This window comes from Peromyscus eremicus, chromosome 23 (assembly GCF_949786415.1).
Source record: "Peromyscus eremicus chromosome 23, PerEre_H2_v1, whole genome shotgun sequence".
In the NCBI taxonomy this organism is placed as follows: Eukaryota; Metazoa; Chordata; class Mammalia; order Rodentia; family Cricetidae; genus Peromyscus; species Peromyscus eremicus.
This window is the reverse complement of record NC_081438.1, coordinates 3,397,604-3,466,603: the sequence shown is the minus strand read 5'-3', so window position 1 is coordinate 3,466,603 and position 69,000 is coordinate 3,397,604. Positions and strand designations below refer to the sequence as shown.

The window sequence follows — 69,000 nt, the reverse complement described above, 5'->3', positions numbered from 1 at the left end:
CAGGTCACCTAGTTTTCAGCTGCTGGCCTTATCTCTGGGTCCCAGCTCCACTCTGGGAGCGGGGGGGGGGGGGGGGGGGCAGGGGGGGTCAGACTGAAGAACTCTTTGGAAGCTTTCAGAGGTAAGCAGCTTGGAAGTGGGGGGTGGGGAGGAACTGCCTAGGAGAAGCTGACCACACAGGGTCTGGAATATAGCGCATCTGAGGAGCCAAACAACTCTCCAGGCCTCAGCTCTCTACCCATAAGATTGGGAGTCCAAAAAGCCTTGTAGGATTGCATGCATGCTCAGCAAAAATAAGCCACGGGCAGCATCTGTCCTGAGGCCTACAGTTGTGTGCTTGGAAGCTTGCTTGCTTGCTTGATGGGGTGCGGGTGGGGGTCCCTGCAGGGGTCATACAGGGAAGCAAACCGTGAAAAGAGATCAGAATAAAAACTCGTCCAGATTGACTTTGTCAACCTGGATCAGACTTTGGGGAGTCTAATAACAGGTAGTGTATTCCCAATGTACTTAAGCCCAGTATAATTTGGAAAAACTTTCCTGGTGTGATACAATCCCTGTTGCACAAGGAATCATAGTTACATTGAAACTCAACTCAGGGTACATGTCATTTCTTGCAAAAAGGTGGGTTCTAGAGATACACTACCTGTACCAGCTTAAGGGCCTAAGGGTCTGGCCTGGTCTAGGTCATACAGATAGCGCAGAGGTCATTTGGGCTATTAGCCACCTCTGGTTCTGGTTGGGGGAGCCTCTGGCTATCCGGGTCATTCAGATTACTAGCCACCTTGGGTTTTCGTTGTAAGAGTTTAGTATGGCCTGGCCCAACAGATAATGCAGATCACCAGGCTGTTAATCATTTCCAATTCTCAGCTTTCTGGATGGAAAAACAGGTTTTTCATCTTTCCCATTGGAAAGGCAACCCTGTATGCGTAACATTCCTGGTTTCTCTGGAGATCTGTGGCTGCAAGGACCTTGGCGCTACGCTCCCAACACTTGTTCTTGCTGTCATAACGGCTTGTGCCTTTTGCTTAGACTGTATTTGCTGTGCGGTTCCTGGGGTCATGCCTAACCCAGGCCATTGATTTGGGAAGTTGCACACATCTGTTTACATATGTATTAAGCCTACAGGAGTCATGCTTCTTCTGTGCGACGGGAGAAGAAAATATAATGTCTCTGTCTATAGCTGACCCGGTTCCCCACCTTGAGTGGCAGAAAACAAAGGGAGACAGAATATCACGAATAAGCTTCAGGCCCGTCACGGGTTCGACGCGACCCTACCCCAAACCCACATGTTGACATCCTTTGTCCCAGCAGCTCAGCAGCTCTTTGTAGATGGTTTTTTATAAAAATCAAGTTAAAGGAGGTCCTTCAGGTGGTCCTAATCCAGTGTGACTAAAGCCCCATGGGAAGGGAAGAATTGGGACACAGGTCCAAAAGGAAGATGAGGCAGAGGAAACTAGAGAGGACGCCCGCTTACCTGCTGGTGGGAGGAGAGAAGGCACCTCACTGTCGGAAGAAGGAGCCAACCCTGCAGATGGGAGGCTCTCGGGCTTCTGGCCTCCTAGGCTGTGAGTGCAGCCTGTATTGCCCATGGCCCATGGCACGCTGTTGATCTCTGTCATCAGCCGCAGCCAAGGAATCCAGCCCGGTTGTAAAATTTCAGTCTGAGTGACATCTGGATGCCCCCCAAGGTGCTTCCTCTGGATGATCACACCCTTCTCTGGGGCCATACACTCCTTACTTCTGGGATGTCACCTGTCCCCTCTCTGTTTTCTAGGGGCGGAGTGGGTGGGTGGTGGTGGGTACAGTGTGACGCATGTACCCTCGGGAAGCATGTGAGTTGAGTGTTTACGCTCCTGGGTGTGTTACACATCACCTGTGGGCACACGAGAGTGGGGAGAGGGAGCCTGTTCTGACGTGGCAGAGACTGGCCTGGGGTGCCCCCCGTGTTGATGGTACAACAAGTGAGTTGTAGCATCTCAGCCCCACAGCCCATCTAGTTTTTGTTAGAATGCTGCACACAGGTCCGCCTGGGTTTTTCCCAGCCTTCCCTCAGGACCTGTCTCACTGGCTCCCACCACACATCAGGCCACATGGGTCCAGGGGTGGCAGGTGGGCTGAACTCCAGAGAACCTTCCTGCTTTCGGAGAAGCCAAGCCCAGACTTGAGGGCTCTCTCCTGCTCTCAACTCCCTCTCCTCCCCATCCTCCAGCCTGCCTCTCCTTCTCTCCATCCTCCATGCCTGCCCCTTCTTCCCTCTGTCCTCCATGCCTGCCCCTTCTTCCCTCCATCCTCCACGCCTGCCTCTGCTACTTTAGCCTCCCCCTTTTAATTCTCTTGTTGTGAGGGTCACTCTACATCCACAGCTTGATGGGATCTTGAGTCACTATGGAGACTCACCTCCTGGTACAAGTCTAAAGGGTATTTCCAGAAAGGTTTAACTGGAGAGGAAGACACACCCTGAATGTAGGCAATACCACTCCAGGGGCTGAAGTTCTGAGTTGAGTAAAAAATGAAAACCTGAGCGGAGCCCCAGCCTTCCCCTCTTGCTCTGCTTCCTGACTGTGGATGCAGTGTGATGGGCTCCTGACACCCTGATTTCTCTGCCATGATGGCTTGTATCCTCAAACCGTGAGCCAAGATAGACCCTTCCTTCCTTTACGGTGCTTCTGTGGCATAGCAACAAGAAGAGCATCATCCATCTCATACGTGCTGACTCAGCCTGGAGAAGCAGAGCCACGTTGGTTCTTGGATCAAGTCCCTGATCCGGAAGAATCCAGGGACGGGCTTTTCCAGCCTTACCCTTCATGTGTTGAAAATAATAAAAGATGCCTGGGATGCAGCTCAGTGGTAGAGCACTTGCCTAGCAGCCACGAGGTGCAGGGTTTTTTTGTTTTTTGTTTTTTTTTTTACTCTTTTGCTCTTTGAGGGGCCCACCACCCAGCTCCCAACAAAATCACATACAGAGGCTTATTATTACTTATAAATACCGGACCTAAACTTGGCTTGTTTCTTGGTAGCTTTTTTTTTTTTTTTTGGTTTGTTTTTTGTTTTTTCAAGACAGGGTTTCTCTGTGTAGCTTTGTGCCTGTCCTGGAACTCACTCTGTAGCCCAGGCTGGCCTTGAACTCACAGAGACCCGCCTGGCTCTGCCTCCCGAGTGCTGGGACTAAAGGCGTGTACCACCACCGCCCCGCGGTAGCTTTTCTTAACTTAAATTATTATCCCGTCTACCTTTTGCTTCTGGGCTTTTTCATTTTCTTACTTCTGTATATCTTACTTTCATTCTTACTCCACGGCTGGCCGTGTGGCTGTGTGGCTGTGTGGCTGGCCCCTGGTGCCCCCCTCTCCTTTTTCCTACCAGATTTTTTTCTCCTCTTTATCCTCTCTGCCTGCCAGCCCCACCTATCCTTTCTCCTGCCTCACTATTGGCCATTCAGCTCCTAATGAGACCATCAGGTGTTTTAGACAGGCACAGTAACACAGCTTCACAGAGTTAAACAAATGCAACATGAAAAAACACAATGCATCTTTGCATCATTAAACAAATGTTCCACAGCATAAACGAATGCAACACATCTTCAAACAATATTCTACAACAGCGAGGCTCTGGGTTTCATCCCTAGCACCATAAAATAGATGAATAAAAACAGGTGTTGGGAAATCCTCCCTCAAGACAGTGACCTATGCTACACTTCAAACGTGGCATGTTCTCCAGGAGCACCTGGCTCCCAGCTGTCTGTGCTATTTGGGACGGAGGATGCCTGGGATGGACTCCTGAGGGTTAGTGTCTCTGGTGTCTGTCACACATTCTCTGCGTCCTGGCCCACTGTGGTTAGAGCAGCCCCTGCCATACACTCCTCTGTGAGGATCTCGCCTCTCCTTCCCCTCAGACTGTGAGCCCCGAATCAGTCGCCTTTACCCTCAGTTGCCCCCGTCAGTTGCCGTGACCACAGAGATGCTGAAGTAACAAACATACCTGCTACAGGTCCCACCTCCTAACGCTGTCACATTTGGGGTTCAGACTGATCATGAACTATGTAGGGGACACAAACACTTCAACCACAGCCCCAGGGGTCCGGAAAGTCAGAATGAAAAGGCCCTAGTGGTCACTAGGACAGCTCTTCTGTCATCATTCACACATTTTCCACATTTCACAAAGGACAGAAGCAGCCAGGGAAAGGCGCCTGGTGTCATCCGGTTTCACTCAGGGCCAACTGCGCATGGCGGTGACAGAGGGCTTCTCCCCCAGAGGGCTCCGTGCCGCTGCTCTCCGGCTCCTGTGTGCTGTCACACTCGATTTTCTGCTATTCACAGGGAACTCCACAGATTTCTAGGAACCTGGGGATGAGCCGGTAGCTGGCAGAGATCCGTGGAAAGGGTGGAACTGTGTAGCTGGTTCTTAATGCATGTGTAATGGGATTAATGCTGCCTGGAACCTGGGCTCCTACTGCCACTCCTAAGAGTCTTGGCTGAGGGTTGCCGGGAATTAAGAACCCATTCCCTGGGCTGTTGGCGCCTTGAGAAAGACGCTCTGGCTGGTGTCTGCTGCAGGTGTTCTGGGCAGGGGTTGGGGGATGGGAGTGGGTGTGGGCCCTGGCCAATGTCTCTCCATGAAGCCTCTGGACCACACCAGGCCTCACCTGTCTACCCTCAGCCCACACCGGACTTCAGTGGTGAATGGAAGCCAAGCGCCCAGAGAGGGTCAGCCTCAAACACAGACAAGGATCATTGCAACCTCTGTGAGATCACTGGCCCTGCTCTGGCCTTGGCCTTCTGGCGTGGAAAAGGGTGCAGAGAAAGGGAAGACAGTGATCAGGGTGTGTAGCACTTATGCAGACCTACTGGGCGCAGAGCACTTCTTCTGTAGACTGGAGCCGCATCTCCTGATGCTGGGAGGCAGGACTTGACGGGCAGAGAGACAAGAGCCTTGCTGTGGCCTCGTGTTGTCTTGCCACCCTCCTTTCCATTCAGATACGCCAAGGTTTCCGGCAGACGGTCAAATCCTGCCTGACCAGACTGCTTCCCTCGCCGAGCCTCCATGCTCTGCAGAACAGGCCCTTGTCATGGCTGCCTGGTGGAGCGGACAACTGTAGGGCTGGGGGCGTGTCTGAGGGAGCAGAGTGCTTGCCTGCCCATGCATAGCCCTGGGTTCCATGCCTAGTACACGCAAACAGGGTGTGGCCATGCATGTCTGCACTCCTAGAACTTGGGAAATGGCTGCAGGAGGATCAGGAGGTCGGGGCCATCCTTGGTTACCTAGAGAGTGTTGAGGTAGGCCAGCCTGGGGTATGTGAGACCGTATCCCCCAAACAAAACAGAAGAGAACAAAATCCCACTACGCTAAGGCCCCTTGGTCAGCACATGACAGGGTGGTTCCCTTCTGGGTCCTCTTCATGTTCCTCCTGTCCTTGGAGCCCTGCCCTCCCTTTCCTTGATCCTGTTCCACTCCACCAGAGTCCGCTTCCAGCAGTTGCCTTTAATTAGATTTAACAGAACGGAATTACAGATGCCTTTTGGTTCAGGGGCTGTAGAGACCTCTGGGTAATTTGCTTGTTTTTAACAAACCGAAATAAAGAACTGGTAAGCACAAACAAGCTCGTTTTAATTGGATTAAGGGGAGGGTTGGCTTGTGGACTTTAAACCACAAAGAAGGTGGGGAGGGGCTCTTGGAGACTTCAGCCTTTCCGTGCACCCCGCCCCCACAGCCTCCCGCCCCCAGCACCAGCTTCCTGATGAGCACATTACATGCTGTGTCCCCTCAGAGTCTTGGAAAGATGTGAGCTGGCAATTTCCCCCAAACAACTCCTTCCCCAGTCGCTCTGTCCTGTACCGCCTGATAAATGGCTCAGTCCACTGGCTTGGGGCTCAGACTAAAGGTCTGTGTCCTGGCCCCACGTCCTTCCGGCCCTCAAAAGTCTCGCTCTGGCCTCTGGACTCCCTTTGTGGTGGAAGGAAGTGGCTGTGGCTTCCACCCTGAAGGGTTAGTGTGGGAAACACCTGCTGGCAGATCGCCCTCCACTTGATGGGTTCACATGGTGGCCAGGGCCTTCGCACAGTGGAGGAAGGGTGGATACCAAATGCTGCCTGGAGACCCAGTAAACTGAGGAGGCTGACCCCGGCAGGTGTGGCCTACACTCTCATACATGGGGATGGGGTGTGTCACCTAGCCCAGCCTCCAGCCTGAGGGACCAGGGATGGATTTTTGGAGTTGATGATGGTGTTAATCCCAAAGATGGGAGGAGAAAGATCATGGGCCCAAATCATCGTGGCCAAACTCATTAAAGCAAGCTTTTAAAAATCGTGTACACGGGCTGCCTACCCCTAAGACGGGGTTCGAGAGGTCAGCACTGGGTTTGAGGAAGACAAGGCTTTATAGCTCAGGGCTAGAGGGTTTCCAAATGGCTGGGAAATAGGCGGGGTTACAGGAGCAGGACATCACAGGTGGTCATGACAAGGATGTCATGGGGGGTCATATAACCTTTTGAAACAAGGGCAGGGTTGCAAGATTAGTATAAACAACTTTTTGAAACAGAGACATGATGGCCATTCCTAGAACAGGCAGTACAGAACCATTTGTAGTTGGGTTACAGCGGGGCCTAGCCCGACCCTCGGGAAACAGGGTTTTTTGTTTTTTGTTTTTTTCAAGTAATTTATTTATTTGTATTTGATGGACATTGGTATTTTGCCTGCATGTATGTCTGTGTGAGGGTGTCAGATCCCCTGGAACAGGAGTTATAGACAATTGTGAGTTGCCATGTAGGTGCTGGGAATTGAACCTGGGTCCTCTGGAAGAGCAGTCAGTGATCTTATCGCTGAGCCATCTCTCCAGCCCCCGGGAAACAGGTTTAATCATAAACAGGAATGAACCTAGTTTGTCTACAAGGTGGCTTTTAAACCTGAGGTGCAAGCAGAGCAGGCTGGTTCTTCAATGGGCCCTGGAGTCTGAATAGGGGTGGGCCACAGCAGCTCCTCCTGAAGGGTATCCAAAGAGGTTCTCCCTCTTCCCTTCCTCCCTCCTCTTTTTTTCTTCCTTCCTTTCTTCCCAGCACAGAGATCAATCTCAGGGCCCTGTGTAGTTAAGCTACACCAACACTCCACCACTGAGCCACGCCCCCAGCACTCCACCACTGAGCCACGCCCCCAGCACTCCACCACTGAGCCACGCCCCCCAGCACTCCACCACTGAGCCACACCCCCACAGCACTGCATCACTGAGCCACGCCCCCCCAGCACTCTACCACTGAGCCACACCCCCCCAGCACTCCATCACTGAGCCACGCCCCCAGCACTCCATCACTGAGCCACGCCCCCAGCACTCCACCACTGAGCCACACCCCCCAGCACTCCACCACTGAGCCACACCCCCACAGCACTCCATCACTGAGCCACGCCCCCAGCACTCCACCACTGAGCCACACCCCCACAGCACTCCACCACTGAGCCACGCCCCCCAGCACTCCACCACTGAGCCACACCCCCCAGCACTCCACCACTGAGCCACACCCCCCCAGCACTCCACCACTGAGCCACACCCCCCCAGCACTCCACCACTGAGCCACACCCCCCAGCACTCCACCACTGAGCCACGCCCCCCAGCACTCCACCACTGAGCCACACCCCCCAGCACTCCACCACTGAGCCACACCCCCCCAGCACTCCACCACTGAGCCACGCCCCCGGCTCTTGGTTTTTCAACATGGAGAGGATAATGGCGATTGTTTTAGCGCCCAGGAAGGCCTTGAATTCACTATGTAGCAAAGGCTCCTTCCTCCCCTTCCCAGGCAGGTGCTGGGATTACAGGGTGTGCCCCCGCAGCTGGCAGTGGTCCCTCTTATCCCCGAACCTCTCTACAGAGAGTGGCAAACCCTGGGTACATTGCGCTTCCCCCTCCCGTATGCATATACAGCTGTGACAACATTTGTAGATTAGCACAGTAAGAGGTCAACAGCAGAACAAACCCGACAGTCACGACAACCTCTTCATCTCTCTGTCTCTCAAGTCAAGACAAACACTCTTGTTTTCAGAGTGACTGGCTGTGGGCAAGTGAGCGTTCCGGTGAGGTGTGGCCGGGACACTGACCCCTGACTCCTGTCAGGGTCTGGAGCAGGGCCTGAGACCGAGTCCTCTCGTCACCTCCCAGATGACAGACCACACCTGAGGAGGCAGAAGCCAGAGAACCAGTGGGGCTGAGGTTTTGTTACACCATCTAGCTATTTATTTGATTACGGGGCGGGCATGTGCCACGGCGCACCTGTGTGAGAGGACAATTTGTGGAAGTCAGTTCTCTCCTCCTGCCACGTGGCTCCTGAGAACCAAACGCAGGTTGTCAGCCTTGGTGGCAGGCACCTTTACCTACTAAGCCGCGTTGCTGACCTGGGGCTGACTTGAGGCCAGGCATCTGCTCTGCGCTCTGTTCCCGAAGACCCCGGCAGGATCTGGAGCAAGTGGTTGTCACCAAGGCCAGGGTGATGGAAACAGCATGAAGGAGGGAGACTTTGCTCTGGCTCCGGGTTTCCGAGGGTCTGGCTGTTGTTGTTTAACTACCTGTGACAGGGAGATGGGAGGGAGCACGTGGTGGAGGAGGGTGCCCATCTCATGGTGAGCAGAAAACAGAGAGGGAGGGAAGAAGGGAGGAGGGAGAGAGGAGGGGGAGGAGCGGGGACAAGATGCCCCAAAGTCCTCTGGGACCTTCGGCAGGTCCAGAGGGTTTCCAGAGCCTTCAAGGAGTCATCCCCAGGAAGGGACTGAGCATCCAACATGGAGATCTCTGGGTCATTTCACACTGAACCACAGCACAGGGCACCTTCGGGATGGAGTTAGAGGTGGTGATTTTGGCCTCCTGTAAAATGTCTGCTTTGCATATCTATCATCCATCCATCCATCCGTCTGTCCGTCCGTCCGTCCGTCTGTCTGTCTGTCTATCAATCTGTATCTATATATCTATCATTATCTGTCTGTCTGTCTGGGTTCCATGTGTGTGCAGTGTTGCAGAGGCCAGAAGAGGGCATCCGATCCCCTGAAATTGGAGGTAGAGATAGTTATGAGACACCATGTGGGTGCTGGGAACCAAACCCAGGCCCTCGGCAAGAGCAGACAGTGCTCTTAACCATGTGCTACATCCCCCATGCTCTGGCTCATTTTTAATGGTGGACATAGGGGATCCATTGCTTCCCTACCTGTTGTAGGCTGGAAGCCAGAGAAATGTATTTTAGCTTTTGGCTAAAATTTTGTGATGGCCCACAGAGGCTTCCTGGTGAGAATCAGGGTCAGAGCACCAACTACTCCTGTACCTGCAGAGGATCCGAGTTCAGTGCCCAGCACTCATGTCTGGGGTTTCATAACTGCCTGTCACTCAGGCTCTAGGGACCTGACTCCCTCTTCTGTCTTCCAGGGACACCTGCATTTACATGCACACATACATATAGCACACACACACACACACACACACACACACACACACACACACACACGTCTAGAAGGGAGAGACTGACAGGGCTGATGGGAATGCAAAGGATGCGACCTCTTGGGAGAAGTTTGGCAGCAAATTTCATGGGTAACTAATGCTGGACTGTGACCCAGCAGTTCTCCTGGACACTTAACTAAGAGGGTGAGACCGACTGTCCATACAAAGAGTACAGGTGCATGCTTATGCAGTTTTTATTGATAAAAACAAACAAAACCCAAGAAACCCCAAACTGGAAAGAACTCAAACCACAAGTGGTGTGTGTCCCAACTGTGGTACGCCCCACGTGTGTGGGAACAAGTGTTTTTGGTGTCACATAGAAAATCCTGGGAACGAAGTGAAAGTAAATTAACAAGGCGATTTTTTTTTTTTTTTTTTTTTGTAAAGACAGGGTAAGCCATGACCCACCGGAGGTTCATTTCATTTATATTGTTTTGTGTTTTTGACAGGGTCCCACTATGTGGCTCTGTCTGGCCTGGAGCTCACAGAGATCTGCCTGCCTCTGCCTCCTGAGTGCTGAGATTAGATGTGGGTGCCGTCACACGCTGCCGCTGGGGTTTCTTCGAATGCAGAAGGTGACGGTGTCTTTTCCCCATTGGCTGGATCCCACCTCACACGGGCTAGCTTGTTTTTTTTTTTAAAGCTCTGTGCTTTGCCTGCATGTACGCATGCGCACCAGGTGCACACAATGATGAGGTTGGAAGAGGGCGTCAGAGCCCCTGAAACCGGAAGTACGGGTGGTTGGGAGCCACCACATGGGTGCTGGGATCTGAACCTGGGTTCTCTGCAAGAACAGCAAGCTCCCTTAACCCCTGAGTCATCACTCCAGCCCCGTTGTTGGCTAGTTTTAAAAGGATAGGCACAAAGGAAGTGAAGAAAAGGGGGAGTGGCCAGCTGCTGCGGCCACGGACTTCTGGGGATGCAGGGAGGAGGTACTTTGCTTGAAGAAAAGTTTTGCCCAGAAGGAGATAAAAAAAGATAGGCATCGAAGTTTCACGAAGTCGGGAGACACGTGAAATATTAGCCCTGGACTGCGAGCTACCTCCAATAGAAATAAAACATTTTTTACACATGGGAACACTATTTTTCAGTGGTATAAAGGAATGGAATACTAATGCACACAAAGAAGCCAGGCTCCTTGAACAGTTCTGTTGATGAGAAAGTCTAGAAAAGACAAAACCATGTAAGCGGATTTCTCTGCCACGCCCTCCTGCGGTGATGCCTCCATGGCCAGAAGTCCAAAACCCATGGGGCTGCCTAATCCTGGGCTGGAACTTCTAGAACCTGGAGCCAAAGAAACCGTCTAACTTTATAAATTAACCAGATCAGGTGTTTATTATAGCAACACGAAGCTGACAAGACAAGTGAGTGTAAAATACCTTTCAAAACAGCTGGCAGAAAATGTAACCCAGGGTAGAGGTGGCAGGTCCCACAGTGGCTGCAGCCACCAATACTTCAGAGGGTTAGGTCCCCTTACATGCCTCTCACTTTCTAGACATGGGGTCACATTCCTAAGGCTGAGTGAGCCACAGGGAGCTGACAACTGGGCCCTGAAGGTCACACCAGCAAAACCACGTTCCCCCAGGACCCACTTCACCCCCTTTCAAGCCCCAAGACCATCAGGCTTGTCCTCCTAGGACTTGAGAATCAGGTCAATGGCTGAGAGAAAGTTGTAACACCTGAGGGCCTGGCTTCTCTTTGGGAATTAGCTAATAATTACAGAATCCATGCATTTAATTAGGCAGGAAACAGGCCCTGATAACAATAATTAGCATTTAAATGTCGCTTTTTAACATCAACTTGCATTAAAGGCGTGTTTATTAATTAGACACTTTCCACAGTCCAGGAGGCAAGGGATGGGCTGGTTGTTGCTTCAGGGCAGCCTGGGAAGGCCAGGAAGTGGGCGAGGCTTCTCCAGCCTCGGGTCATTCAGCTCAAAGACTTGTAGCAAAGGGCAGAGGCTGGGGTGGGGTGGGGGAAGGGGGGGCAGACAGCGCTGATGCTTTAGGGGAAGTAGGTGTGACCAGCCCTTCCCTTCTCCGACCCTTTAGTTCTTCAGAGGTTGGTTTGTTTCTTTGACTCCACGCCTACACATGACCCCTTCTTCGTCTATGAATACTCCCAATCCTTAGGACTCACCTAGCTCAACACCCTGGATTTACAGAGAGGGGTGCCAAGCTTGGGAGACAGCAGGGCTGTGTGATATTTCTGAACCACAGCGCCCTGACTAGAGAGAGTGGGCGAAATGTTGAGGATGAAGGAAGAGCATCTTTGAGATGAATCTTGATTTAAGAACTCTGAGTAGGGGGCCTGGCGGTGGTGGCGCACGCCTTTAATCTCAGCACTCGGGAGGCAGAGCCAGGCAGATCTCCGTGAGTATCTGAGTAGGGAGCTGGAATCTGATGAGGGTCTAATGACCCCTCAACCCTTGCTTCCATGAGGGAACACCAATAGGCCGAATTGCTAGTGATGCCCAGCGAACAGTGTCCGCCACACTGACTGTGGGCAGGGACTTCAGTGGGATCTATGACAAAGAATATGATACTTGCAAAGACGTTTTGAAAGAGTCACTCAACAGCTGTAACCTTCAAAGCCAGCAACAGGAAATCTGAGCAAATGTGACGTCCAGGCTTGCATGCTGCCGTGTGCAAAATACCTGGCTTTATAGGCTGTGCAAAGGAACAGGAGAGGACAGCACATTCAGAGGGGAAGAAGTCACCTCTGAAGACTCCATCCAGTGATTTTTTTCCCATCCTGTCATTCATCCATCCAGTGATTTTTCCCATCCATTCATTCATCCACCCATTTTCCCATCCACTCATCCATCCATCCAGTGATTTTCCCATCCATTCATCCATCCACGACTCATTCACATTCGTCCATCCAATCCTATGCATGGCTTCATTTGCTGGTTGACCCACTTCTTGGCAGTTTACTGGTTCATCTGTGCATTCATCACCACCGCCCTGCCCATGCCTCACCAGGGAGCTTCACTGGCCCAGTGCACCCGACAAATGCTTCCAGCCCCACATTAGTTACTTTTCTGTTGCTGTGATAAAACACCGTGACCGAGGGAATTTACAGATGAGCTTATTTAGGTTTATGATTCCAGAGGGATAGGAGTCCATTGTCGCAGGGAAGTGTGGCAGCAGGTGGCAGACATGGTGGCCGGAGCGGGAAGCTGAGAGCTCACATCCTCAACCACAGAGCACAAAGCAGAGAAAGGAAATGAAGTGGCACAAGGTTTTTCAATCTCCAAGTCCACCGTCCAGCTGGGTTTCCATTGCTGTGATAAACACCATGACCAAAAGCAACTAGGGAAAGAAAGGGTTAATTCAGCATACACTTCCACACCACAGTCCATCATCAAAGGAAGTCAGGACAGGAACTCAAGCAGGGCAGGGACCTGGAGGCAGGAGCTGATGCAGAGGCCATGGAGGGTGCTGCTTACTGGCTTGCTCCCCATGGCTTGCTCAGCCTGCTTTCTTATAGAACCCAGGGCCAGCAGCCCAGGGATGGCCCCACCCACAATGGGCTGGGTCCTCTCTAATCAATCACTAATTAATAAAATGTCCTACAGCTGGATCTCATGGAGGCATCTTCTCAATTGAGGTTCCCTCCTTTCAGATGACTCCAGCTTGTGTCAAGTTGACAAAACAAGTCGGGACAGATAGGAAATAAAGCTACAAATTATAAATTTGTAAGGTGGAGTTTTACACGAACTCACTAGATGCCAGGCATACCTCCCCTTCCTCTGCTTGCTTAGACATCTCCTGGGTGCACCCCAGAGTGGGAAGCTCTGTAACAGCCAATACTGAAAACAGGTTCCCACTGTTTTAACACAGAGAGTCTAATTGCCTAACTGAGGCGCCAAGGGATTTTGGTTTGTTGAGACAGGGTCTCATGTAGCTCAGGCTAGCCTTGAAATCACAACAGCTCAGGATGACTTGGAACTCCTCATCATCCTGCCTCCCCCTCCTGAAGGCTGGGATTACAGATGTACACCACCACACCTGGTTTATGAGGTGCTGGGGATGGAACCGGGCACTCTACCAACTGAGTTACATCCTCAGCCCCTTAGTGGATTGGAAAACTACACATAATTTTTTTTTTTTTTCTGGAAAGACAATTCATGGCTTTGGCTCAACACCTCCCTTTCCAGTCTCTTCCACATATGCTAGTTGGGCGTTTGTGGTTTTACACTTCCTTTTTTTACACCCCACCCCAAATTAGTCCTGTGCCCTCATTTATCATCAGGAAAAGGTCTCGGACCACGCCTGCCTCTCTAGCTCATTCTTTTCTATGGATTGTGGGGAAGAGGGTGGGTAGTTCCAGCAGGAGAAAGAGTTGCAGAAAACCTATAAAGCCACAGAATCCAAGGTCCTTCCTTGCCTGGCAGTTGTCATGGGAACCTGTTAGCCATCCCTGCAGCTGAGAACTGGGAGGCATCTGGCCACCCCTGAACCCACTGCTCTCAGAGTGGCTTGTTTCATTTCACCAGTATGCTCCGTGAACTGTGGGGTGAGACGTGACCTTCCTTGTCTCCACCCACTAACATGCCAGCAACACCCTCAGCTGTGGAAAAACCCCCAAACACCTCCAGACATTGCTAAACGCCCCTGTGTGGGAAGTTGGGGTTTCATTGTGTGAATCTGGGAACCACAGCTTTGAGTGGCTTCTTGTTTCCCAATCTGAGTCCTCGAGGTCTAGGCAACCACGGAAAGACCGGCCGTGTGCCCCATGTCTCCTCCTCGCCTCCGTGGTAGACCACCCTCAGCATCCCTCCCCAGCATCCTGTCGGGTTCCCAGCTTCCTTCTTCATCCTGACCTCGTATCTGCCCCACATCTACCATGTAGCAGCACATGATCACTTAAGTAGGTTCTCAAACCAGATGCCTCAGTGTTCTGTTGCTGTGAGGAGACACCGTGACCAGGGCGACTCTGGTGAGAGAAAGCTTTTCGCCGGGAGCTTGCTTACAGTTTGGTTAGTCTGTTATCGTGACGGCAGGATGGCAGCAGGCAGAGAGCTACATCCGCAAGCAGAAAGAGACACTGGGCCTGGCTTGGGATTTTAAAACCTCAAAGCCCACCCCCTTACTCCAACAGGGCCACACCTCCTAATCCTCTGATCTTTTCAAATTCGCCACTCCCCCCACGACCAAGCATTCAAATATATGAGCCTATGGGGGCCATTCTCGTTCTAACCACCACACCAGATTTCCTGGGTTCAAAGTCCTCTTCCACCTTCTTTAAGCTGTGCCACCTTGGCCACATTACCTTCCCTCTCTGAGCCTTGGTATCCTGACATGAAATGGGGAGGATAAGCGTTCCTTCCTCACAGGGGTCTTGGGAGTGACTTTGGGGCGATAGGCTTGTGAAACCCTTAGCTTCTGTCAGCTCATAATTGGTGCTTAGCAACCAGAAGCTACTGTTACCATGGGAACCATTATCTCCCACTCCCTCCTTTCTCTGGTCAGTGTCCAGAAGATGGATCTTCCCATCTCGGGCCTCAAACGCTTGAGCTCTAGCGGGTGCGGGATGTGACACGGTGGGCACATGATTCTGCATCAGGCCAGTGCTTGTCACTGTCCGCGTCAGGAGACATCTGTAAATGAAGGAGGAAGACTGGGTTTTCAGACTCACGGAGTTCACGGCCTGGGGAGGCACGCGACATGTGCATGGACATGCACACACAAACATACAGACAGCCATGTGCACTCATGTGAGCACACATGAGCATACCCACCTCCATGCACACACAGACACACACAGACACACACACACAGACACACACACACACACACACATGCACAAACACACATATACACGCATACACACTGTCAATGCAAAAACACAGCTCTCACTTCCAAAGAAGAGAGGTTTTATTCTAGAGCCAAATAGGAGTGACCGTGGCCCCGGGAACACAGGTTTAGGTCTCCCCAGATGCCATGTCCCAACATAGAAGCTGTTTCATGAGGTTTTTCATAGCAATAGAAAAGGCCAGTCACAGATGGAGACGCTTTCCGAATACACTGGAGGAGGAGCCCTGGCTGGAGGCCTCGGGTGTGTTCTGATGACACACTTAGCTCCCAGGTGGACGCTGGGGGGGTCTGCTGAGTTAAAACATTCCAGAAGGCTTCACCTTCACCTATGACCTGTGAGTCATAGGACGTTAGGTCCAACAGAGGCAGCTAAGGAACGGCCCTGAAGATAGCCCAGAGTAAACTGTAATTGGGCTCTGGACCTGCAACATTCCCACCTCTCCACGTAGCTGCTGTTCTGATGAGTCAGCCTGCCTCTGCAGACACAGCTTTCCAGGAAGCCTCATGCACACAACACACACACACACACACACACACACACACACACACACACACACACACGCATGCCTGGGGATTCTAACATGACCACATGTACTGCCCCTTCCAAAGGCGTGATCAGGGTGGCTGAGGAGAGGCTGAACGCGGTCTGTGTGGTCAGGGTGCCTGGGAGAAGAAGCCTGAATGGAGTCCTAAGGACATTTGGCCATTGGCCACTTCCTGGGAGGAGTGGAAAGCAGGCAACCCCAGAGGCTGCAGATCTGAAGGAAGCTGTAAACTGGCAAAGACGACGAATAGACAGACAGACAGACAGACAGACAGACGCGTGGCTGCGTGCACCTCACCCTGCGCCTCAGTGCTTTTTGGAAAGAGGTGGGATGTGTTTTCTTGTCTCCACAAACAGCTCTCTGCCCTTCCATCCTCATGCCTCCCACATCCCTCTGAATCTTGAGCACCAGCCTAGAAGGGGGACCCAACCTGTCTCTCTGGAAGGGAATGCACCTGGATGGAAGTGTTCTTTGGAGACCAACTTCACAGCTGTACAGGGTGCTCACGCATTCAGGGTGCGTCATCAGAGTGATGATTTAAGGCTCCCCCTTTCTCCCTCCCTCCCTCCCTTCCTCCCTCCTCTCTCTCCCTCCCCCTTCCTTCCCTCTCTCTCTCACTCTCTTCCTTCCCCCTCTCTCTCCCTCTCTTCCTTCCCCCTCTGTCTCTGTCTTTGTCTCTCTCTCTGTCTCTGCTCCCCTTCCTCTCTCTCAGTACCCCCTTTGCCCCTTCTACCTTCCAAACGGGCTCCCATGGTTTCTGGTTCCAACCCAAGCATTGTCGTCAACCTTTGTGTCTCAGTGAATTACCTAACCTCTTTAAGCATCTCGCGCCTTGGTCATGCCCTGGGTGGTTCCTGCCTCCATGTTTCTCCCTAGCAGTTCAGAAGGGAGGATGGAAGGGGAGATCTCTGCATCCTTCATTATACTCTCCTACCCCAGTACCCACTGAGGGAAACCCCTGAGGGACTGGAAACTGTAGGATACTTTCCCCAATCACCTAGTCCCCTCACTGTGTTCTCATTCAGTCACGGGATCCCCCTGGTGTCTGGGGATGGCTGAGCCTGGGAGCTCCAGGCCCCATTTGCCGTTTTTTATCTTTTCTACATATCCGACCTGTGGTCTAGCCCTCCAGGTGCTTACCCTAACACTTTGCCTCCCTCAGCTCTCACCCACTCTGTGCCTCAAATTTTGAGTGTTCCCAAAGCATCCGACAATGAGCTGGTGCCGGTGCATTGTCCCTTCCTGGAGGGACCACAGCAGCGTCACACTGAGGCACTCAGCCTGACATCCATTCTTTCTTTCCCTCTCTCATTTTTCCTTCCCTCTTCCTTTATCCTATTACTGTAATAGCAGAGCTAGGGACAGGGCAGTGCAGCCCCTGCCTGTAGATTTTTGTTGCTAAGGAAACGACTTCCTTGGTTACCAGCCCGGGTACATTTGTCTCCTGATGCCTGGATCCCACAGAGCTACCCCCACGCTGCAGGATGAGGCAACAACGGGGTGGGAGAGAGGGAGGGAGGGCAGGAGAGAGGAGTCGAGAGTTCCACGATCCAGGGGTAGAGATGGAGAGACACTTGCAATAACAATGCAGAGACCAGGATGAGGGGATGGTGAGAGGGGCAGAGGGACAGCCAGGGACGGCCAGGGATGGCCAGGGACGGCCAGGGACAGCCAGGGATGGCCAGGGACAGCCAGGGGCAGGCAGAGAAGAAAGAGGCACCCTGGGCAGCTGGAGGAGATCGGATCTCAGAGAGGGAAACCATGGCTGTAAGAAAAACAGGGAGGAGGAGGAAGGAGGAGGAGAAAGACAACAAAAGAGAGACCCAGGGGAAGAGGGGCTGGATCTGAGCCGGGAGGATAGTCTTTGGAGGACCTGCCTGCACCCCCTTGCCTCTCCTCTTCCCTCTACATGGGATGTGGACGCCTCCAGGGTGCCTGGGAAAAACCTGGGATTGATTCCAATAATCAGCCTTATTCTACTTGAGTCTGGGAGCCACTGTGGGAAGACAGCAGAGCCCAGCGTGGATGCCTCCTGCCCCCCTGTGCTGGGGACCACTGGGACCCACAGCTCTTCTTCCTGTTGTTTTCCACAGTGAGAGCCTGAGCTATGAGCGGGCTCAGGCTCAGCAGTCTCTGCAGCTCACAGGGTCACCAGGGGCCTTACTCTCCTCCTCCCCAAACGCTTTCTGATTCCGCGGACATCTGCAGGGATGGGGACTTTTTAAATCTTTTTTTTTTTAGACTCTAAAACAGGGCGCAGGGTCTGACACACTGGCAATCCATACTTAGGAAGTAAGTATGTGTGAGCAAGTGATCAAAAGACTGTTCCTTTAGTTCCACCGAAGTCTGAAAGGTAAAGATTTGACTAAAAATGGCCACAGGAAGGGCAGATATCAGCTGTGACAGGTGTTTCAGCCCAGCTTCACCCCTGGCCATGGCCTGGAGCATCAGAGAGGAGTGGGAGATGGATGCAGTAGATTCCTTGTGATCCTGAGACAAGAATCCAGGCCAGCTAGATGCCACATGGTTTCCATCACTGCGAGTGGGTGGGTGGAGGTGGCCTCGGAAGACATAGATGGGACTTAGTTTCAAAGCAAGCCAGCACAGTGGTTCAGGAGTAGGCCACCAGGACTATTCAAGCCTGGTGGTAAGGTCACATCAGGGCACACATGACCAAGGTTCAGATGCCTTCCAAGCCAAGACTGTGGCTTAGTCAGCACCTAGAGTCGGTCAGGACACAGACCATTCAAGAGACATCAATGTCATCTGTTTGGGGGCAGGTCAGGGATTAGCTGGGAACATGGTTAGAGTGATCAAATAGCTGTGAGCAAGGCTCAGTATGCATAGGACCAGCCTTGGGACTCAGTCAGTGTGGAGATAGGATAAGGATTAGGGTTAGTCTAAGACTGATCATGGATCAGTATATGTCTATGGTCATATAAACTGTAACAAGATTTAGCTATAATCCAGGTTCAAGGGTCTAGGATTGGGAGACCCAGGTTCAGGGGTCTAGGATTGGGAGACCCAGGTTCAGGGGTCTAGGATTGGGTGACTCAGGTTCAGGGGTCTAGGATTGGGAGACCCAGGTTAAAGGGTCTAGGATTGGGTGACCCAGGTTCAGGGGTCTAGGATTGGGTGACTCAGGTTCAGGGGTCTAGGATTGGGAGACCCAGGTTAAAGGGTCTAGGTTTAAGGTGACCCAGGTTTAAGGGTCTCAGTTTGGTTGACCAGATTCAAGGGTCTAGGCTTGGGTGTGTCTGTGACAGGTCAGAGTTGGTTGAAGACTGAGATCTGAGTCACCCCAGGCCCAGATGAACTCTGTCACCCAGCATGGCTTTCATGAGCAGCATTCCCTCCCCCAATGACTCTGCCACTGAAGTCCTGCTTCTTGCTCCTGCGTTGGTGGCCCAGGACTTTGAGGGGGGTGAAGCCCTGCCTGTCTCAGCTGCCCCTCCCGCTCAGTGCCAACAAGGCAACATTAAAAGCTCTTTCTCCCTCCGACTGGGAAAGTCTCTAGTCACAGCCTTCCCCACAAAAGCTGCAGACTGGTGTCTGAGAAGCCAGGGTAGAGGTTTGGAGATCAAACAGGCCAACCACAGGGCCCCTGGGTGTCAGAAAGACTTCCCTGTGTCTCTATGTTGTCACTGGCTCCATACAGGGTCTCTGTCACTCACATACACAGAAGCAACACCTCCCATGGGACACCACACCCTCTTCCACATCTGTGCACATACCCAGAGAATCCTCAGCCCTCTCCTGGACATTCTTCTCTCTCTCTCTCTCTCTCTCTCTCTCTCTCTCTCTCTCTCTCTCTCTCTCTCTCTCTCTCACACACACACACACACACACACACACACACACACACACCCAAGAAAATGTCTCCTTTGTGAACTCACCATCTACAACAGGGCCACGTGGTAGAATTAGCAACAAAACTCTTTTTAATGACAGTGTCGACCTGAGGAATCTTCGAACAGAAAGTTTGTGACCAGAGGTGGCCACTAGCAAGGAACTGGCCCGGGTTCTGGACCCAGAGAGAACTGACCTCCAAACAGGAGGAGAGACCCGGCCATCTACTACCCGGTGAAAGAAAACTAGAAATTAGCCTGGGGGGGGGGAAGAAACACCATACAAAATACATTCAGAGCCCCCTGGCTGAGCCCTGGGGTGGTCCAAACCCTTCAGACGAGGGCATCGGAGAAGGGAATCAGGGACAGTCTCTGGCCCTTCTTTTTGCATGGCCAGTGTCCAAGGGGCAGAATGTCTTGGTCATATTCCTCTTAAAAAAATATATCTCTTTGCACGAACCTTCTCCGGGGTTCCTTGGCTAGGTGGGAACCAGTGCTCATTTGCCCCCCCAAGACTTCGGGGGTGGGGGAGGTGGAGGCTGCTCCAGACAGAAGAGCAAGGGGGCTGTGACTATGGCTTTTGTGTCTATGCAATGGGGATGGTGAAGGTGTGGGCTGGAGGGGAAGCCACGGGGATCCGAGGTGGGGAGCCGGGATCCTGGATGCATGCTTTGGAAAACATGATCAGTGACTCAAGTCAGAAATCCTTTGGTTTGGTGTCTCGGCATCGAGAAAGCAGTGGTGCAATGGGAACGGACAGCCATTCATTACCCCGTTTCTAAGGAGTCCCCCCTGGGGGTGTGTGGGGGGACTGGCCCTGTTGGGCTGTAAGCGAGGGAAGGGAGGCTGATGTCTTGTGGGTAGGGGGACTGTTTTGAGTGTGGCTCCGTCTGAGCTGGAGGACTCTGTTCCCTCCCCTGGGTAGTAAAGGACTCCCTGGTTAAGGGCTCAGGAGGGCAGTGTAAGACAGACATGTGGACCCCACCCTGGAAAGATGGGTCACTGGGGGCTCTGTACGTGGTACATGACCAACCTTTGGGTTGGTTTTTGGTACCTAAGGGACTTTGGAAGAAGGGCCAAAACCCCCAAAGTCACCCTGACCTCCAAGACACAGTGTGGGCAGAAAGGACAGAGTTCCAGCCCTCGAAGTGGAACAGCACCCAGCTTGGATCTCATATGTGATTTAGCCTGGGGGACAGTTCCCCCGGTGGTGCCAGGGCACCAGTTCCCCCTACCTCAGAAGCCAGAGATCTAAGGCCATGGAGACAGGTCCCAGACATCTGTCTGTCACACACAGATGGCCTGAGAGAGATCATAAAGCCAGTGCTCGCTCAGGGGAAGAGACAGGGGCCCACACAGTCAGCTGCAGGGTCACTGCTTAGAACTGTTCATCAGCTGTCACATCCAGAACCTCCCAACCACTGCTGTCTCCATGATAATCATCTCACCCCCCCCCCCCCACCAACAGCAGGGGCAGGGACTCCCCAAGCCAGGCAGCCAGGGGAAGGTGCCTGGATGTCTCCTCCCCAGGCCTCAGAGGGGGTCTCTCTGAAGGCAGGCAGAAGCCTAGGGTTGTCATCATGCCAGAGGGAAGCCAGCTCTTGGAGCCAAGGGGGGAGCTGGGACCCTCCCTGGCCACCCATCATCTTGGGCCGTAGGCATCGGGCACCCCGGTGAGGTTGCGACTGCGCAGGGCTGTGTCCACCATCCTGATGTAGGCAGCGATGGTCCTGCGCATCTCGGCGGTGTAAGGGTCGTACTCCAGCTTGCGGAGCCCCGAGCGCTTGAAGTTGCCATCCTTCTGGCTCTCCACGCACAGCAGCCGGTCTTCCCTGACCGCCACGCCCAGCAGGCTGACCATTCGGCCCAGCTGCGCAAAGAGGTCCTGCTTCAGATCCTCGAAGTGCACCACCAGTACCGTCTTGCCAAACTTGAGCCAGTCCAGCGTGTGTGTGGCCCACCACGGGGCATAGTTCCTGACGAACTCGGGCCACTCTGTGGAGAGAGCAGGGCATCAGTACGCCACCAGATGGGCAGATGAGACACCTTCCAGACCTCTGAACCCACTTGTACTTTCTGGGGTAACACCCACTTGACTGGTGCCTGGTTCGCTCCAGGCACAGCCCTATACACAAATAGACCACCGCATATAAATATATACTACCAAAATGTGGAGGTAAGGAAGTAATAAGAGGTGCACGGTTAGGCAGGAAGGGCTGGGGAGTAGACGCTTGCTCGCCTAGGATGCTGGGAGCCCCAGGTTTGATCTCGGGAACCAGAATTCTTGGAAAGAAGCTGTCCGTGCAGACACTGATTGACTAGCATTGCAGTACCATGGAGAGGTTGCGATGTTGCAGGTCCAGGGACTAATTACCTTACCCTGGGCTAGTTCTAGCCCTCTGGAACCGCCATTCCTTGCCCGCCCGTGTCAGAACTAAGCCCCCTCCCCCTGACTAGTAGATAGAAACCCTTTGGAATCTATTAACTTAGCAGATGGCTAGCTTCCACCAACCCCAAAGCGAAGGATGCCATCAGATAGCTTCTTGGGCCTACAGAAAAGCTTTACCTCATCTCGCTGTACCCACCTCCCTGATGTACCAATCAATACATTTTACACTTGTCTTGGTGTATGACTTTCTTTGTCCTGTAAAACCACAAATGTTCATGAAACGGTTTCCACATTGGAACATGGAATTTGGGGTAACCTAAATCTGTGTTTCTGGGCCATGGTAACTCAAAATGCTCCAGAATGAACTATCTCATATTTCCTTTAAGATGAGAGATGTGGTTTTTTGTGTCAACAGATACGGTGACATGTGGGATTCCAAAAATGGTCCGCTTTTCACCAGAGGAATCGCTTGAACGGAAGCCAGGACCCTGCACGGTCATCTGGTGTTATTTCCTCCTGGGGACTGATGGTGAGTTCTTTCTGGGGCTCCAAACCTCCCTTGGTTTTGTGGACAGTCTGTCTATTCTGGGCTGGCTAGCAGATCCTATTGTGATAGGAATCTCTCTTCGTCTGCTTTCAAAGTATCTGTTTTAAGGTTATCAATTATTTGAAAGCATTTTGTTCTAACATTTGGTTTGGTTTGCTTGCTTGCATTCAGAACTCTAAAGGCAATTTAGGTTCTATTTAGCTTGTTTTCAGTATTTTGTTTGCTTCTGGGACTTTTGAAGGCATTTTGGCTTCTTTCTTTTTTTTTTTTTTGCCCAGGTTTTCCTGGTCTTTGAAATGTTTTGATTTGTTAGCACTTGACCTTTGCTTCCTGACACTTGACCTTTGTTTCCTGACATTTGACCTTTGTTTCTGCCGGGCTCCTCAGATGCTTAAGTCTGCCTTTTTCTGCTGCGTCTCCTGTGACTGTGTCAACCCTTTAGCTCAGGAACGTTATGATCATCTGATGATAAAGACACTGAGGACAAGAGGTACTTGTTCGATCCCACCCCACCCCACCCCAGAGTGCGGCGGTGTCACAGGGAAGGCCCCACTCTGTGCAATGGCCCCACTCTGGGGTCAGAAGATACTTTACTGGCTCTTCAGGGAAGACGCTTACGAGGGTTTGTTCACCCTGGGTCTTGAACTCTCTCGTGTTTGTGTACACATGTAGGATAACCAAAGACCCAGTAGGAGAAGACGGTTCCAGGGTAAAAGCCAAGAAGGTCGATGCCAAAAGCAGCATATAAAACTGACCAAAACCACATGTTCCCCAGCGAGCACAGACGGGGTGACTTTTCAGGAGAACAGAAAAAAGAAAGAGAAAAAAATATATATAAACACGGCCACGAGGTTTCTAAAATGGAGGAACTGCCTGGAGGTAACGGCCATCTGGCATTCTAGCAGGTTCTGGGAGCGATAATTGCTGACTAACTTGCAAGTGTTTTGGAAGAAACACACTAAAGATAACCCAAACAGTTACCACCTCCAAAGTAGTAGGCAATAAAAGCAAAGTCCTGGGGGGGGGGGGGAAATCACAAATAGGCAACCAGCTTTCACTAAGATGTAAAATGATCTCCAAAAATTGATCTCCAAATTGGTAATTCATAGTAAAGAGCTCTTAAAGCCACACAAGTTAAATTAGATGCTAAAGTGGAAAATTAATAAAAAAAAAACTTTTGGGGAGGTTTATGTCAAAGGCAAATGCTAAGATAACTCCCCCTGTCCCCCACCTCATCCCCTGCCTCTCCTCTCTCTCTGGCTGCTGCTTTGTGGCCTCCTCTCTTACTATTTCTTTAAACAGCTTGTTTCCCTGTAATTCTAACATTAAAGTGTCTTAACCAGTTCTAAAATTCCTTTCAGCATTAACGCCTCAAATCTCAGCTTGGCCTGAGCTTAGGGGAACTCCTCCGGCTATTAAAGATAACCAAGTGAATCTGTGTCCCCTCTCCAGCATCCTGGGGACTTAAGCTGAGACCCATTTTCAAGCATCTTGTGGAGTTTCCCTATCCGCTGTCCTGCCCTGCGGATCCTCCTAAACACAGGATTCTGCATTCCTTTTATCTAACAAGAAACTCTCTAGATGTCTGAGTGCCACTGACACCAGCAATAGGCATTTTCCAGGCCCATCCAGCTCCGCTTCTGGGTCTTATGTAGTAACAAGTGGCTTTTCTGGGGAACATCATCGTAAAAACTGATCCCCCCCCCCCCCAGTAACCAGTCTGGCAGAAATGAAGATAGTCTCCAGAGACGCATGTGTGTCTCAGCGGACTGTCAGACTGTTGAAGGAATGGAGCCTCAGGATACAGGGGTTCCCCCAGGAATCTCATGCTGGAAGAGGGAAGGGCACCAGCAGGAGGGGGACCCTGTCTCCCTGAAAGAGATTTCAAACAGTTGTAGCAACTTGTCCGCCACCTTAGAGAACAAGACTGAAGCGCAGATGATGATGAGTCCTGAGGACCGATGAGTCCTGCATATCCCCGGTCTTTATACCTTGATCTCACTTCAGGTCCCTAAAGACAAACGAGGGGTTTCCTGTACCTCATCGTCCCCCTTCCCAGCATGACCATGTTGACTAAATCTCCTTTTTGTGCGTTCTGCTTTTCAGTGGGCTCTTTGGATGGTCCTAAATCTTTCTCTGGGACAACAAACATGACTTTTCAGATTGAGAAAAATTTAAATCTGCTTTTAAGTACAAGATACAATTCTGATGAAGACATCATCTCCTGATCCTTATCCTGTTCTGGTTTACAACACAGTCCCTATCGCTTGAGGGAATAAATAACTACGATATGATTGCTTCTGCTTTAGCCTATGTTTTCCCTAGTGACAACGACCACCCCTGACACACTGAACTCTGTCCCACAGATTAACAGGCCAGCTCACATCTGTCCTTTAGGTCTTGTTTATATGGGAGTGTTTATATGCATACCAACATTTCAAGGATGTGTGTGAGCACCAGTGTCCCTTTAAAAACAAATGAATGGCTGGGCGGTGGTGGCGCACGCCTTTAATCCCAGCACTCGGCAGGCAGAGCCAGGCGGATCTCTGTGAGTTCAAGGCCAGCCTAGGCTACCAAGTGAGTTCCAGGAAAGGCGCAAAGCTACACAGAGAAACCCTGTCTCGAAAAACAAAAATAAAAAAAACAAAACAACAACAACAAAAAAAACAAAAACAAATGAATGGACAAGTAGGGGTTCAAGAGCCGGATCCTGGCACGGCCGATGTAAGAGAAAATCCTAAGTGTCTACTTTTTTGAATTGTCCTTTTAAGGACTTACTGTTAGGTTTGCATAGACATCTCAGAGCTTACAGATCATCTTAACATGTTACACCATAGTTAAGAATTCAACAGAATTATTCAACTCTGTTTCTAATTAAAAAGAATAATAAAGTCATGAATGTGAAAGCTTAGTTCCATCCCACGCTTTACGCCTCATACTTTTGGTGTCTGGTAAAGACTCATAAAAGGAAATGCTTTTTCCAACAATGACAATGAAAACCACGCACGCATAAAAGCGAAACTCTTCAAGGTATCAGATCTCATGGCTTAACTCTTTAGCAAATATTTAATTTAAATTTGGTTAAGTAAACAAAAACTATTAATGTACTTTACCTGTGTTTATAATGTTTGGATATCTAAGATACCATATTTTCTGTTCTATACTATAGCCTCCTGAACTTTCTTTTAAAATTACCTCATTAAAATTGTTTTCTAAGCCAGGTGTGGTGGCACACACCTTTAATCCCAGCACTCAGGAGGCAGAGGCAGGCAGATCTCTGAATTCAAGGCCAGCCTGGTCTACAGAGTGAGTTCCAGGACAGCCTGGATTATTACACAGAGAAAACCTGTCTCGAAAAACAAAAAAAAAAAACCAAAAAATTTTTTTCTAAATTTTGTAATAATAAAAATAAGATGTATTTATACTGAAGTTATAAAGCTTAAGGTCAATTCAATACTCTGAGATAAAATTGATGATTAATTCTCTACAATACTTTAAGTATTGATTTGTTCTTAGTAACGTTTACCAAAAAATCGCTTGAAACAACAATAAAATCCTTTGTTTATTCTTTGACTTAAATGTGTATTTAAAACCTTGATTAAATGTGTTTTCCCATTGAACAAAGCCTTTGTTTTTTGAATAGTTAGTCATTGCTTTAATCATTAAAAAAAAAATCTGTTTAGAGACATGCCTCTTTAGAATATTCCTACTAAATTCAATAATGATTGTAAAACTTTTACAAGGACAAATATTGAAATCTGTTTATACAATTTGGTCTGTTAATTAGTGAGTAACACATAGTGTTATAAAAGGCCTTTAAGTAGGATAACTAAATTCCAAACTAGTCACAGAGTCTTCCTCAAAAGGTAAAGCCAACCAGATGATTCCATCAACTGAAAGGAAAAAAGACAGCATGTCCAAGACTCCATTCTGACGAAAAGAACAGGCTGTGTCCATGTGCTTCCAGCTCCCTCCTAGACACTGTACTCTGCAAATTATATAAAATTTATATAGAAGGGGTTTTTTTTGTTTTTTTTTTTTTTTTTTTTTTTTTTTGAGACATGGTTTCTCTGTGTAGCCCTGGCTGTCCTGGAACTTGCTTTGTAAACCAGGCTGGCCTGGAACTCACAGCGATCCACCTGCCTCTGCCTCCCAAGTGCTGGGGTTAAAGGTGTGTGCCACCATGCCTGGCTTTATAGAATAGATTTATATTACATATAATTTATGTAAATATATTCACACCATAGGTCTATCATTTCCATTGATAGGATCATTATAAAGGCATATGGCCGGGTTGGAACTGTGTTTTCAATGTGGTGATGTAGGCAGGGGTTAGTTCTACTCACTCCTCACAGCCCAGCATCATTGTGGCTATCATTTAGCAGAAGAGGAAACTGAGGCAGAGAGTGGGTGAGTGACTGTTCAAAGTCACTCAGGGAGACCTGGCTGCATGGTGCAGGGCTTTTGCTGCCAAGGTGTTGTAAGCAATAACAGCATGCTTATGGGGAATGGTGGGCTGTGTACCGAGTGTGGCCAGAGCACCAGGGACTGTTGGTGTACTGGCCTGAGCCCTGGTGTTGTTCAATAAGCAAAGTTACCACCATCCCTGCTGTTGTTCAAGAAGTCATTTCGCTGGCTCCCGGGGCTCAGGCAGAGGCCTCCTTTGGGCTCTGCAGGACCAATTCTCTCTCCTGATCACACAGTGAGTCATGACTGTGTGGTCACCCTGATTACGCGTCTGTCTGCACTGCCGGCTGAGCCTGTGGGGGTGGTTTGAACAGGATTGTTAGTCTTGTTCATGTGGTCTCTCTACTCTCTACTGAAATGGTCACAAACGGTCTCTTTGGGGGGTGGGGGCTCATCAGCCATCTTGCCATGTGACAGAAAGTCACCCGACTGGGAGGGTGCCTTTGGGGTTGCCTGACTTGAGAACACTCCTTGGGTTAGTTGTACAGCAAGCAAGTCTCAAGGAGAGCTGCTGAGGCTCAGGCTCAGGTGAAAGGGGAGCCGGGAGAGGCCCAAGGTGGGCACTGGAATGCTGGGAGCAGCATCAGCCCCAACTCAGCTGGAGAACCCCAAAGGCTCAACATTTGATGATGCAGCGCCCCATCCAGAGTGGGCCATGCATGACAGACCAGTGAGTCCCTCAAGCTAGGTTGGGGACCTTAAAATCCTCCTGACTCTTAACCCCTCACTGGATGATGGAGCCTTTCTGTCTCACTTAGCCCTCCTAGACACCCCAAAAGGAAATGACTGTTGGGCACTGGGGCCAGGAAGGAGACTGAGACTCAGTGAATCGACTTGTTCAAGGTCACACAGCAGGGAAGCACCATCCAATCCAGCCTGCCTCACTCTGGCCCAGATCCTCTGGAGACACCAGCAGCCGCATCCCCACTTCCTCCCACAGCCTGGTACCCAGCAGGAGCTGGGGGGAACCGACACTGAACTAAATTGAAATCCCAACTGCTAAATTGTGCCGTGATAAAAGGCTGCTTTTCTTGACAGAACCCATGGAGGCCGTCCTGAGATGCCTCTCTCCCAGTCCCCTCCTGGAACCCCACGGCTACTTGAGAAATATTTATGCTGGCGATAGGTTATTTTTTTATTCTTAAAATAGATTATTCACAAGGCAGCTGACTAATTGGGCCCGTACTGTTATAATGGGCTGGGGCCAGATGTATCTGGATGATTAGGAGACTTTAAGCACACACAGGGGCTCCTTCCCTTTATCAGCCTGTCCCCACGTCTGAGTCCCCTCTCAGCATCCTTGGTGACTCAGGATAGCTGCGACGATCCCAGGAGAAACTCAGGTGAGGCTGGCCCTTGTCATCCAGCGCACCACAGGCCTAGACTTCAGGTGTGGCCACATGTGACCATCCTGAAGACACTCGCCTGGTATGTCTTCCGATCCCATCACCTGCACCTCCTATTCTGAGGAAGCTGCTTCTCTACCTGCTGTGTCCTTTACCTCTGGATGCTGCCTGAGACACAGGGGCTGTCCACAGATGACTTCCCAGCCAGGGGCCGGGGCTGGAGACCCTGTTCTTTTCCACCCGCATTGGATGACCTTGGAGGTGCTATTTGCTCACTCCTTGAGTTTCAGTCTACTGACTTGCGAACAGGCATCCCTGCCCTCTTAGGATAATAAGCTTTGCAAAGATCCTGACGAGGTTCCAGGTTCAGAAGAGTAAACGCTGCTTATGACAATCCTTGCTGATGCTGGCCTCCAGCTTTTCCCGAGACACCTCCTGTGCCCCAGCCCGAGTTTTCCTCCCAAAGCTTAGCCGCACCCTGAGCTGTTCTGAGCTCTTCCGTATCAGACGTTTGCCCACACACTCCAATCCTTCACCTCTCAAAGCTCCTGAATGACTTCATTGCAAAGAACAGTAGAAACAGTAACAAAAGCCCTCTGCTAGCTCAGGGCTCCTGGTAATGGATCAGCACCCACAAATCTGGAAATAAAGTACCCCCCTCCCGGGGGAGCCAAGGCCACACAGGCGTTCCTGGCTGCCCGCAGCATGGAGGTGTCCGCTTCATCTTCTTGTCGGCAGGAGGAACTAGGCCCTGATTAATGGTTTCTCCGTGCCAGTTCCCCATGGAATCATTAAACACAGGATCGGTTTCATTAAACAGATCCAGGACAATTCACCTTGTGTAATCATATCACATAAAATTTTGCCTTGGTTCTGCTCCAGAGGGGTTGTAAAATTAATGTTATGGAACCAAAGTTGGGGGGTGGGGAGGCTTATCTCCATCTAATCAGGAGGGAGCAGGGCTGTGGGGAGCTATGGGGAGTGGCTATGGGGCCTCTCTTTCCAGGCTACTCTCCCACTGTTCGTCAAAGGGTGTCCTGATGCAGTCCTCAAAACTTGTGAGAGCCCCCGAGAAATCTGGTTGGACATGGACTCTGAAATATCCCAGGAGACATCGGTGCTGCTGGTCCCCAGCCACACCTGAGCAGTAAGGGTTTAAGGCAGTGACGTGTGTTGAAGTGTGCATCAGGAAGGTCCCCAAAGGCTGGTGAAAATGCAGTGTTTCTAGTCGGGCAGGTCTGGGGTGGAGCCTGGTCACTGGCATCACTAATGAGCCCCCCCCCAGTTGTCCTGGTGCCTAGGGTATCAAAGACGAGCGGGGAGTAGGGTGGAGAGTTGGGGCTCTGTTCCCTGGAGAGAGTTCTCTGCCAAAGCTTTGACCTGAGGGAGCTGATGGAGTTAATTTGGCCCCAGTATGAGATGAGTCTGGACCAATCCCCCACGTGCCCTGTCTTGGTTCATATGCCCTGACTCAGTGCTGACCTAAAGGACCCAGGTGTCTTAAATAGGGAAACAGAGCCGATGAGGTGGTTGCTGCTGGTGTGTGTGTGTGTGTGTGTGTGTGTGTGTGTGTGTGTGTGTGTGAATGTCTCTGGATGTGGAGGCTGGGGATCAATCAATGCCTGATGCCTGGGTTGGAATCCCAGCTCAGCAGCACCCAGGGTGCTAACTAAGCTCCGTTTACCCTGCCCCAGGAATCACGTTCTCCCTAGTTCCTGGAGGGTTTGATGACAGCCACACTGCCCCACACCCCACTTCTCTCAGGTCCCAGGAGGGAGGCCTGGGAAGAGGAGAGCTTGGCCACTGGGTATCCCAGTGACCTTAGTGGTCTCTACCTCTCTGAGCCCCAGTTTCCTCATTAGTAAAGAGAGAACCAGGGTTCTCAGCCAGAAGCTGGGTCCATGTTCCAGCCAGGGCCTCCTCCCTGGCACAGGCCTCTCTCAGGCCTCTCCCCTAGCTGGGGAGGAGCTGTCAAATCCACTCCGCCTGGGGCCCTGCATGCTGCCCAGCAGGGCGACACTAGCAGATCATCAAGCTCTCTGAACCGTGTGGGTTGGAGCTGTTGGGTGAGTTCACTGGTAATGGTCCCACAGCTGTAGGGTTTCACCACCACACAGGGGCTGGACACGGGCCATGTGGTACCCAGGAGAGGACCCACAAACTCGTGGCCACCCACGCCATCTGGATTTCACCAGCAGTGTCCCTGTTACCATAGTGAGAACCACAGCTGCTGAGTAGAGAAAGTGTACCTTCCAGCCTCTCTAACCCCATGTCATCCCCCTAAGTCCAGAAAGTTAGAGCTGTTCAAGAAAGCGTAAGGGCTTGGGGTCCCATTGCAAGGGAGCCTCACTGTAAAGTGCGAATCCTTAGTTCCTGGGCTACATGGCTGGTGCTTTGGGTGTGGCCCCATGGTGCCTCAGCCACCCAGAGCTGGAGCATTACAGAAGCTCTGCACTCCTCTGGAGAGCTTCCTGCTGGTCACCCTGCACCCCACACCACCTGGGCCCTCCCCCCTGTCACGCCATGCTGGTCACTCTGCATCCCACACTGTTCCAGGGCTTCCTGTGACCCCATGCTGGCCACCTGTATCCTACACGGCCCAAGATCCTCCTATCACCCCATGCTGGCCACTCTGCACCCCACACTGTTCCAGGGCCTCTGGTGACCCCATGGTGGCCACCTGCACCCCACACTGCTCCAGGCCTGACCTCCTGTTACCCCAATGCTGGTCACTCTGCACCCCACACTGCTCCAGGCTTGACCTCCTGTTACCCCATGCTGGCCACCTGCACCCCAGACTGCCCCAGGCCCATCTGTACCCCACACTGCCCCAGGGCCTCCTGTCACCCCATGCTGGCCACCCTGCACACCACACTGCCCCAGGGCCTCCTGTCACTTCATGCTGGCCACCCTGCACCCCACACTGCTCCAGGTCTGACCTGCACCCCACACTGCCCCAGGGCCTCCCGTCACCCCATGCTGGCCACCCTGCACCCCACACCACCCCAGGCCCTCCCTCCCTGTACCTTTGCCTTTCCAGTGGGCATGGGCAGCGAAGCCGATGTGGCCTCCATACTTGCGGTTGAACTCCGCCATGAGGGCCTTGTAGGGGTTGCGGATGAGCAGAATGGCTGCGTCGAAGGCCTCGATCTCCTTCTGGCCACTCTCGTGGGTCTTGATGCAGATGGTCCGGCCGCTGCGCCAGTGGTCTCGCTCACCTTTGAACCCTGTCTCCAACCCCCGGGGCGAGAAGTTAGAAGCTGGGGAGGTGGGGAGGCGGGAAGGACATGCCACCCCGTCCCGCACCACCTCAGGACTCCTCACTCTCTTGACTCACTCATTCCTTCCTGTGTGTGTTCTGAGCACCCACGTAACCGAACATCCTGAGAGAAGCCGAGCAGAGCATCAGGGCTCGGAGGGTGGCATCGGTTAACCGACATCACAGGAACGGAAAGTCACAGCTGCTGTCCATGCAGCAGAACAGGAGGACCAGGCCCAGGAGGGACCTGGCTGGGCAGTTCCGTTTGGGACCCAGGCTACACCTCCACCCTCTGAGATACAGACCGGGCCCCAGCCCAACTCATGAGCTTGTGGCGTGCAGGAAGGCCTTCTGGGTAGGGATGTTTAATTTGAGAACTGAAGGTCAAGGAGGAACTGGTTATTATCCCAAGACAAGAAAGGACAGGGACCGCAGGTACCAAAGTCCTGGGGGGAGTGAGAGGAGATTTCCTGGGATGGGTGGCCGGGAACCCAGGGAGCTGGAGAGGGCTGAGGGAGTCACGATGCACTCAGAGGCACCAAACTCGTGACACCCAAGCTCCTGAGCCTGTGTCCTTCCCCCTCAGAACTCCCACACTCTGAGGGGTGAGGCATTAGGAAGATCTTGAAGGTCAAGTGTGGCCTTCACCACTGAGTGAGTGACCCCGACCGACACTGTGTCACATCTCTGGGCCTCAGTTTTTCATCTGCACCTTCTTCACCCAGTCTCTGTGAGAAACTGGCGAGACATAGAGCAGGACTCTGATGAAGGGAGCGAAGATGGCTGCCAGGGGTGGCCCTTCTAATCCTCCAGTGATGTAGCTGTGGTCGAGGATTGCTCTCCTGGGGACTGAGCTGCTCCCTGACCCCCTTCCCTGTAATAATGGACTGGATGAGCCAAAACAGATCCTCCCTTACACTGTTTTTTTTTTTTTTTTTTTTTAGGTTTTCTGTCATAGAAACTAACAGAAGCCACAGCAAATCCTGGGCTGAGAGGCCACGGGGCCTTGGCAGGCCATGGGGTGCCATGTCTTCCTGTTTGGCCCACGTGTATAAGCGGCTTACATATAGCTTTGGAGGTGGATGGTGGTAAGGGCTAGCATGTCACCTGATCCTGTTTCAGAGAGCCGTGGCTGCCCTCACAGGGCCTCTGGGCAGAAGAGGCAGACATGGAAGGCCCTTTCCTGAATTATGTTTCACCCTGGGGCTGCTTGGGCCGAAGGGATTAGAGGAGCCTTGCAATTTGGGCTGGTTCATACCCGCGACTAGATCTTTATCAACAGCTTTTGAGGTCCTCTGAGGCACAGTATCCCGAGGGCACTGAGGATGATGGTGTGGGGCTTGGGAGAGAGTATGGCAAGTTCACCCCACACAGCCCTGGCTACAACTCCATGACACACATCCCATTGGTGGGACTCTGTACCACCCGGGCAAGGACTTCCCACCTCTGGCTTCATTTTTGTCTTCACTGAAATCCACTTCATCACAGCCCCAGCCATGGGCAGACAGAGGTGGCATACAAGAACCCATACACCCTTGGAGGAGAAAATAGGTCTGGGTGGGTATGGTGGCAATGCCCATGCTAGGGAGCTGAGGCAGATGGATTGGTATTGCCATGAGATGCCGTGAAGCCATCTCCAGAAACCAAAACCAACAAAGCAGTAATGAAAACTCCCCAAATGCCCCCAAACAAGGCATCATGATGTCATCAAAGGAGACAGTATGAGAAGTCACTTCCCTGTCTGGGGAGACCTGAGATGCTGTCTCTTCCATGCCATAATGGCATTAACTTAGCTTGATGTTTGTGGAAATTATAAATAAGCACCAACAAGATAAGCCACGATCATGTAGAAATACCTACTGCAGAGTCTAAATATCCATCCCCTGGGAAATTGGTCTGTAGATGGGGGTGGGGTGGTTCCATTTAGCAGAACATGTTCCAGAAGAATTTTATGACTAGGAAGGAACTTCGGGAAGACAATGGGCTGGGCTTTCCTGAGGAATGTTGCTCACTTGTCAATAAGTAGTGGGGAATTGCTGAATTCCACCACCAGCGGCCCCCCTTCTGTGCCCCTCTTTTCTACAGGACCCAACACCGCCATGACAGAAATGTGGCATGTTTAAATATTACTTTTCAGAGTCACCACAGTTGTCTACTTATTTGGGGATCATGTGACCCTCAGGTTCTGAGGAGCCACCAGAATATTGTTCCAAGACATGGACTCAGAGCTGCAGGGGAAAAAAAGTGTTTTTTCTGTCTCTCTCTTCACACCTCCAATATTACAGATTGTATGTTCCTTGTATCACAGTGTCCCCAAGGTCCGCAGGCACCAGCTCATAAAGACAGCACAGCACAGGGTCTGCTGAGGGTCTGGGTTCAAACCCTGGCAGGTGCCTCACACATAGTAGGTGCCGTTTCATACCTAGTAGTTGCTAAGTAAAAGAGTCTGGAAACCCAAACCAAATACAGAGAACTGGGATCTGAAGGTGCAGGCCCTGTGTGCTTGTCAACATGACACAAAATCGAGTCACTCACAGGGAGGGAGCCTCAACTCAGGCATTCCCTCTATCAGATTGGACTGTGGGGCCTTGACTTGACTAATAATCGATAGGGGAGGGCCCAGGCAAGGGTGGGTGGGGCCATCCCAGAGCTGGTGGTCCTGGGTTCTACAAGAAAGCAGGCTGAGCAAGAAAGCCATGGGGAGCAGGCCAGTGAGCAGCACCCCTCCACAGCCTCTGCTGGCATTCCCATCTGACTTCAGGCATGGGCGGAGGATCATGGGCGCTAAGGTGAAATTAACCCTTTCCTCTCCGAGCTGGTTTTGGTCAGTGTTTGTCACAGCCAACTGAACGCAAACTAGGAAGCCCTCCTGCATCTCTGCTGGCTCCGACCTTCCACCCCACCTCCTTCTCTCTCCTTCACTCTCCACCTCCCGCCTGTTCCCATGCTGGGAGATGCTGCTGCCTAGCTTTGCCTTAGCCATGCCTGGCACCCCTGAGCCATCACACCAGACTCCACTTCCTTGTTACATGGACCAGCTCCTTCGCTTTCACACCACCCTCACGAGGTACCAGCTGTTAGCTGTAGTAGGTGAACGATCACAGGACCAGAGAGGTGCAGTCATGTGCCCAAGACCACACAGCCAGGAAGTGTTCCTCCACTAACACACAGACACAACCAAGGGCTGTCTGTCCACACATAGATGTAAAACCCACAACGAGGAGAGCGCTTCATGTCCGGTGCCACCCATGATTTCTAGTTGCCCAGTAAAAAGCCCGAGAGTGATGAGGATGTGAGCGTGAAATCAGGAAACAGTTGGGTACATTCTCTAATCAGCCATTTGAAAAAAATCCTGTGACTTTGGGGGCCAGTTATTTCTCCCTCTTCAGCCTCAGTTTTCATGTCTGGGGACAGGTCGTAGCTGGCCCAACAAGGTATCTGGGGGTGGTGAACTTCCCTGAGATTCCCTACACACAGTTGGTGTTCTATAAATGTGTCTTGAAAACCACACAAGGGAAGCACATCTCTAATACAATGGTGTTCATAAAACACAGCACACAGCATCAGAATAAAGCATGGCACACAGCACTGTCGGCAAGATGCCCGGTAAGCAGTTGATACTCAATAAGTGCCCTGATGTAAACACAGTTATTATACTTCTATTGATAGCAGAGAGCTGTTGGTCAGTCGATATCAGTGGTGAGGTGCCTAGCACACAGCAGGTGCTTAAGAAATGCTTATGGCAACCTAAAGGGTGCTTACTAGATGTCAATCAGCCGGCAGGCTCAGGGGAGGTGCTGAGACCGAACACACAGGATGTGTGTGTCAAACATAAAAGGGAGGGTGGCAGGAGCACGCAGCAGAGGCCTTTGTGGATGAGCCCAGGCGTGCTGAGCGAGCCCTGCGGGATGTCCCCCTCACGCTCCGCCCCTCACCTTTGTTGTACAGAGATCCATCAAAGTAGTAGCTGCCGGTGTAGAAGCCGGTGGCCAGTTCGATGAGATGGCGAGCCCACGTGTTGCCGGCGCCCGGGAAGCTGGCGAGCGCGATGAGTTTCTTAGACTTGGCTGGGAGGAACCTTCTGTCCATGCAGCGATTGTCTGCAAGGGGACAGACAGACAGACAGGGGTCAGGGGTCAGCACAGTGTGCCCTGGAGACAAGGTCATACATGGAAGAGGAGGGGCACTCGGATGTGCTGAGCTCACAGGGAGGGCCGACAGAAGTCCCACGGGAGGACAAGCCTCCTTTTCAGTCCCAGCCACCCCTGGCGTAGCAAGTCCCTCGCAGTGAGTGGTTGGCAATAGTCAGCTTGACCTTCAACTTGATGGGACTGAGAACCCACCTGTGGGAGACCCAGCCCCACCCACTGCAGCATCTACCAAGGCAGAAGGCCCTCTGGTTTCTTTTGGTCTTAGAGGGTCAAAGGTCGTCAAGTGATCATGGGCCACCCCACTTGAAAGGTGCCTTTCCCTCTATGGCAATGGGACTTAAAAACAAAACAACCTCAATCAAATGTCGCATTGGAATTAATGATTCCTATTGGGGACCACACTTCCTTCAGAACGGCAGGATGTAAGAGGGTCCTGGGGACAAGGGGTGGAGAGAAGTGTGATTCTCGGTAAATAGTGCAGGGGGCAAATGGGAGGTGGGTCAGCTCTGCGATGACGGCTGTTGTTTTCAGTGTTAAAATCTATTGCGTCTATTGATTCTGAAGCCCCATAAACCAGGCAGGAGCTACAGGCTGTGTTTTCCAGGCCCTGGAACCAGCAGACCTGACTCTTCAGCCTTTATTTACACTTTACTACGTGCCAGGGTCACATAGCTCTGCCCAAATGCCCGTTGCATCCTGGAAACCAGCACACACTCATCCCTCCTCCTGGACTGTGAATGAGCAGGACTTGCTCACCAGGCTCTTGTACTCCACATCGGATCAAGTGGGATTTCCTGCCAGGGACCACCAGTCACTTGTACAGGATTTTTATGCAAATCACGAACAGGCATCTGCTGCTTTTCCCTAGAGTGCTGGCATGCGAGAGCGCAGGCTGCCTCGCATGTACTTCTGCTGTTGACACACCCATGCAGTGTCCAGCCTGTCCATCTATGCATTGTTGCTAGGAGGCAGTCTGCTCAGAGATGTGCTGTTTGCTCTTCAGACTCCAGAGGGGTTGGGAGTGCTCTTGCCATTGTGAGCTGAAGATTCTGGCATGGTCTTTGGAATCATCTCTGAAGGCACATTGCTCTTGTATATAGGATTGTGGCCAATTCCTTAACCCTCTACCGTCTATAAAAATGGGCACAGCCCTGCTCACTGGCTGATTTCAGTCTTTATATCACAGAATGAGCTGAGGCTTGGCCTGAGGCTGGTACACAGTGGATGGCCACTGTATCCATGTATCCGTGCTGGTATAAATCCAGCCACTGTATCCATGCTGGTATAAATCCTGGGGTTTCCTTAGGCTCTCTTCTAGCATGAGTACCCAGCCCCACAACAACTTCTCCTTGAGATGCCCCAGCCAGGGATAAAGGTTTATAGTCTCTGTCTACAGGCAAGTCCCTTAGCTAGTCTGAGTCTCACTTTCCCAGGAAAGTAGGAATAATCACTGTTCCCACTTCCTAAGACAGCTGAGGGGAAGGAAGTATATAATAAGGTCTTAGCACTGAGCTTGGTGTGGAGTAAGACTCAAGGAACTCATTATGCCCTCTCGTCACCATTTTTATCATCATCACCATAATCAATACCACATCATCATCATCACCATCACCACCATCCACCACCTTCATTACAAATATCACCACCATCATTCCACCATCGTTTATCAACACTGTCACTACCATCACCACCACCATCAGCATCACCATCAACATCATCACCGCCATCAGCATCAGCATCAGCATCAGCAGCAGCAGCAGCAGCAGCACAAACATTATTATCATCATTACCCTAGTTTGCTTCTCTATTGCCGTGATAAAACACTGACCCACGGAAAGGGTTTATTTGGCTTGCATGCCCCAGGTACAGCCAATCATTGAGAGAAGCTAAGGCAGGCACTCAAGCAGGGGAAGAGGCAGGGACCATGGAGGAAGCTGTTTCCTGGTTTGCGTTCCATGGCTTGCTCAGTTTGTTTTCCTACACAACCCACGGTCATCTGCCCAGGGGTGGTACCACCCGCAGTGGGCTAGAGCCGCTCACCTCAGTCCTGAATAAAGAGAATGCTCCACAGACTTGCCTACGTGCAATCTGATGGGCATAATTCCTCAGTTGAGATTCCTCTTTCCAGATATATCTAGGTTTGTGTCAAGTTGACAACCACTAACACACACAAGGGCAGTCATCATCACCATCATGATCCATACCATCACCATCAACACACCACATTATGACCGTCATGACCATCATCACCAGCATCACCACTGCATCATGACCATCATCATCATCATCACTAACATCATATCATCAACACACCGCATCATGACCATCATCACCATGAACACCATATCATCAACACAGCCTATGACCGCCGTCACCATCCCTTTCCTCCTCACTATCGTCATCAATGCAGCATCAGGACCATCATCACAATCAGCATCACTATCTTCATCAACACTGCATCATAACTGTCATGTCCACCATCACTTTCATCCTTACCCTCCCAGCCACTGTCATCGCTACGACCCTTGGCATCCCCCATAGACAGGAGAGAGATAAACGGTCAGTGTGGGGTCTACTGGCCAAGAAGGGGAGAGATGGAAAGGATGATCAAGTCGGGGAGGGGAAGAAGGAGAGAGAAGGAAGAAGTTACAGACACACTGACAGAATTCCAGAACCGAAAAGGACCTTGGAGGCCAACCATCCACAGCTTCATTTTCCCGATGGAGAAACTGAGGCCCAGATGGGTGGTATGAGCTGTTCAGGATCACACACTGGGTCTGTGTTGGAGGAGGGGAGATCCAGGGCTCTCTTTCCACTCAACCTCACTACCTCTTCTATCAGCAAAGAGCCACCAAGGGCCTTCATTGAGGAGGGACAGACAAGAGGTCATTAGAACCTCCCCTCAGCTTCCTCTGTCTTGCACCTAGAAGCCCTCAGCCTCGGCAAGTGCACCAGCCCAGCCCTCTGCCATCACATCAATTCTCCTCTCCCCTCACTGCGGGCTTTAAGAAACTGACTGGCCAGGACGCATCTGGGAAGGAGGATCTGTCGAGAGCTGCTGGCTTACCTTGGACCTGTGTCTGGTACACAATGAAGTAGCTGGGGGTCCCACAGCTCTCAAACTCTTCGGCACTGCACTTCTGTGCACACAGTTGCTCATCCTCCCGGTCGTGAAGAGGGAATCGTGTGGTGGGAAAGCCACAGTGGCAGGCAGTGCCAGCGAGAGCTGCCAGGGGGTACTCCTGGGCACGAGAGGAGAGGAAGAGTCACCTGGCCCTTGTAGAACCCAACCATCCTCCTCCCCAGACCTCAGCAGCTACCCACCCTGGCAGATTTCCTCCATCCCAGTACTTGTGCTGATTAACTGTTTATCTGATTCCTTGTTTGAAACCAGACTTCAGGATAAACTTGGTATCTGTAACCAGTAAGGCCAGTGGAGAAGTGGGCTCCTACTCATTCCCACACAGCCAAGGGAGACCTATAGAATGTACCAGCCCTCCCCATCTGCTGGCTCCACAGTGACGTACAAAAACATTCCAGAAAAGTACTATCTGGACACTGAACACCTGGACCCTTTCCTTCCCCTCAGTGATTGCCATAGCAACTCCTTACACAGCATTAGGAACCAATTAGGAATTAGAAGTCATCTAGAGCTGAGGATGTGCAAGGCCTCTGCAGAGCCTTGCCAGCTCAATAAGACCCTTGCGTGTCCTAGGACCCAGGTATGCACAGGGTGTGCTGGAGCTCAACCCCAGATGGATGGCTAGTTAGGTAAATTCTGCCTGGGTCCTGCTGAGAGTGAACTTGGGGTCAGTGCCATCTTTTCTGGCAAAAGGGATTCACTGAGGGTTGTGGTAGAGAGTGTCAGCGCTGACACCTTCTCCTGGAGCTGGTGAGAGGATCAAGGGGCCATGCCTCTGTCAATGGTGGCCCTGTCTTTTGTGAGACAGTGTCACACAATCCATATCTTGGGAAACTCCGTCTAAATTTGTGCTGTAAATTATCAACCAATTGTGTGTCTGTGTGCACATATGGAGGTCAGAAGACAACACACAGAAACCAATTCTCTCCTTCCACTATGTGGGTCTTGGGAATCAAACTCAGGTCTTCAGACTTAGTTGCAAGCCTTTACCCACTGAGCCATCTTGTTGGCCCAAATCTGTGTGCTTCTAAACCAAATGGATATAGGTGTGCCCACCCAAAGAAGCCTTGGGTTATCTCCTTTGACCCCTGGGTAGCCAAGCTATCTCTGTCCAGTTGGTTCCTAAACCAGACACAGCCCAGATTCCCCTCCAGGTCACAGGTCCGCAAAGACTCAGGAGAGAAAACCTCACATCACAACCAGCGAGCTCTGTTTCTTTCTAAGATACTTTATAGGAACTGCTTAGCGGCAGAGAGAAAGGTGGAATGCACCTGGGTCCCACTGGGCCACCGCTGATGACATTAGCTAACTAGGAGTTTATTATGCCTCCTCAGGCATCCTCAATCTCACACTCCCTCACCATTAGACACAGGCAGGCAACTCCTGCCACTGTGTGTGCTCCATTGCCTTGAGTCCATGAACTAATGCGTTCCTCTGCCTAGTCACAGGTCACAGTCTGTGACCCCATCTCTTCTGAGTGACTGCTACTTCTCCAGCCCCACATCCTGCTCCTCAGGCTTCATGCCACCCTGTCCTTGCACCCTGAAGGCTTGCAAACAGCCCCAGCTTACCTTCTCTGTGCAGAGGTCCACACACTTGTCCACGGACATGTTTGGCATGGCGGCCGTCACAGGCAAGGCCAGGGAGAGGTTGTTGGGTCGGCGGAAGCAGCCCCTGAACACCGCACTTCCATCTGAAGAGGCAGACAGAGATGTCAGACCTAGAGGTGGCTAATCTTTTTTTTTTTTTTAAAGATTTATTTATTTATTTTGTATACAGCATGTATGACCAGAAGAGGGCACCAGATCTCATTACAGGTGGTTGTGAGCCACCATGTGGTTGCTGGGAGTTGAACTCAGGACCTCTGGAAGAGCAGTCAGTGCTCTTAACCTCTGAGCCATCTCTCCAGCCCGAGGTGGCTAATCTTGATCATCAATCTGACTGCATCTGGAACCAATTAAAGCCCAAGTAGCTGGGCAGGCTTGAGAGAGATCTTCTTGATTGGATCACTTGAGGTGGGAAGACCCACCCTAAATCTGGGCCACACCTTTGGGGGCAGCCCCTACATAAGGACGTGGAAGAAGAAAGCTTTCCCCTTTTGCCAGCTTGCCCTCACCCTCACTGGCAAGTTCATCTATCCTGCTGTGGAGGCCTTCCCTCTCTGTGATTGGAACCCACTTCTCCAGGATCCCTATGCAGACTGAAGACCAGCAGCTCTCTAGGAACTCCCTAGGGCTTGAGAGCTGGACCAGGGCTGTTGACATCAAGCCCTGTGGACTTGAATAGCCAGATGTGGTGTTCATAAACAGCATGTGTAAGCTTTAGGTCTCAAAGATATCCTCATGGTCATTTCTACCATCGGACACCTGCAGCCTGAGCTCACAGGGGCACTGGCCCACAGCACAGACTTACAGGGTGATTCTTATATCATGCCTGCGTATATGCTGTCCTGGGCTGTCTCAGATTTCTGTCTTTAGTCCCATTTGGTGCAGGAGGGGCTGGAGGCGGCACCACTGGACAGAATGCTGCTCAGTGTCTGTGTCTTCTCTCCAGGCCTCAGTTTCCCCACATGGACATGGGGAGAAGAGACTAGGGTACCTTATCAAGTGGGTATTTGGGAAAGTATGGGGGTCACCTTTGATTACCATGATATCTTGGGGCGTCACCGGCATTGGGAGGGCTGGAGCATGGAACCACGTGCTCTGTACAGCACAGCTTTTCTATCACCCGAAAAAGGAACCGTCACACCCAAAGCCACCAATGCCCTACAAGAAACTCTGGGGTCTCCCATGGGTTCAGCTGCATGGGTGGGGTACACGGAAGGAAGCCCCATCAGGCCACCTGGGGATTGGTGAATGAAGCTTACCACATTTGCCATGCAGGGGAGGGCCAGGGAAGGGGGGGAAGGGGGCATGGTCTCTGAGCCAAAGGTTTAGACAACGAGGCAGAAAGCCTACGCAACAGCCTGCATGAATCTCTGTTGGCCAGAGACCACTGTTAGCGGGATGCCAGCTCAGCTCACGGGCCAGGGAGGCCCTGGCCTGGTGGTTGTCTCCTTCCTGCTCTGGCAGTTCTCACTGAGGCTGTGCTGACCCAGGCTTGGGTCTCTTGGAGCATGTTTCTCTTCACAGTAGCCGTACAAACTCTTACCCGCTAGCTCAGGCCTCTTCTCTGAGCCCCATCCCATCACCCTGATGGTGTCCGAGTCCCGCAGAAAGAGCAGAGGCCAGTCAGGAGGTGAAGGGTGTTGGGGCACATGGGAAGGAGCGTGTCTACATCCAAGGGGATGAGGGTGAAGGTGTTGAGGGCCTGGCGAGTGTGTATTTGGACCCTGGGAAGGATATGGATGTCTCTCTCTCTCTCTCTCTCTCTCTCTCTCTCTCTCTCTCTCTCTCTCTCTCTCTTTCTTTCTCTCCTCTGTGTGTGTGTGTGTGTGTGTGTGTGTGTGTGTGTGTGTGTGTGTGTGTGACTGTCCATGCTGGATCTACCTACTATTTGGGCACAGAGACTCCAAACTCTGAGATGCAGGTGTGACCCTGTGGGTTTCTTCAGAGGCAGTCCAGGGGGAGGGGGAGGGGGTAGGTGAGTGTCTATCCACCCTGCTGGCTTCCTGGCCCAGCATCTGACCATGGTTGGTGCATGTGACCGTGCGCTTCTGTGGCGTCTGCAGTTGTATACCAAGGTGCGATGCAGAGACAGAAACCCCATGAGTTCTCTCTGGATTGCCTACCAGTTAGCAATGGCAGGGCTCCCTCCACCTAGCTCAGGGCAAGGCTGAACCTCAGTTAACCTGCCACACTGGGCTGATCCACAGAATATACCGGGGGCCCAGCATCTCCCAATGGTCCTTTGAGCAGAATCAAAGGGGCAATGCACTGTACAGAGAGGGAGCAGGAGAGGCAGGCCTTGACCAGTGTCCAGGCCACATAGGGGACATCTCTTCCCAGAAAGCTAAGAACTTCTCTGGCTTCCCACAGCCTCAATGTTCTCAGGTCTAGATTAGGAATGATGTGAAGGAGCCTGGTGAGCTCATCTTGTGACAGGTCTGCCTCCTTGCCTGCTGCCCTGAGACTGAGAACAGGGGGAGAGAGGTATGGACCCCCAGGCTGGACAGCAGGAGTCCAGACTGTAAAGGACAGGGGGAGACTGAGGACTTTGTAGTCCAGTGCTGCCGGGAGGAGTCTACTTTGTCCTGTAAGTAGCTGCTCACTGAGCGGAGCCCCAATTAAGGGAGGAGGGTTGAACAAGAAGGCAATTTCAGATAAGGCAAGGGCTGCAAGAAGCAACTACTGTCTGTCCTTTAACAGGCATGCCCATCCCAGGACAGGATGAGGGTGGCCAGACACGATGACTTCCCCAGGAGCCATCTTCAGCCAGACATGGGTAAGAGTCAGAATAAAGAGTCCAGTCTTCTGTTCCTTGGGCAGATCACCTCTGAAGCCTAAATAGTGCCATGTTCCAGAGAGTTCCAGAGGGCCTAGGGGAAGTCTTCATGAGCGGCTAGTTCCATAAAAGACTCTTCACTGGCTGCTTCTCGTCTTGGTACTCCATTCCCCAGCAGGGGCTCTGTGGCACCAGCCTCCAGTCACCTTGTATCTGGAGAAGCAGTGTAAGAACTCTTAAGGAAGAATCTCTTAATAGAGATCAGGGTCACAGCCTTTCACCGGGCACAAATCGAGTGACACTTCCTGGTCACGTTCCACCACAGCCCTTACCAAACAGCAGTTATGGCGACTGTAACAGCGGCTTTCCATGTGCACCGTGGTGTCGGGGATATCCCACACAGTATCTCATTCACCTTCACAATGGCCCGTGAGGTCATCTGAACTATTATCCTGTCCTAAAGGCAGAGAGCCCAAGACTTAGAAGGACCCTGTCTCCAGGTCCCACGGTCAGTGGGGAGCAGAGCTGGCTTTTGACCCAGTCTTTATGCACATCAATGATGCTTTCCCATCTTCGATTCTCCACATGAGCTGTGCCCAATGCTAAGGTGGGGGCTCTGGAGACCCCATGCCAGCCACGCTTATTTCCCAGAATTCTTCTCAGGCTCCACAGCAGGATCCTGAGGCGGTTGCAGAAGCTCGTGCCCCACATTTTGACAATGTCGGCTCTTATTGGCAGTCTCTCGGGGGCACGCGTGACCCCAGTAGCTTGAACTTTCTACTAGAAAGAGTTGAGTGGAACAATGGCACATTGACATTCTTTGCTGGGGGCAGGTGCCAGAGTCTCTGAAGTCTTGTCCCTTCATTGTTCTGATGCTTCACAAAAAAAAAAAAAAAAATGAGGTAAATGTCACCCGGCGCCAGCTCAGAGGCAGACATGGAGGAATCCTCCTTGGTCAGAAAGAGGCCACCACCCCCTGGGTAATTAGGCCAAGTTCCACTGCATTCAAGATGCTGGCAAGGGGATGCTGCTAGCTGGAAGCTGTTCTTAGCCAATGAGCTACCTACAATCAGAAAGACACTGAATTACACAAAGAGCCTCCCTGTCCAAGGGGGCTCAAGGCAGCTATTTTTATACATCACCAGAAGATCCTGTGGGTGTTGGAAATCCCAGTAGCTTGATCTGGGTAGTTCTCAGAGCCAACTTGGGGACTCAGGGAAGAGCGGTGTGCACCATGCTGATGCTGTCTAGACTTTGTGGCTCCAGTGATGGCTGGGGTTGTCCCTAATTTACAGAAAATGTTTAGAGGCTCAGAATGGATCCGTAGGTTGGCCAGAGTCAGTGTAGCAAAGAAATAAAAATGAGTGGGAAAACCCACATGGCTCCCTGTGTCTGCCTTCCCTGCCTTTGCGAGTTTTGAATCGAGAAGCTCAAGCTGAGTCCACCTGTTAAGATCAGTACTGTCTCCTGTGATTGTGAGAGTCACCAGTGCCATCTGTTAGAGTCTGGCAGAGAAGGAGCTGGCAAGGTCCGTCCAAAGAGACACGAGCTTCCTGGACAAGCTGGAGGTAGGAGCGGCAGGACGGACCAGTGAGTGGAAAGCACAAACCACATGGCGTTCTCCTCCCAACTCTCAAAGAGTTCTGGAGGTTCCAGAACTAACAATCACGGGCAGAATTCATTACCCCGGCTAGGAGGTATCCGCCGGATTCTTCAGTGTTGTTGTGAACTCCGTAATGCCTCATTAAGGTGGGAGAGGGGGCAGAGGTGAGAGTGAGAACCACAGTGAGGGGGAGAAGCGGGGAGAAGGAAGAAAGAAAAGAGCCCAGGGAAAGCTGGGTGGCAGTCATGGGGGCTGAGTTGTAGCAGAGGGCAGTCAGCACCATGGACAGCCACACACTGCACCCTCGGAACTCCTCACAGCACAGCACAGCTTCTCCACCCAAATCCTGCAAGCATCTTTCAGGCAGACACACTCTCTTGTGACCTCCTGTAAAATCACAGCGTTCTCCGATTACCAGCTGGTCTGTCCCTCGGGGGAGAAAGCTAAACTCAATGGCACGTTTAGCAAACGGGTGTGACAAATGTAATCTCACCAAGAAGATAGTCCATTTCTCGGTTCTTTTGTACCAAGAGTGAATGAATCTGTGTGCCCCAGAGTCTGTGCGAAGGCAGAAGGGCAGAGATTGGCTCAGCCCACCTCTGAATGTCTTCATTGCTTGCTACGGGAACAAGCGACCTCCTCACAAGCCTACCTGTGCGGCACTCAGGAAATAAATGTCCCCATAGGATCTTGATTAGAAGTGTTCTGTGTGGCTTCTCAAGAAACTCTGCAAATGGAGTCTTGTTTCTTCCCCATCCATTCCTGAAAAGACCATTTGCTTCTTCACCCAGGTTACCCAGGCTAAGCTGGCTGTGAGCCAGGGACTTGGACAACAACACACCTTTCTGAGTTGTTTATGGCTAAAGCAGATCCCAGGTATGGGAGTCAAGGGTGCTTTGGAGTCAGGGCAAAGGCAGCAGAGACGTCAAGAATCTTAGAGCCAGGAGGCAGGAAAGGGGTGATGGGCCAGAGGAGGAAGGAGTTAGGTTAAACTGAGTCCTTGCAGAAGTGATGTTCCAAATGGGAGTCAGAAACCTGTTTGCAGACACGCCAGTCCTCAGAAGGCACCATGGCATCAGAAAGATGTGCCTGTCACTCCTCCCGATGTGTACCCAGGCCTCCTCAGGTCTAGCTCTCTTTGTCTAGATTTTTTCCAGGTTCCTTGGTAATGTGTCTCAAATCTGGGTGCCCTTTCCTTCTCTACCAGAGAAAGCTTTAATCCACTGTTTGAGGACCCCCCCCCCACCAAATGTGCCCCCTTCTATGGTGTCTTCCATGGAGTCATTTCTGCTCTCTGTACATCAGTTTCCACAAGTGTATAACGAGGACAGATGGTGAAGATTATTCCAAGAAGACATTTGCTGAATCTGGACTGTTGCTCCTGGCTGAACACTGGTTTCTCGCTCACCTGGACTCTTCTGAGAAGAGAATTCCACTCGTGTCCCCTTGGCTCCTTCAGGCAGCCTCTGCAGTCTGCTGTGCTTACTCCCATGGCTGAACCAACCCAACTGGCATCCAACTGTTACCCCAGGATTGTGGCTTCCTTGGAAGAGAGGCTATACCTCCCACACTGCATCTACATGAAAGTGCACAGTGCTCTGCTTCAGTTCCTCCATATGCCATGTGCTGGCTGCTGAATGGGAGCCTAGTAGGCATCCCGGCTGGACATCTGGTCAACCGCCTGTCTTCTTGTCCACACTACCTTCATTCTTGTCTCAAGGGAAGCAGCCTTGAAGCTTGGGCTTTCCCTTAGTTCTCTGGTGGAAGGCTTCACACTTTGTACACCACACTCTGGTGGTCTGAGGATGTAGAGCTCTCAGTAGAAACGACCGCATCTCCTTTTGGATATGACTCAACACAAAGATCACAAAGATGCTTTTCTCAGGCAGGGGACATCTACTATCACAGAGATTGGCAGGCTGAACAGGGAGGATACATCCCTGCTCAGCCCAGTCCTCCCTACACGTGTAAGGACCACCTCACAGAAGAGATCCCCACCATCTGTGTGTCTTATACATCTCACCCAATTGAGAAGCTTTTGGTTTAAGTGTTACATCACAGAACTGGGGGTGGTGGTGTCCCAGGTTATCTAGTCAGCGAGACACGCAACCTAAATCTTTCCCACTCATCCCAGGTGCATCCACAAGCAGCAGCAGCAGCAGCAGCAGCCTTTCTAGGTGACTGCAACACTTTGAGGCCATCTTTACAGATGGCCAACATGTCTCCATTTTAATGACTTGATATCAGTACAAATGAAGTCAATCGTGAGGATGGGGAATCTGCCACCCAGAACCTTGTCGCACCGATGACCCGCCGCATGGGTTTTCTCTAGCCGAGATTTCCCACCTCTGCACTTTGCCAGCTGGGTCTTCAGACCTGAACCGAGGTGACTGAGGCAAATGGTGTGACCGACACATTTGCAAACTGGTGGCTCACTCAACCCGGTTAGCTGCAGGGCAAAGCTTGCGCAAGGCCGCCAGAGTTCAGGACCTCAAGCCCTGTACACATTACCTAGTGATGCGCACTTATAAAGACAGCCACGGAGAAGATACCCTGTCCCCACAGACAACCAGGCATGGAGCTGCTGCCAAACACACCTGTGTATTCCTGCCTCCCTATACTGAGGATGGGAGCTGTGGGCCAACAGCCTGGAATAGCCTGTGGGCACCTTAGGAGTGTAGAACCCAGCTGTGCCTGGTAGCTCAGACCTGTCATCCCGGCTACTCTGGGGGCTGAGGCAGTGGCTTCACAAGTTCAAGGCTGCCTGGGCTTCAGACTGAGTTTAAGGCTGAAGATAAGGGTGTAGAGAGCAGTTACCTAGCATGTTTCAGATCCCAGGTTCCATTCCCCAGTACTGCAAAAGCCAAAACCCAAATCAAACAAGGTCACGGTAGTTCAAATTAAAACGTTCTCCATCATCTCAGGCATTGGAACACTTGGCTCCCCAGGTGGTGGTGCTGTTTGGGGAGGTTCTGGGAGACACAGCCTTGCTTGAGGAAGTAGGTCACTGGGGGTGGATGATGAGAGGTTTCGTTTGCGTTTGCTTGCTTATTTTTTGAGATAGGGCCTCATCTGCAGCTCCAGTTACTCTGGAACTCACTCTGTAGACCAGGCTAGCCTCGAACTCAGAGATCCACCTGCCTCTGCCTCCCAAGTGCTGGGATTAAAGGCATGAGCCACCGCACCCAGAACTGGACTTAGAGAGTTCAAAGCCTGGTGTTATTCCCACGTGCCCTCTGCTCCACTCTTGCGGCTGAGATGTGATTGCTCAGCTCCTGCCTCCCTGCCAGGATGGGCTCTTCTCTCTCTGGAACCATAAACCCAAATAAACTCTTCCTTCTGTAAGCTGCCTTGGTCATAGTGTTTTCCCACAGCAAGAGAAAAGTAACAAGTACAAGAATTATTCAATTTAACAAGGTCTCCAGTGCTGTGGGATGGTCTGTATGTCAAATTGCTCTGATTGGTCAATAAATAAAACACTGATTGGCCAGTGGCCAGGCAGAAAGTATAGGCAGGACTAACAGAGAGGAGAACAGAGAAAACAGGAAGGTGGAAGGAGTCACTGCCAGCCACCGCCATGACAAGCAGCATGTGAAGATGCCGGTAAGCCACGAGCCACGTGGCAAGGTATAGGTTTATGGAAATAGATTAATTTAAGATATAAGAACTAGATAGCTAGAAGCCTGAGCCATTAGGCCATACAGTTTAAACAATAGAAGTCTGTGTGTACTTGGTTGGCTGTGGGACTGGCGGGTGAGAGAGATTTGTCCTGACAGTGGGCCAGGAAGGAAAACTCTAGCTACACTACAGGGATATCGGGGATGCTGAAGTGGGGCCTGGCTGAAGAGCCCCAGAAGCCTGTGGCTGGCTAGTTTTATGTCAGCTTGACACAGGCTCAAGTCAGTTTAGAAGAGGAAATTGAAGTTGAGAAAAGGTCCTCGCCACGTTGGTCTGTGGGCGAGCCTGTGGTACACTTCCGTCGACTGACGACTGATGTGGGAGGGGCCCAGCCTTGGGCTGTTGGTTCTGGGTGTCCTAAGAAGGCAGGGTGAGCAAGCCATAAGGAGCACGCCAGTTAAGCCACGTTGCTGCATGGCATCTGCTTCAGTTCCTGCCTTGGGAACAGCCCTGACATTTTGGGATAATGGACTGTGATGGAGAAGTGGAATTAACCCTTTCTTCCCCAAGTGACGTTTCTGTCATGGTGTTTATCACAGCAATAGAAACCCTGATGAAGACGAAACCCTTGACATTTTTGTTGTTGTTGTTTGTTTTTGTTTTTGTTTTTCCTGCCTGTGTGAGCCTGGGCAAAGTGACTTCAATTCGTAAAGCCTCCATCCCCTCGCTGTAGATAGCGATGGTTGCCAGTGGCAACTCCTGGGAAGGGCTGTGGGGAGGAGACATGGAGTCAGGCTTGCCCTGAGCGCAGCACCTGGTCACCAGCAGACTCTTGACAAACAGCTGATAACTGGGACTCAACACTGCCTGCTCAGGAAGGGGCAGAGGGACGGTGGCCGCAGCAGAGGCGTCTCCCCCCCCCTTCCACCACCCCCTCTCCTTAGTTTGCAAACTGCTGAGTTTTTCCAGCCAGACTCAAGCTGGGAACACTAGCAAAGCCCAGGGGAACTGTGGGAAGTCTGCTGAGCTAGAGAAAGTCCCCCACTGCTCAGAGCCCTGACAAGGAGACAGGTTTCTCGCCTCAAATGGGAGCAAGTAAAAGCAAGGCCTCATGCTTGCCTCTCCTCCCCCTCCCCCTCCCCCTCCCTCCTCCCCCCTGCCCCCTTCCCCCCTCTCCTCTTCCCCCTTCCTCCTTTCCTTTATTTTTAGTTTGCAGTCCTGGAGATTGAACCCAGGGCTTTGTGTGTGACAGGTGAGGCCTCTAACACTGAGCTACATCCCCAACCTCCTCCCACCCCTTAAACTTGTTTTGAGACTGGTTCTCACTATGTTGCCTAGGCTGGCTTCAAACTTCCTCTGTAGCTCAGGCTGTTCTTGACTTGGAATCATGCCCCACCAGCCTCCCCAGGAGCAGGGACGTCAGGCCTGTGCCGTGAGGTCTGGCTTTCCTTGTGTCTGTTTCAAAGGTCACTGTGGCGATGACATGGCCTAGTCTGCATAAAGTGCTCGGGAGAGGACAAAGGCTTTGTGCCCTTACGGTCTCGGTTACTACATTGTCCTAGGCAATGGAGACAATTTCATCTCAGAGGAGACAGGCCAAGATCAGGTTCAGACTCAGGGGGCAGAGGAGGCTGGGGTCACAGGAATGTTGAGTGGCTGGAGTGAAGACCAGGGTGGGTGATGAAGCCTATGGTGGCTTTGGAGTGATGGGGTGTCCTAGAAGGTACAGGGCAGACATTGAGGATGAGACCATCAGGCCCTCGGAGTGGGCAGTGGAGGGCTAGCGTGCCACAGCAGAGGGGCGGGGCGAACTCACGTACACCTGCGGGCAGACTCCTGGGCCAGCTGTAGCCGGTAGACTGAGAGGCGGTTGACACCACCACACACACTGCCCCGCTCTCCCTTGCAGTCCATGTCACACTCCGCGTCGCTCACGTTGGCCGCCTGGATCTTATGGCCACAGTAGCACTCAGCGCCGAACTCCAGCCCAGCGTACAGGTAACCCCTGGGGGAGGGCTGTTGTCAGGCAGGGCAGTATGGACAGGGAGACCCCGGGGGACAGGGGACGCAGTGGGAGGAACCCCGGGGAATAGGACCCTGAGACTTTGGGGTAACAGGAGGTGGACAGAGTCTCCAGGAGGCCTGGAGGCCAAGGGATGAGAACACAGGAGACTTCAGAAAGGGGACAAAGAGGTTGGAGGGGTTGGGAGCTTGGGGGAGGAATGGGGGTCATAACTACTCCAAAGGGCAGGGTCACCTGTTGGGAGTCACAGAGGGTGGGGGGTCAGAGGGCCCGAGGCACTGTGTGTGTGGGTGTGTGCGCACGGGGGGTGTAATTCAGAGACCCCTGGGGACGGGGAGAACATCCTGGGGACACCCACCAGCCCTCATCACTGTCTGATGTGTTGTATCCCCATACTACTCTCCATGTCCTTATTAACACTCATACTCACACATAACACACATATTCACTCTGTACACACACACACACACACACACACACACGTTCGCTTATACATACACATACATATCCACACATTCACAGATACTCATACACACTCACTCATATATACACATTCACACACATATTCACACACAGACACATTCACCCATGCACGCACACATTCACGAACATTCACTCTCACACACACATACGCATTCGTACATATACGCACACATATGCACATACACATACATTCACTTGTGTGCACACACACATTCACTCTTACATATTCACACACTCACAGATACTTTTATTCATACACACACACACACACACATTCACTCGTACGTACACATACACACACACCACCATCACCACCACCTCGCCCCTCCCCCATCCCTCTCTCACCACTGCAGAACCCAACCTCTGCCTTCCAGGAAGCATCACCCAAGGAGACACCTCATTGCCAGGTCCCCTGAGAAGCACTGGGGAGGAGGAGGAGGAGGAGGAGGAGGAGGAGGCGGGGCGCTTGTATTCCTTTGGCAGGCTATAAAACCAAGCTCACATACCCAGCCAAGAAAAAAAATTTCTGCCCCGAAAACAAAGCAAAACAAAATTCCAGGAGCTCTGAGGTTAGGCTATTTTTTCCTTGCTGTGGAATTCTTCCCTAAAAAGGATACGCAGTGGACACCAGTCTAAACACATAGAAGGAGGCTGTGGGCTCTGGCTGAGGATTCCGGGAAGTGGGGGGTCTTGCCAGCCCCCTGACCACTGCACTCCCAGAGACAGTCTCCAAAGCCATAAGGGCCCCTTAGAGAGAAATCTGCAAAAACATGTCCCTGGAGGAGCTGTCGGTGGCAACAGCTGTCTCCTGGGTCCCTATTCAGTGCTGGGTGGGTGGGCAGGGCCACCCAGGTTTGTGCCCGCACATGCCCTGGTGACTTGTGGCATGCCCCATCCACCTGCTCTCTCTGGTAGATGAAGCGAAAGCAGCTGATGTGACTGAGCATCTTGGAACCTCACTTGCCTCCATGTCCCTGTCTCTCTAAGCCTGTGTCTCAGACATTCCCTGGACCCCTCTCCTACCATGGAACCCACGGACAGAAGCAACCTTTCCCAAGAAAAGAAAGTTATTGATTCTGAAACAGGAAACAGCCTGCAACTCAGAGCCAGAGGGATGATGGGTGAGGAGAAGGGGCATTGTTCTAGAGAGGGCTCAGTGTTTCCAGCCGGGGAAGGGGCTTGTATGCCAGCTGAACCCCTGGCTTGGGAGTGCTGGGAGTCCACCGAGCGTTTGCAAACTGCTCTCTTAAAGAGTGGAGTTTAAAACCGGGCATGACGGCACAGGCCTGCCATCCCAGCCACTCCTGGAGCCTGAGGCAAGAGGACTGAAAAGACTTGTGGCCACACAAACACCATTTCTTAGAGACAGTCAGGTGTCAGGACTCCGCTCACCAAGGTAACCAGCTGGCCATGCGTACCATACCTTACCAGCCTGCTCCTCGGCACAGTGCTTACAGTTGCAGTCCTATGCCACAGACCACATTCTGTGCACACACATGTATGTGGATATATGCACATACATGCACGTACACAAACACACATGCATACACACACATCAATCATACATGCAATCCTTTGTTTCCATGGCCCCTTGTTCACCCTCTGACATTCTCTCCATGGCAAGGCAAAGAACACCATGGAAGGGACCCTGCCTTGGTGGAAAGGGTTGGAAGGGACATGTCTGGGGACATGGCAGAGGTGGTGGGGCGAGTGTCACTACCGTTCAGCACAGTTGTCCTGGCAACGGAAGACGGTCATCTTCTTGTAGTCGAAGAAGGACACGCCTCGCAGGGCCCGGCTCTGGGTGTCGTCCAGGTAGCAGCCGATGTACTTGGCTGTGCGGAAAGAGGAAGAGTTAGGGACAGCTCTGGATGAAGCCGGAGGGCTGCAGGAGGAGGTCCCTGTCACGGCCCTGGCTGTCTGGTTTTGCCAAGTGTGTCCTCAGGGCACAAACAGGGGGAGGGAAATGCTGGCCAGTCAGGGCAGTGGGCACTGATGGGTGAGGCTGCAGGCCCTGAAGACAGGAGGGACATCCGTTTCCTGGTGACACTGGCTCCTGGGGCCACGCCCCTAGCCCAGAAGGAGCCTCACTTCGCCCAGGGTAAGGCCTGTTTCAGTGGCCATGGAGGGTCTGGAAGGTCTGCTCCTTGCTATGGGCTGCCTCAAGGGTCTCGCTGCACTTGGAAAGTTCAAGGTTCAGGTCTCCCTGCACTCTGTTACTTCCCAGCTCTGGTCTATGGGGCTTCGATGGGCAGACCTTCCCAAGGCCTGTTTTCCATGCTGGAGTGGAAGGACTCACAAATGGTCCTATTGTACCGTCTTGTATGTGCTAGGTGCAAGGTTCTGGTGAGCAGAATGAGAAACTGGCCATTCACTGGGCAGGGTAAGCCACTTTACAGTCTATAAACTGGTGGACTTGAGTGAATACTTCCTTCCAAGAGTCACTTCAAACGATATCTAAGAACCATCCAGTTGTTAACACTGTGAACACATCGCTTTTCTGTTTGTCAACCAGAAACTCACACACAAAGACAGCACTTTACAGTTTGTGCACAATCTCTTCTCGCTTTTTCTTAACATGTCCCCAATACCTGGATGCAAGCTGCAGTCGGTACTTTACACACACAACTTACTGAATCCTCTCCAAGACTCTGAGAGAACATTATCTCTATTCTGTGGTCCAGAGAGGTGGTCATCTGTTCAGGGTAACACGGTTTGTACAAACGAAGCCAGGGTTGGACACACACAGCCTGGCTCCAGATCCCTCTTCTGGGTGCTTGGGACGTGCCTGCACACTGGGAAGACCTGGCATTCTCTTTCATAGCTCACAGCTGGATGAAGATTCACATGCGGGCCTCTGGGACCCGCACAGGCTCTTCCTGCCCCTTCCCTTGGAAGAGAAGGACCCAGCCAGGTCCCAGGATTAAATGGCCTTCCCAGGGAGAGACGAAGAAAACATCAATGCCATTTGATGCATCTCTGCCTAGGAGGCTGCCCAGGTTAAACAGGAAGGGATCCTCTCCCTGTCCTTGGACTTGGGGGCGGGGCTTGCAGGGGGATGCACCTCACCACACGTGGCTGTTGTCAGCTCTGCCGAATACCAATCTCCATCCTGGCAATCTGGACTTGCTTCACAAGACAGAGGTGATGGGCTCCGCTGAGAACAGTCTGGCTTCAAAGGGAGCACTGCTGCTCTAGCCGCGCCCTGCCCCCATCCCTTCTGTGAGCCCATCACTAGGGACAACTCCGGAGGGTCCTGCTGGCCTTTGTTCCTTCTGGCATCCTAAATGCCTCCCATCTCAGAATCTCAGCTGATAGGGCGCTGTAGGTGCAGGGCAGGGGCTCCCACATGCTTCATTTGGGGTCTAAGCCTGTTTATTTCTGTTTCAGGTAAAACCCAGGGCCTGACACATACTCAGTCAGCACTCTGCCATGGAGCCATGCTCCCAGCCTTCTTGACTTTTTGAAACTCAAATTTCACAGGTTTCTTAGGAACCCTTTTTTAAAAAGTGCATGTGTGTGTGTGTATGTGTGTGTGTGTGTGTGTGTGTGTGTGTGTGTGTGTGTGTGTGTGTGTGTTTGTGTGCAGATGTCTGCAAAGCCAGAAGATGGTTTGAATCCCCTGGAGTTACAGGAGGTTGTGAGCTGCCTGATGTGGGTGCTGGGACGGCACTACTCCTGTCCTCTACAAGGACAGCGTATGCTCTTAACTGCTGAGCCATCTCTCCAGCCCCACTGGGATCCATTTTACAGACAGGAAAGCCAGTCATTAGGACGTTAACATCCTCTTGCCTCTGCCTCCTGAGTGCCGGGATTACAGGCAGATCTCACCTGCCTCCCTACAGGGGTTCCCTGACCCAGTTAGGGTGGGTAGCACTGCCCACCCACCAGCCTGCTGGACTCAAGGCAGGGCATGAGGCCCATGCCCCGAATTCTTAACAGATTGAAGCTGGCGGTGCAGACCTGCCTCCGCTGGCTCACGACACTGGCATTCTGCCAGACCAAATGTGACAACAGGTAGTACCAAGTTCCGTCTGTGCAGTAAGTGATGGTGGGGGATGAGGAAGAAGGAGAGAGAGTGAGGAGGAGAAAGGAGGAGAGGATTAAGAAGTGTTGAAGCCCAGGTGTCAGATCTTTTCTGCAGCCCAGTGGCATGGCAGGACAGACGGACACCTCCCAGAACCCTGATGCTGAAGCTTATTGACTTGCTGAAGCCGCCCACAGGGAAGTTCTTAGACCAAACCCAAGCCCAGGCTCATCTCCTCCAAAGCTGCCATTTCTGGCATATTACCCTGAGGCAGGACCCTGGAGTTTTCTCCACCCTGCTCATACACTAGGGTCGGGGACAGAGAGGGAGGACTCTCTGGGCTTGGTGACAGTTAGGGTTAAATCACATGTCCTTTCTCCCCAAAATCTGGACTTTCAGTCTGAAATGATATGCTCACTATGGCAGAGAATCCTTTTTCAGTTGGTATGGTGTTGTTTGGGGGATGGAACCCAGAGCTTTGAGAATTCAGGGGTCTACCTGGACCATCAAATGGTGCTCAACTCTACTAGGCTGTCCCCAGGCTAGCATTAAACTGAGATGTCCCATATTTGTTGAAAGAACACAAGAATGTCTGTTTTCTCATCTGTCAACAGAAGGGAGACACAGGGTCCTCTGTGCTTTGAACACAGAGATTTGAACACAGGCCTGTCACATACTATTGCCCCGTGAAGTCACTGTCAGGATACACAAGCTGTGTTACTTTTCCTACTTCCCCTGGGCAGGACCTGGTGGCTTCTCTCTGCCAGCCAATCTAGTCCTGACCCCTGGAATGTCACGGCATGTTTGAGCTCAGCCTTGTGATGGACAGCTCTGGAACCCTCCTCAGCCTTTCCTGGGACCTGTGCTCAAATCCCACTGCAGTGGCAGACCCTCTCAGAGGCAGGGGAGTGCATGTATGTAAAACAGGGACACTGTGTCACAGGCCACATGAAAGGGGATTAATGGCTGAGTTCACACAATCCATCAGCATTTCTAGGACTCCAGAGAGCACTGAAATATTTAAGGGGCCCAGGCTGGCATTTATGTCCATCCTAGAATCCAGTATGTGAGGACTCCTTTACACTGCACTGAATTCTCCTCTCTTCACACTTTTTCTTCTGCTCTCATTAATTTTTTCATGGAATTCCCCTGTCTCTGATGGAGGCCATCTGCTAAGAGGGTGGTTGAACATAAGCAGGTTTGTACGCTTTTTTCTGTACTGTTGTGAACAGGCTTCTGAGGTATCATCCCGCTGTGCCAGAGTCAGTCAGATCTGGGTTTGAGGCACCTAGCGACAGAACTGGGCTCCCGGAGACATCATTTCTCCACTTGACAAGTGGGATCAGAAACTCTGCCAGGGGTGCCTTGAGGAGACCTGTGTCTTATGCACAGCCCCTGCCCAAGAGGAGACACCAGACTCTTAAGTCCAACACCTCAGAATATTGCCTGTGGTAGATGGTCACACTGTCCCTGGATTAGGTGATGATGTCATTTGGAGGTGGGTGGCCCCAAACCAACAGAGCTGATGACCATGTGGCCAAACGAGATGAAAGAAGACACTAGACAGAGTGTGTGGCACCTATGAATGGAATTAATGAATGAGTGGAGATAGGTGCATATATATTTATATAAAAATATGTACTGTTTGAGTGTATGTTCACAGGTGTGTGTGCACATATGTGTGCATATTTGTGTGTAGGGTGGACATTCATGTATGTGTGTGTGTGTGTGTGTGTGTGTGTGTGTGCACATGCGTATGGGGTGAACACTTCCATATGCATGTGCACACTGTAGCTACTATCAGGTGTTGTTCCTCAGGTGTTTTCTACCTTGCCTTTTGAGACAGAGTCCCTCACTGGCCAGGAACTCACCTCGTGGGCTAGCCTGTGAGCCCCTGGGACCTACCTGTCTCTGCCTCCCCAGTGCTGGGATTACGAGCGTGCACTCAAGCCCAGCTTTTCTTACGTGAGCTCCGGGTCCTCGTGCTTATGTGCAAAGCAGTTCACCAACTGAGCCGTGTCCCCAGCTGGGTTATACGGCTTAAGCGGTGGTGGCGCACGCCTTTAATCCCAGCACTCGGGAGGCAGAGCCAGGCGGATCTCTGTGAGTTCGAGGCCAGCCTGGACTACCAAGTGAGTTCCAGGAAAGGTGCAAAGCTACACAGAGAAACCCTGTCTCGAAAAACAAAAAAAAAAAAAAAAAAAAAAAAAAAAAAGAAAGGGATACTGGGGGCTGGAGAGCTGGCTCAGAGGTTAAGAGCACTGACTGTTCTTCTAGAGTCCTGAGTTCAATTCCCAGCACCCACATGGTGGCTCATAACCATCTGTAATGAGATCTGGCGCCCTCTTCTGGCCTGCAAGCATGCATGTAGGCAGAACACTGAATACATAATAAATAAGTAAATCTTAAAAAAAAAAAAAAAAAGAAAAAGAAAGAAAGAGATACTGTCACTCCACCGTGAACAATAAAGACTTTGGATTCTGAGAGAATTAGGACAGAGTCTGTTCTGCCTTTTAAGCTGCTATGTGTGTGACCTTGGGCAGGTAGTTTAACTTCTCCGATCCTCGGGTTCTCAGTGAGAAATGGGACTCAATCATTTCTACATGAAGTGTCTGAGTCTTCCACCGGAGGAGGTGGGGAGTGGACTTCCCTGCTGTTCCTGAACAGGATCACATAGCCCTCCCCATGTCCCTCCTTCACGCTCAGCCCCAGCCTCCCTGTTATCTGAAGGAAACTTGGAAATCAAGCTGGGTCTCACTCCCCGGCTCTCCCCGACCAGTTGTGCAACCCAGACAACTCCTGTGACTTCTGTGCAGTTCCTTCCCTCAAGGGCAGAACCTGGGGCAACTGGCTCAACCTCTCTGCTCCCGTGTTCCTTCCTGGTTAGATGGGGTCGTGAAGCCACTCCCTGGCTGTCGTGGGGTTGGAGGCGATGTGCGATGCATGCACACTGTTCCAGGCAGTGCCTGGCTCTCAGCACCCTCTGTTTCATGACCATCAGAGGTTGGGAGCTTCCACGGAAGCTCGGAGATATGACGTGACCTGCTCGAGGAGGCTGTGCAGAACAACTTGCAGCACTGAGATCTGACTCCTGGTCTGGGGGCTCGATGCTCATGCTCTCACAAGACAGGCAGACAACAGACCAGTGCTGGCTGCACCTAGGGATCTGACTTCTCATCTGGTGCCAGCTCCACCTGGATGCTCTTGGCCCCACGGGCTCTGAAGTTCAAGTCCTGCATGCCCACATCCAGCAGGGCACCTGCCAGCTTGGGAGGGAGCCAGGCTTCAGTCAGGTCAGAGAAGCGTTTCGATTTTGGTGGTGCTGATCTCAGGTGATGAACCCCAAATAAGCCTATCAACAGACGGGCTTCATCTGTGTTTTCCTAAGGACACTGCCTGCCGAGAGCCCGGAGCTTGGGGCTACTTTTCTATATCCTTCCCCTTCTCTCTTTGCATTTCATAAAATATGTATAAGCTCGATGGTCTGGGCTGTGCCCAGCATTCAGAAGAAGGCTCCCATGCTTTGGAAGTCAATCACCCTTGTTTCAAACTTCAGTTATCCTGCAAACAACCCGTGGAACCAAGGGAAGCCATTGCTCTCTGAATTCAGTCTTATCATGTGCAAAATGGACCAAAAGGGCCTCTGATTCATGGAGTGGAGCTACTTAAATAAAGCAGCCAATCAACCCAACATGGTCCAGTCCACAGGGAAGCTACCAAGCGGCATATCATCACAAACCAGAGGGTGTGGCAGGCACACCCATAGACCACCCCATCCTAAGCCATGAGCAGGAAACAAACAGCATTGAGCATGGCGTGGGTGATCAGTAAATGTCATTGTTACTACCGACAGCCATAGTGGCCATCTGTTGGTCCCTCAGTATCCCACAGTGGTGGGGCCCAGCATCCCTTGTGACCCAACACATGTATGAAATGTGGTATTTGCACAGAACTCCCTCACATGTTCCACAGTTCTAAGTGTCGTTGAGCCCGAAGGCAGTGTGAACACTGGAAATACAAAGGGGGATCCTGTGTATGTTTCTTATAAATGCATTTTTTTTTCCTCAGGTGTTTTTTTGTTTGTGGTTGCCTGAACCCAGGGTATGAACCCTCAGCCATGGAGAGCTGACTGCGTTTCATTCTCACAACCCACAGGGACATCATCGCACAGATCCACTGCCACAGGAGCTCCTGCTTGCCACAGAGCAGAAAAGAGCATTTGGTTAGACTTGGAAGGGACAGTGTTCTGGAGGTGGACAAAGCTGAAACTCGGAGGTCTCCTGGTAGAGGGAGAGTCAGTCACACATTCATTTACCCATCTAGTCACTCATTGGTCCACTGGGTGCAGCCAGGAGCCACAGCGCTGTACCTGGCGCTGTCCCAGGTGCTGACGGGTTGAGCAGGCCAAGACGGAGAGCAAAGACCCGGTTGGACAAGCAAGATTCCTGTGATGGTGATGCACTTGGCAGCAGGGTAAAGCTAAGGAGTGTGACTGTGACCAGGCATGGAGTGGAGCTGGTTAGGACCTCTGGGAATTGGCTATGGGAGGCAGGGCCATGAGAGGCAGGGGCCTCAGGGGTGACTACAAGGAAGGGAGATGTGCAGACATGTAGGGCAAGAGTATATGGGCCGAAAGGGCAGAGGTCCTGGAGCAAAGAGAGCAAAGTGCTCAATGAACAGGAAGAAGGACCGTGGGGGTGGAGTGTGGGAGGGACCTGAGAGCATAAGGAGCAGACTGGCGAGGACTCTGGGGGCTTTCAAAGGATCAGCTGGTGTTCGGAGTGGCCAGAGGCAGAGCTTGAGTGGAGACTATGGAAAGAGGAGCGATTTCTCTATCAGACCAGCCTCTCATGCCTTGCCATGCTAAGACCTGGCCGCTCTCTGAGTAGATCCTGGGGGTACTTTCTGAACATGGATTGCTAACTGCCAGTTTTGTCCCAGCTGTATTGTCAGATCCTTGCCTGACCCGTGTCCCACTGGACTCTCAGGACTGCCTGGAGGGGAGCCATCGTTAGGTCTGTGTGACAGGCGTGGAAACTGAGCCATTGCCTGGACCACACCGGTGGTAAGGTGTCTCCTCACCACTCTGTGAGCTCTGGGATCTCTCATAGAGTGGGAAGGCGGAGTCTCCTGGAGAGCCAGGTTCAGGCTGGGACTGGGGCATGGGTCTCTTTGTGAATCCTGTTCCTTGCAGGGATGGAGAAGGGCATCCTACAGTGCCACACAAAGACTTGTGGTACCAATCCTCACCCTAACCTCTCTGGGTTCCCTGCACACCCTCCCATATTAATCTCAAGGGCTGTGGCTATGGCAGGTTTCCCTAGCCTGCTGGTCACATGGTATCTGCCTGTGGAGTGGGGACACCATCAGAGAAAGCCGAGAACCTGGGCTGACGGTGCTTAAACCCCAGGTTATACTGAGACTAGCTGTGCAGCCCTGGGCCAGCCTCTTCACCTCTCGAACCTCGGCTCCCACATCTGGTTCTTGCTCCTTTTGAATTTATTTTGTTTTCAGTTATGTATATGTGTGGTGGCTCTGTGCCAGAGGCACAGGATCCCCCTGGAGCTGGAGGCATAGGTAGGTATGAACCACCCAACATGGGTGCTGGGAATGAAACCCGGGTCCTCCACAAGAGCAGCATGCGGCTGTGCTCTTAACTTCTGAGCCATCTCTCCAGCCCCATTTGTTTGTGAGTCGGGGTCTCTAGCCTAGTCTGGCCTCCAGTTCCCTATGTGAGAATGGCTTTGAACTTCCAAGTCTCCTTCCTGCTTCTGCCTCCTTTGTTCTGGGATTACAGGTGTGCACTATCCTGCCTGGGGATCGAGCCCCTGGGGATCATGCCTGCTGGGGAAAGGCTCTATTAACTGAGCCACACCCCCAGCCTTCCACATCTGTTAATCAGGCAGGCACTGCTCATCTGCGCCCTGTTCAAGCCTGTGAAATGTACCGGCAATCAAAATCCTTTGGGCTGTAAAAGGCTGAGAATATGCAACAAGGCATTTACCCAGGGCAGTGCTAGTGCCCGGAGCTCCATCGCCACGACAGAGCTCGGCAGATGGAGAACTCTTTGGCATGGCCATAGCTTCACTTTGCTAAGGTATTTTCCATCAATCCTGGGCTCCTGGTGTCCTTTTTTCACTTTAAGACAGAGTCTCAGTATATAGCCCAGGCTAGCCTCCAACTCCTTCCACCTCAGCCTCCCCAGGGCAGAGATGAAGGTATTCACCACCCTGGCCAGCTGTCTCCCTGTCTTTAAACAGGCAGGGTAGCAGTTTAGTGCCATGGAGATGATTCTGCATGTGTCAAGTGCTCACCACAGATCCTGGGACATTCGGTGCTCTGTGATCACTGATGCTGGAGTTTTTGTGTGTGTTTAATAAGCAGCGATAAAGGGAACAGGGATTCTAAATTGAGGCAAGTGTGGGGTTCGAATGGACCTTACCAACCGAAGGGCTAGTGGCTGCTCATTACAGATGTCAGTGCCAGTTTCCTACCTCCGGGTGTCTGGAGCTCCTCAACCAGCTGCTGGCTGTTATTTCTGCATTTGTGTTCTGTATCCTGTATTTTCCCCGTCCCTCCAGGCTCTTACCTCTCTCCTCTTCCTTTTCCTTCTCCTTCTCCCGGACAACCCTCCCCTTGAGGGCCCGGCTCCAGGCTCCCCCGTAGTCACCCAGCTTGGCTCTCTCGCTGGGCTCCTTGCTCTTGAATGAAGGTCCGTATCTGCGTGAGATGCTGGAGGCCTCCCCCGTGTCCCGGAAGCCTCTGCCCAGGTGCAAGTCGCCCAGGAAGGGCAGCTCGGCTCCTTCTGCTGGGCTCCCCACGGCAGGGCTCGCCTGGCTCTGGGGCACCGCGGGCTGGCCCACGAAGCCCGAGTGCAGGAAGACGAGGCTCCCAGCGGTCAGGTAGAGAGCCAGCAGGGTAAAGAAGCGCACGGGCTTCCTGCGGAAATACCGGAAACACCGCTGGAACTTGAACCAGAGCTTGGCCATAGCCGGATCATTCCGGACTGGCTCGGGGCTGGCTGGGCTGATGGCTGGGAAGGGGCGTGGAGGGCGTGGCTTCCCAGGACAACTTAAGAATGCAACTGCGAGGGCGTGGTACTCTGGTCCTTCCACAGAGGAGACACTGTAGCCAGAAAGCAAGCCCAGGCTGGGCTGAGCCCAGGGAAACGAGGACAGAGGTTCTGGAGTCCCGAGGTCAACGTGAGCTGCCTGGGGCCAAGAAAGGGGACCTACAGGATTCAGTCGCCTTTCCCCGCATCTCGGTCCTCATCCCAGAGTGCGGCTAAAGAACTCTGGTGACAAGGACTAGGGGAGGGAGCCCAGCAGCTGCAGGTCACTTTGGCCCCTTCTAAGTTTCTTTTGGGCTGTTGAGCCTGGTTAGTTCACTGTGGGCTCTGATGCTGGCCTCTCCTCCAGCTCCAACGGGCGACCAAGCTGTGTGCCACCTTCTGGGGACTCCTGCTGGAAGGCCTCCATCTGGTCAAGCTTCAGGGCACTGGGCTGCCACCTGCAAAACAGCCGTGGACACGGGCATGAGGCCCCCGCCACCACCAAAACCCAGAATGTAAAGAGGTTCTGAGCAACCTCAAAGCGGTGTGCGGAGGCCCAGAGAGGGCTGAGGACCAACTACAATGGAAGGAAGCACCTTGAGAGGAGGCTGCTTGGTTCCAGGGCTGCAGAGCCCGGTCTCTACTCTCCGACACACGGGAATTGGGGTGCTTCAATCTTAGTAGGGATTGAAGTCCGGGGAAAAGCTTGACCTCAGTCAACCACAAGATCCTATGCATTATTTGTGTATATCTGTCCCTCAGAATCCACAGGGCATTTGGTCCCAGAGAGGTTCAAGTGTCTTGGGTACAAAGGCAGGGTTTGTAAAGGCTAGGCACACACCCTCCTATGGGTTTCCAAACATCTCACATGTCTTAGAACACCTAACATGGATGTCAGTGCTCAAGAGTTATTACATAGTACTTAAAATAACGGCAAAGGAGGACTTTCCTATACATTCACTATGGACCCTGTGTGTGTGTGTGTGTGTGTGTGTGTGTGTGTGTGTGTATTATGAGTGTGTAGTATTTGTGTGTGTGGAGGCCAGAGGTCAATATTGAGTAGTTCCTCCAGTCACCCTGCCCCCCTTGTGTTTTGAACCAGGGTCTTTCCAATACTGAGAGCTAATTCGGCAACACTGCCTGGCCAGTGTTCTCCAGGTATCTTCCTGCTTCTGCCCTCCCAGTGATGAGGATCTGGACTCAGGTCCCTTTGCTTATGTGGCCAGTTCTTTACCAACTGCGCCGTCTCCTCAGCCCTAGACATTTTCCCCCCTCACTTGTGTTCTACCCATGGTTGGCTGGATCTGTCTGTAGAAGGTGCCAACAGGGCAGGCCCAAGCTGCTTGCTCCTCTCTTCCTAAACAGGCTTTGTATATATTTGTCAAACAAACATGGACTGGTGGCTTCCCTTCGTCCAAAGAAAACCTCAGAGACTTTCTGAGCCCAAACTCATTCATATCGCTTCCTCAAGGAAGAGTTAAGGAGGCCAGCTGTGTCCCAGCGATAGCCGAGATGCGGAGATAAAACACACCTCCCGAGGGCATGTGTTCTAGTGCAGAAACCAAATCTACAGGCCATTGTCTAGAGAGGGAAGCAGGCCTAGGAAGCAACACATCCATGCGGTCAGTATTTGCTGAGGGCCTCCATCCGGGTGGCCAGCTCAGGGCTGAGCCTCCTCCGTAGGCTGTCTCGTCTGTTCTCTCCTATCTTACAGGTGAGGGATGTGGGGGCTTCAATGAGTGGGGGGTAGCGTGAGATTTCAAACCACGCTTTTTTGTTTGTTTTAGACAGGGTTTCATGTAGCCCAGGCTAGACTCAAAACTTGTTCTGTAGCTGGGGCTAGCCCTGAACTCCTGTTCTTTCTGCTTCTACCTCCCAAGTGCTGGGATTACAGGTAAGTGCCATCCTGCTTGGTCAAACCACAGCTCTTCCCATGTATTCTGTGTCCCATGTACTCTGGACACTGCCTGGCAATTCAGAGGTAGCCACGGAACAAAAGAGCCCATCTCTTTCCAGCTACTGCAGCAACTTCCTCTGGTCAGGGATTCTCCGAGGAGGGTATGATGAGCTCCCGGTTAGGAATTCGAGTTCCCCCTTGAGCTGATGAGAAGTTCTGACTTTCTAACTAGCATCTCTGTCGTCACAGGTGGCCCCGGAGAGTGCTCGTGGGCACACAAAGTTGAGAACCAAAAACCCGACGTAGATGAACTGTTGGGCAGTGCTGTTTCATATTGCCACCAGCAGGGGGCGACAGGGTGCTCTCAGCCAAGGCGAGGGGGACCCAACTGTCCATCACCAATGGAAGTGCGGCTCTGGGTAGCTCCTCAAGCCACACAGCAGCATGGGAGCTTCACTGTGGTTTCAGGTGGTGTCTGCCGCCCCACTCATTCAGAAACTCACCTCTTACTGCACTGACCACCTCCTAGGCATGCAAAACATAAAAATCCATGCACTTGTGGCACCAAACATTCCTCCGCCGTCTGTCCATCCATCACCCTCAACCATCTACCCACCCGTTAATTTATCCACCCACCCATCCGTCCTTGCGTTCATCTGTTAGTCTGTCTTCTTCCTGCAGTCCACCCACCCATCCATCCCTGCACCCATCCTTCCGTCCGACTCTCCACTCAGCCAGGCACTTCCTGTTCTTCCATTCACATAAAACCCAGCAGGGAGATGGCTCAGCAGGTAAAGGTGATTGTCGCCAAATCTGGAGATGCAAGGTTAGTCCCTAGGAACCCACAGGATGGAAAGAGAGAACTGATTCCTGAAAGCTGTCCACTGACCTCCACATGCATGCTGTGGCATGATCCTACGAAGATGCCCACAGACAGACAGAAAGACACACACACACACACACACACACACACACACACAAATAAGTAAATAAGTAAATGTAATTTCAAAAATTTAAAATATGTTCATCCTGACTGTATTCTGCTAGGAACACAAGAATGAATAAGTTACTCTCTATTTTCAGGGAATTTTTAGTCAACCAAGGAAGAAAGCAGGCCACACTCCACAGTTGCTATGTCAACTAGACTGTGACAAAGCCCTGCAGGGTGTGTATCTCATGATACAGAACAGCAACATATTAACAGTGTTTAATAATCACGTACACTGGCCACTCCACACATGCACACTCACACACACACATACTCTCACACACACGCACACTCACATAGACATGCACACCCACGTGCACACTCCCACACTCTGAGTTAGTTCCCACAACAATTCTGTGAAGTTCTGTGTTGTCTTACGGAGCTGAGAACTGAGTATCAGAGAGGTTAGTTAACTTATCCTGAGACACACAGCTGGTAAGTTGAAGGCGGGCTGTGAGGACCCTAGGACTTCAGGAACTGGGCATCTGCCTCTGGCTTTGGAACGATAGACCCAAGCACATCAGAAGAGACAAGTCTTTGCACTGAGGTCCCAGATTGAGGTTTAAAGTGTCAGGAGATTTGGGGACCCCACCGACCCTGGAGTATGGGAACCTGTAGCAATGGAGGGTCTATAACTACCTGGGGAGAGAGGTGGGAGAGGGCTTCCCCAGGAAGCAGCCAGTCTGGGACAAGTAGATAACCCCCTGGGTAAAGGACAGTGGAGGAAGAGCCAGGCCGGGAGGCAGGAAAACAGTGGGCGGGGCCAGACCACAAGGGTCCTGAGTGCCACGGCCCTGCTAACTCACAGAACTCACGGCCTTGCTAAGGGCACAGACCTCACCGAGGTTTCATTACTACATTTTAGCCTTTTAATTTTTTTGAGGCCGTGTCTCCACGTAGCCCAGGCTGCCTCAAACTCACCATGAAGTTAAACATAACCTGGAACTCCTGATCTTCCTGCCCCAGCCTCTCAAGTGCTGGGGTTACGGGAGTGCCCCACAGACCTGGTTTAAGGGGTGCTGGCGATTGAACCCAGGGCTGCCTGCATGCTAGGCAGACGCTCTACCAACCGAGCTGTATCCCGAGCTGATGCTGCACTTTAGAAGCCAGTGCCTTGTGGGGACTTATGTGCCATGGAGAGGGGAAGTCAGGAGTCACTCGGGTGCTTTGAGGGCCCCCCCTCAGCTCTGTAGATCACAGATCTTTATACCCAAGTGTGGGCCCTGGACAGTCGCTAGCCTGGATTCATAGTGACTTGGAGAGACACCTGTCTCCACCAGCCTTGGGTTACTCAGCTCTCCACTTCCCTGCTTATGTTGTTGGAGGACTGAATGGAAGTGAGGGAGACAATTGAAATGCTCAAGGCTCATCCGCCCGTCCCCCCCGCCCCCCCCCCCCCCCCCCCCCCCCCCGCTCCTGTGAGCGACTGGGAAGCTATTTCCTACATCAGTGAGGGACACTCATTGGTCCCTGCAGCCATTCCCTCACTGAGGGTGTCTCTGGGGCTGGCTCCTTGCTTGTCCCCTCTATGTTCTTTATAGCACCCCACATCTTTACCCCTAAGTGGTTGCCGAGTGGGCGTCTGGGAACATTTAACTCATCAGCAGCTGGCAGAAGACAGAAAGAGATGGGCACAGTGGGGCAGGGGACCGAAGGAAGAGGGGCAGAGAGCAGGGGCTGTGCCACCCCACTGTCGGCGGGAGGGTGCGAATGTGAACTTCTTACCCACACCCTCCTGCCAGGACTAGAAGGGAGAGCACCCTGAAGTCTGAACCCCTCACTCCATGTCTTAGCCCCAGCACCTGGTGTACAGCAGGCTCCCAGGAAACAGCAGTGGAGGGGGTGAGGACGGAAGGGACCTCCCCTCACCCCAGGCCTTCGTACCAAGGCCCGCACGATGTGCTCAGGTAATAGCCGTGAGTGTGTGTGTGTGTGTAAATTTGGGTCTCTGAGGGGGCAGTGTATTGTATTATTTGTCACTGGGTGAGTCTGGGTGAAGTCTTTCTGCGTCACAGAACCCCGTCCTCAGAGGAACCTAAGTACTTCTGCCTCCTGGAGCTGCCAGCCCTCCCCCACACAGTGGCTCTCTCTAAGACTTTGTCTCTCATTCCCTCTTCCTCCCTCTCACAGACAGAAACCCCACTCCAAGGCGTACAGGAGAATTAGCTGTCATTTGTTGAACACCTACTTTATTCCAGGTGCTGTGTTTAAAGGCCTTACCAACAGGCCTCACATACCCGTCTCCCCACAACCTCGGAGGCTCCCGAGCCCACGGACTGTGCCTCCACCGCCCTGCCTTGCCTTCAGCAAGCCCTCTCTTCTCTCTGTCTCCATTCACTCAAATCACGCCAGGGGACTCTATCGCACTGATGTTCCCCACCCCTCAGCCCCCCCCCCCCCCCTGCCTTGGTCGCTAAGTGTCTAAACCTCCCTGGGCTGTGTTTTTCTCTCTATGAGGTGTGTCAATCACGGAGAGATGGTGCACAGGGCAGGGGTTGGCCCTCACTGAGGGTGAGTTCTCATGCTCCCCCCCTCATTGAAGGAGACCTCTGGGGTCTCGGTGTCCTCAGTGTCTTCCTGGGACAGGAAGCCCTTGAGTGACTGCATGTAAATTATTTTTTTAACAGTAGAAGCGACTTAGGGGTTGAGAGGCCAAGCAAGAGATGGGTGCTGGCTGGGGTAGGCCAGCCCCGCCGAGAGGGAAATCAGGAGGTTGCCTGCCCTGTAGCTCCTTCCTCTGAGAGCAAAGGGTCTCCCTCCACGTTCTTGAGGGAGATTGCAAGGAAGCTTGTAGGCTGGGAAGGATCTGGGGCTTCCTTTCCTACCCTTCCCCCAGAGCCTGACTCGGGGGTCAGAGGCAGTTGAGGGAGGCGTTAGACAGGTCCAGGGACCAACTAAACCTATGACCAAAGTTTCTCCAACAAATAGATGCTGAGAAACGTGGCTGGTGAAAGCTGATGTCTTCCTGGTGTTGGGGAGAAGCCCGTCTGGGCCACCTCTGTCTTCATCTCTCATCTCCCGACAGCACAGACCACCGGGAAGATGAACGTCCAATGCTCACCGAAGAGTGTGCCTCCCAGGGGCTGTCTCCATCCAGTCTGGACATTGTCTCACAGACCTTGGCTTCATCTCATTTTGCTTTTAGAATTTAATCTATTATTCGTGTGCGTGCATGCGTGTGTGTGCGTGTGTGTGTGCGCGTGCATGTGTGTGTGTGTGTGTGTGTGTGTTGTGTGTGTGCACATGTGCGCATGTGCGACGGTGCCTGTGGAGGTCAGAGGGCAGCTTTCTCAGTTCTGTCCCTTCCACTGTGGGGTCCAGGGATTGAAATTGGGCCGAGAGGCAAGCGCTGAGCCATCTGGCTTATCCCTGTTTAGAGATAAGGTCTCATGTAGTCCAGGCTAGCCCCAAACTCCCTATGTACCTGAGGATAGCCTTGGACTCCTGATCCTCCTGGGTGCTGGGTTACAAGTGTGCCCCATCATGCCCAGCTTGTCCTGTCTTCCCTATAATACTGTGTAGCACTGAGACAGAGGTGAGGAAAAAACTGAGAATCTTGGTTCTCCTCATTGTTTACCCAAAACTTCAAATAAATACGTTTCCCTTTGCCAGTTTCTGTTTCACAGCTTCTTTGGAAACCAGGGGAACTGAGGCAGCAGCTGAGATCTAGCGTTCTCTCCCATCTGATCCAGCCACCGTTACTGTGGAAATCTGGGGAGTCCCTGTTCAAGGGCCATATGTTACCAGGGAAACCGGGTCCCTTTTGGATTCTTAGTCTTATTAATAAAAGAATTTTAAAACAGACTCTGAAGGAAGCCCGGGGACAATTGCAGTAATGTCTGGAAGAAAAACAGCAGGGCAGGCAAGCTGTGAATCTTGGCAGCTGCCTGGAGGAGGGAGATGGGAAAGAGGAAGAGAGAGAGCCCTGCCCTTTTAAGTTAGGGTCCAA

General features: G+C 52.0%; 1 protein-coding gene and 1 long non-coding RNA gene across 2 annotated transcripts; both read right to left on the bottom strand.

Annotated features, from left to right (window-relative positions):
- Positions 1-12,539: 12,539 nt before the first annotated feature.
- LOC131898203 (uncharacterized) lies at positions 12,540-15,160 on the bottom strand. The gene is made up of 2 exons (XR_009375873.1): positions 14,740-15,160; positions 12,540-12,776 (listed from the first exon to the last, which is right to left on the bottom strand). It is a non-coding gene; the product is annotated as an uncharacterized LOC131898203 (long non-coding RNA).
- A 5,972-nt stretch (positions 15,161-21,132) lies between these two features.
- Wscd2 (WSC domain containing 2) lies at positions 21,133-62,104 on the bottom strand. Its single transcript, XM_059249310.1, has 8 exons — positions 61,705-62,104; positions 52,809-52,923; positions 50,403-50,587; positions 40,550-40,671; positions 38,904-39,078; positions 35,621-35,785; positions 31,453-31,653; positions 21,133-21,672 (listed from the first exon to the last, which is right to left on the bottom strand). Exons 1-8 carry the CDS (start codon positions 62,102-62,104, stop codon positions 21,320-21,322), a joined length of 1,716 nt encoding a protein of 571 aa, XP_059105293.1. The 3' UTR covers positions 21,133-21,319.
- Between the last annotated feature and the right edge of the window lie 6,896 nt (positions 62,105-69,000).

Coding starts and splice junctions, on each gene's coding strand:
- Wscd2 (XM_059249310.1), bottom strand. CDS start 62,104: ATGGCCAAGCTCTGGTTCAAGTTCCAGCGGTGTTTCCGGTATTTCCGC. Junction 40,672..50,402: donor CCAGGAGTCTGCCCGCAGGT/GTACGTGAGTTC, acceptor CTGCCTCTTCAG/ATGGAAGTGCGGTGTTCAGG. Junction 21,673..31,452: donor TGCCCACTGGAAAGGCAAAG/GTACAGGGAGGG, acceptor CTCTCTCCACAG/AGTGGCCCGAGTTCGTCAGG.